The 72,089-nt window shown below is 37.3% G+C and overlaps 1 protein-coding gene, 1 long non-coding RNA gene and 1 other non-coding gene across 3 annotated transcripts; all 3 read right to left on the bottom strand.

Moving 5' to 3' along the window:
• Nucleotides 1–20,523: 20,523 nt before the first annotated feature.
• Nucleotides 20,524–21,093, bottom strand: LOC127805521 (uncharacterized). Its single transcript, XM_052342284.1, has one exon. The coding sequence runs from the start codon at nt 21,091–21,093 to the stop codon at nt 20,524–20,526; it is 570 nt and encodes a 189-aa protein (XP_052198244.1).
• A 12,887-nt stretch (nt 21,094–33,980) lies between these two features.
• LOC127805818 (uncharacterized) lies at nt 33,981–68,413 on the bottom strand. The gene is made up of 2 exons (XR_008024192.1): nt 68,318–68,413; nt 33,981–34,137 (listed from the first exon to the last, which is right to left on the bottom strand). It is a non-coding gene; the product is annotated as an uncharacterized LOC127805818 (long non-coding RNA).
• Nucleotides 43,713–43,819, bottom strand: LOC127807029 (small nucleolar RNA R71). The gene has a single exon (XR_008024566.1). It is a non-coding gene; the product is annotated as a small nucleolar RNA R71 (small nucleolar RNA).
• Nucleotides 68,414–72,089: the final 3,676 nt, after the last annotated feature.

Below are 72,089 nucleotides of genomic sequence, written 5' to 3'. Positions count from 1 at the left end.
CTTGTTAATTACAAGGCACTACAGTGGTAGCACGATGAGAGTACCCAAGCTCTTTGGAAAACGGCTAGCCTCTTACAAAACATTATGTCCCATACCTAAGTGCCACTAACTTTACAAAACTAGGTGACAAAGAGGTAAATTGGACTAACTCTTAGGACTTTTCCAGTCTAAGATAATCTTTCTTGACTGGAAGCCTTCTGGGTAGAAGACACTCAGGAAACCATCCATCGACCATCTCATCCCTGGAAGGTAGATTTTGCCACAAAGAATGATAGGGCTAAAAAAGAAATTGGGTCCCTTTGAAAAATCAACCTAGAAAATTTCCATAGTGGAACTAAAAACTCTCGTGCTTTATTATAGAACTTATCCATATGTTTTCTCAAATCACAACATGTCTCTCGAGAAGAAAAATACTTTCAATTACCTATCAACATATAACTTACCATATCCCTATGTTGATTTTGTCTCTTTCAATCCGTCAACTCATGTTCTCAAGGGTACCTAGGTATACTTACCATTGCTCCAACCCTTTTTATATCACCAAAGGTAAGGTTTGAAACAACTAATTTGGAGCCAATTGTTCATAATTTCTAGGGTGTGTACTAATAAGCACACGAAACTAAAAGTTAAGTCAATAATTAGGGTTAAATTTCTTCCAAATGCTACATCCGGGAAACACCTTTACCTAAGCAAGTTCGTAACACACGCCTATATCAAGGATCGTTCCATTCTTGATTAGAACCTACCTTGGCCTATGTACACAATTACTATTTCACCACAACCCCTAAATTTCTTGAGCGCACTCATCACTTTTTAGCAACCTTAACTTCACGAATTTCTGTTGTGGATGCGATTATCCCAAAAGAATCTTTCACAAATCTCTGTTAACAGCTTGCCAAACATTATTTCATCGCTCAAGATCACATCTCCTTCTTCCAATTCTCTTTTGATTATCGACTATCATAATCCACATAACAATTATCCCGCTTAGGTTATCTTCCAAACCTTCAATCCTTTTTATAGCGGTTAGGGATTCTACCACAATGCTCCGGCCCATAGGAACTTGGACTCTAATCCATACATAACATCCACGTTGCTGCCCAAACATTGGCATCTGAACGTCTCTACAGTTCACTGTGTCGCTCCGACTCATGGGTATCACACCCCAAAACGCGAGCCAACCACCAGTCCTCTGCCTTGGTCCCTAGGCTCAAATACGTTGTTACAAGCCAAGCACTAACGGTGTTATAGCTACGTTAGAACTCCTTACTCCGTCTCCGAGAGCTATAGTGGTTCTTATTAATACTAGTTCAAATCCCTGATCTCTTGGATTCCCTTAATTTTCTTTTTCAGAGTAATACTCAATTGTATCATGCACCCTTATCCTAACCATTCCTAAGACTTCAAATTTCTTTCCCACAATTTAATCTCTTTTACTTTCTAAATTTTTACTTTCCAAATTTATCATGCACGTGACGGAACCTCATGCTCCTATTTCGCGACTGACTTTCAACTTGACACCTCACTTTATGGATTCATCAATCCTATTTCCCTCTTTGAACCAATTAGGATCAACTTCAATGTATTAGGATCTAATCATGTCTCATGACATCTTTACGAGATTAATCAAGCTTTAGCAAACCTATCTCATTGCTTGGTGCCTAAAAACCCAAGTCAGGACTTTTATGATTACGCCTTAGTCCTTGATAATCTTTGTGCTAATTATTTTCTTCTGAGTTTGACTTTCTTAAATCAACTAGGGTCATTTCAAGCTTTAAGATAGCATCGTCTCCATTTTTATTTTTTTTTATCACCAAGTGTATACAGTAGGCGTAAATTTTCTTTAGAAACACCAAATCAAACTCGTAATTCTCTTGTCTTGAAATCTTTCCAACCTCCAAGATTCGTCCTAAATTACCGATCTCTATTTTATCATTGATCCTTATATCGTTTGCAATCCCCATATATTCACGTAAGGTTTTATTCTGCAAATCCCCTACAAGCCAAAGATTCTTTCAACTTCCAAGAGAAAATTCTAAAACCCTAAGTCATCAAGATTTCTCTCAAAAGAAAAATTCCCACTATAACCTAGAGCATTTTATTCAAGCCAATTACCACCGAGAAAAACTTCTAAACACCTCAAACAAGAATTCGATCCTCAATTAGTTCCGATTCGTTTTCCTTGCCTGATCCTAAACTAATATTCTCGATATAGTTCTTTTTTTTTTTTTTTTTCTATCATCTCCCAAAACTTCCATAAAACTTAATATCCCCATCAACAATTTCGGATTCCTAAAATCCTCAAATTCTATTTTCAAAAGCTTTTATCGAATCATCCTGGGTTTCTTATCGGGTCATTCCTAGGATTCTCGATCTATACCAAATCATTCTTTCCCTTGAATCCTTATACCATTCGATCAAAACCTGACTTACAATTAGGTTGTGTCATATCAAACTAATCGTCCACAACTTGTTTCTTCTTAATAACCACCAGTTATCCCAACATTTAGTGAGATTGATTTTAACTAATGATCTCCAATCTACGGTTTCCAAATCTTACGAATCCTCAGTTATGGTTTATCGAACCAACCTTACATTCGACCCATATTGTTGGATGCTAACTCCCAATCCAACGTTCCATCACTTAGATAAATCTAGTATTCTCCAATTAATAATTTCAAAGACTTCAACCGACAAACCTCCAAATCTCCAAGCAGGGATTTTGTCTTTATGACCTATTGGCTCCCTTCCCCTAAGTCTCCGTTCGGGATTTTCACTAGTTAGCCCTAACTGAATCCGTTCTTCTTAAGTCCTCAATTCGGATATTTAACTTAACCTTAAGATCTTCAAGTCGTTTTTCTTTCCCATGCCCTTGACAGGTTCTCCTAATAATCTCCGTCATTTCACTTATCTTTGTCAGGGCATGACATCACCATCATTTAACATGTCCCAATCGGGGGGTACTAAGACGATTTACGAAAATTCTTCCCAAAGAGATTTATACTATACTTTAAGTTGTACCAGAATCACCAAAGTATTTATTCCTCAAAGGTTTTGGATCATATATCTCTTTCATTTCGACGACCCTCATTACTGGCTTCCTAATTTCCAGAAGATGTGAATAGAACTTGTTCATCTCCACTTGACGCTGAAAGTATATTCAAATTGAAAACCTCAAATTTCACCTTTCTAGAGTCTCCATACCATTTTTGACTATGTTCCGAACGTCTCTTAGAATCCATAACCCTGTTCTAAGTTCTCATTCAATAGTTCTAACCATGCTAAGTTCAGCAACCTGGCTTAACCATCCTAGGGTTTTTAACCTAGGGCACCAATACCAATTGTAACACCCCGTCTCGCCAGGCGTGTCACTATAAGCGTATCCTCGGGATTTCTTTCTTTTTTTTTTTTTCAAGCTCAACACGCGCGGTGTGTCAGAACAATCTTTTCATGCAGATACAAACCCCGAGAACCCCAGCCTTACCCGTTTAACTACCAAGATCAATAATCTTAAACTAAACGGGACATAATACGACGCAGCGGATACATTAATATCAAAACACTGTAGTTCTTACATTGCATTTCCTTAGCGAAATACGCCATACAAATCAAATGACAACATTGCTAATATACAACTGTTCATTTACAACCTGAGATACGTATTAAAGCCTCCAAATGTTACAATGACTATCAAACTAAGCACCATTGGCCCTCAACTGGCCACATCCTTGCCCTCGCAGCGGTCCTTGGCTGGAACATTAAACATTCCAGGGGCATAACCCAGGTTAGATGATAAAACATCTAAGTGATGGCATGAAACAATTTATACAATGCATGAAAGACACACGAGTATGGCATACGAAGACAACAATATGCAAGACACGTCTAGCTTGAGAAATCACCCTAGCATACTCAACCTCCCGTGGAAAACACCATTCCACACACCGTTGGGGTTGAGCTTGCCGCGACATACTTAATCCCTTGAATGCCCCACTGTGACATCCGTTCACCTAGTTTAACATTAATCCCTCGAGTGCACCGTCGTGACACCCATCACCTAGTTTAACATTATTCCCTCGAGTGCCCCAGTGTGACACCCGTTCACCTGGATTAACATTGTCCCAATCTCAAGTAGACCCCATCCCGTCCCATACGGACACAACACCAACACGAATATCAATACCCCGATGATATGAAAATCACACGCCATGCACCGACTCTTTTATAAGTAAAAACAGTTGATGCAATATATCACATGTTCAATATGCAAATGATGCCACAAATACATAAGTAAAACGCCTTTGCAGAACAACCCAAGTTCCGGAGATAAAACCGCTCACTAGAACTGGTCCCAATTGCGTGTAACCTAAGTTTGGGAGGGTAACACCGCCCACCTGAACCCACTACACACCTTCCAACATATTTTCAAGATAAGGTAAAGAAAGGATCAGACCACTCACCTTGAACGAAACTCAAATGCCTCAAATCTTGTGCTGAACCTCAACTTTTGTGCAACTCCTCAAGTTTTTTGACCAAACCACCTCCTTACACGCCCTCACGCGCTATCCAAGTGCTCTGCGCATGTGATGCTTCGCATATGCTTAAAAAGCCCTCTATCTACTAAACCCGAAGCTCTCTTATCTGGCACGAACTTCTCACAATTTCAAATGAGAAACCTTTGGTTATGAACCCCTATTTATAGGTTTTGGAAACTTAGCCACCAAGAAACATATATTCTGCAATCATTTCAAATATTTCAAAATCTTTTACAATCATTCCAAATCTTCTAAAGATCTTCTGCAATCATTGTAAATCTTCTAAGATTTTCTATAATCATTTCAAATCTTCTAATATCTTTTGCAATCATTCCAAAATCTTCTAATATCTTTTGCAATCATTGTAAATCTTCAAAGATATTATATAATCATTACCAAATCTTTTAAGATATTCTACAATCATTCCAAATCTTTTAAGATTTTATATAATCATTACCATATCTTCTAAGAGATTCTACAATCATTCTAAATCTTCTAAGATTTTATATAATCATTATTATCCAAATCAAATCTTATTCAAATCATATCCAACAAAATCTTATCCAATTAAATCTTATCCAAATCTTATCTTATCCAATCAAATCTTATTCTTAAAGTCATCATGAGCCTTCATCTTATCTCTAATGTCATCATAAGGCTTCATCTTATCTCTAATATCATCATGAAACTTCATCTTTACCACTAAAGTCATTTATGAGGCTTTTCTTGAATTTTTCAAATGCCCCTAGTAAAAAGGTTTAAATAATTACACTTTGACCTGAATTTTTTGGGTAATTTCACTTTAACCCTTTTCAACATGGTCCCCGGACTAATTTTTAATTGCATTTTAGTCCCTAAAAATGGATTAATTTTGCTAATACCCTTAATTTTTAGGTAAATTACACTTTTACCCCAACCTCAAAAATTATGATTTTGCCCCTGGCTCAAAAACTGAACTTCTCTTTAAAGACCTTTATAACCCTTTGAAATATCCTAAAACATTCTCTTTAAAATTCCGAAAAAATATCGTTTCAATCTCCCTCTATCAATTTCGAAAAACTGCACTTAGGCTCGAATCTTTGTTTTTGGCTACAAACCCTTTTGTTTCTTCCAAAAACTACTGAAGGGTTACTCCATATGCCAAATATGAACTTCCTCGGGGTTCCATTGACTTCTCGGATGCCCCGTACGATAATTCGGTATTTCATCCTAAATCACAATTGCCTTTTTAGCTGTACCGGGAGCCGTTCCCGATCCAACTTCTTTTGATGCCTAAAATCATAACTCGTATTACTTGTCGATACTATACCATTTTTCTTGGCTATTTAGGGTCCAGGGTACTCCCTCTGACTAATTCGATTGTCCAAAGTTGCGTTAGTGTACCCTATAGTTTTATTTTTCCACAAAGTCCATTTATGCCCTTCACTAAATACCGTTTATATCCTCAAATCATTCTTGGGTATTACAGAAAGACTTTAGTGGGACACTCTTTTTCTTCTCGAGGCAGGCCTATTAAGTGAACTTAGTGATGAATGTGTAAGACAATGAGAAACCTATCATTTTCACTACCAAAGACAAAACAGACATCATTATGCCTCGTGATGGACCCCATGGTGATCTTAGCTATGATAGCCAAACACCTTATCTGGAGAATCTTAGTGGCTATCAGTAGCTCAATCAGTCTAATATATTGGAATTGCTTTGAATAGGTGAACATCTCCCACAATAAGTTTAAGAGATCGCAATAGTCAAGCTGTGATCGCATTCACAAGAGATCGCAAGTATCATTCAAAGACCAAACACTTTGATACGAGACATGATTTTGTTAGAGATGTAGTTACACAAAAAGAAGTACACTTATAATATATCTCAATAAACAAGATGATAGCAAATCCGTTCACAAAACTTATTCCAAGGAATTTGTTCCATGGCCATGTTAAATCCCTAGTTATGGTGTTTTGTGAACAATAACATATAAATATTATTTCCTATTTCATGTTTAGGAATGAATTATGTTTCATTATTGATTAACGCCTATTGTGTTTAGTAATCAATTTGTTTAAGCCTACACACACATAATGCTTAATGTATGATACTAAGTGCATAAATGTTGAGTGGAATATATAATACTTTGTGCATAATGCTAAGTGTAAGAATTAAAGATATGGCGGAGAGTTGATTGGTTTTCTCACACAAATAATCACATCTTAAGTGGTGCATGGATGAAATATATGTTGAGTTTTTTGTTATAAATGTTTTGATGATGACTATGTTATGCTAAATTAAGCCGTCATTAATTAAGTCGTCATTAATTTTTCATGACGGCTTTTTTGCGGCGATTTCAGAAACCGTAGCAAAATTCATTAAAAAACTTAATTTTGCTGCGGTTTTCAAAAAATTGCCTCTAAATTCAGAAAATAAATAAATAATTAAAAAATTAAATTAAAATTTACGGTAATTTTAGAAAAACCGCTTCTAAATTAAATAATTAAATTAATATTTGCGATAGTTTTGAAAAACCGCCGCAAAATATAATTTTTTAATCAATTTAACAACGGTTTCTAAAAATTGTCACTAAATTTAAAAAATAATTAAATAATTAAATTAATATTTGCGGCGATTTTGAAAAACCGTAGCTAAATTCATTTTAAATTAAATTAAATAAAAATTAAATTAATTAAATAATATTTTTAAAATTAATTTAAAAATTAATTAAATTAATAATATTATTTTTTAATTAATTTAAATAATTAGTTAACGAAATAATATTAATTAATTTTTTAAATTAATTAAATAATATTTATTTAATTTATTTTAAATTTATATTAAAAAAATATAGAATATAATTCTGAAAAATGAGATTGGTTTAATATATAATTAATATGCGTGAATATATTATAAGGAGGCTTCACATATCAAATGGTTTCACACGCGCACGCGCGTACGAGAGGTTGCGGGTTCGAATCTGAGAAAGGAGAGGAAGCTGGAAAATTAAATTTCAGCATGACCACGTGGCGCGCAAGGCCAAGCGCGGGTGTGTGGGGCTTGCGCCCACGAGCAGCCAGGCGCTCAGCCTGACCGCTTAGTTGTGAACTGGTGCGGCAAATAGCGGTGGTAAATTATTATTTTTTTAATTTAATATTTTGCAGTATTTTTGCCGCAGTTTAGAAACAGCCGCTAAATATTTCAAAAACTGTCGCTAAATCACATAGTTTCCGGCGATTCCTAAACGGCTACAAAAAATATCATTTAGCGGTGGTTACTCCAGTGATTACTGAAAATCGCTGCTAAATGCTTCGCGACGCCTGATATAGCGACGATTTTCAAAATCGCCGCTAAATTACTTAAACCGTCGCAAAATGCAAAAAAAATCGCCGCTAAATTCTGATTTTTTTTATAGTGTTATGTTCTCATATTTCTTGAAGATACAGTTTGTCTTGATAGAATATGTTAAGATTACTTTAAGAATATATAAGTTCAAGGAATCTTGATAAAATTATCTATTAATATGTCTTTTCTATTAATGCTCTCATATGTGCCAATATTATTATAATTCTCTTCAAAGTTCTCAATGGATATTCTACATATCCACATTGCATAAGTATCTTATGGAGCTTATGATAAGCTTAGGATTAAGCTTGATATCCTAAGTGCTTGATATCTTAAGTAATCTATATTTTTGTTGAAATTCAAATAGTGTGTTGTATGCCAAGAACAACATGTCTCTAATGCATTCTCAATGTTTAAGGGACATATATCAAAGTTCTTGTAGTAAATGATCATATACTCATGAGATGTTTTCTTATTTGATATTTAGTATCAAAATCTTAAGGTTCTCAATGTTTTGAAATTTTTAGAACACTCGGAGAATCTAAAAGTTGGATGATCATTGTTTGAAAAGCAAAACATTCAAGTGTTTAGATCTTATTAAAGCAAGCATTATTTGATTTAGTTTCTGAAACTTCAATCGAGTGATCCATTCGAGTAGTAAATGTAACAGCCCGCCTCCCGGAGCCCCTGCCAACGAAAAGGATCCGTGAAAAGGTCATTATATGGATGATACCAAACAATAACACCAGCCAAAACTCACACACAATCCTTATTTTAACCATAACCTTTTTTATCACATGACGCTTAATAATTATCCTTACATAACTGTACACAACGTACGACCATTCGAGATTACATAACATACATCGATTTCTAAAAACGTAACACGATAACCTGACAATCACCATACCAAAACAACACCTAGGACCCTAGTTCCGGGAGAACTCTGCACTTGCTATTATAGCTCGACAATCTGGGCCCAAACCCGCTGGACGTTCCTGCCCACACTGGCCTGTCTTCTACCTGGAATGATGGTCAAGTAAAGGGTGAGTCACAAGACTTAGCAAATGAATACAAGAACAAGGCTGGTATGGCAGAAGATATAACCCCTAAACCACCCGCACACCATGTGAAAAACAAGCATCAACTCACACACCCAGTGCCTAAGACAAACACACGCACATCATAAACCACAAGTAAACCCACATAAATAAACATGCATATAATGGTCATTGGGGCCCACATAAAAGACACTAGCACCCAAGTCCCCAACAAACATGCCGCTGCCATGAACTGGCAAGCATAAAACCACAAGCCAAATATAACCTCAGGTCGGTACTCCTGCTTGAAACGAAACGATCATCTCGTTTGTGGTATTAACGCTAACCTCAGGTCGGTACTCCCACCTGAAACGACATGGTCCTCCCGTTCGTGAAAATAGCCTCAGATCAATGCTCTCGTCTGAAAAAGGTACCTCGAGTAATCAGAATCACCGTGCGCATAGAACCATGCAATGCAACACATAAGAAATGTAATGGCTCATGCAGCATAAACGTGATGGGAAGGCCTCCATAAACCAAGCATTAGGCCATGCTATGCCCACATAGGAATTCACACATGTGAGATGCTCTAAATGCATATGCTTGTTGTTGTACTTTTTGTACATTAGTTTTAATGATGAAAAATATTTATTGATTTAATCCCTAAGTCATGAGTCAAGACTATGGTTTTCAACATACATCAATTTTAATATCATGTATTTCTGTGTGAAAATGAAAACCAAAAGCATTTCAAGTATCAAGATTTCAAAACCCTGTTTTTGACTAAGTCTAGAAGGTTAACACCTTATAAGGAGACATATATGAAAATATTTTTATTTTGGAAAACTATCTCCCGGTATTTTGATACCTAACATTCATAAGTGCTAAAACGATTTTTAATGAATTTTTCATTAAATAGAAAGTATATATTTTGGAGGTGGTAAAATCGCAAAAATCCTAAATTTGTACTAAAATCCAAAATCTACTTTCTTATTGTTTTGGATTTTGATTTTCTAGATATTTTTATTGAATCCAAATAGGGGGTACTTCGTTATTTACATTTATGTATTAAAGTAAATGGAGGTAAAATATAAATAAGCTAAGATGTATACATGCTGTGGATTGTGTTGTAATGCAAATGTTTCTGAATATCTGTCATGTTTCTATGCATGTTTTGAAACCCTTTGAAAAGGTTTTCAATGTTTTCAAGTGCATATGCTATTTCGAAATATCTATGTATTAGCATTTGTTTCAGGTTTTGAATTATGTTTCGAAACCTATATATCATGTTTCGAAACCTCATCTCCAGAGAGGTATGTTTCGAAACCTATAATGTCATGTTTCGAAACCTCTGACATTCTGTCAGCAGATCATTTGAAAATCGAGATGCATTTGTTTTGCAATTTTTTTTTATATCAATCATTTGTTTAATTCATTCTCCATGCTATGAGATTCAAATTCAAATTTGAATGTGAGTGCTTTTAAAATATTCAAAGTGTTTGTCTCCCACTTGTCTGTTGTCTCAAGTGCTTTGTCTAGCTGGAAGCTTGTATGTTTCGAAACCTGTTGTCCATGTTTCGAAACCTTGGTCTATTTATGTGATGTTTCGAAACACACTTTGTATGTTTGGAAACCTACTTTTCTGTCTTATCTCTAACGTCTATAAATGGCTAGATTTCTATCTCTTGGTATAAATTACAGGTATTTGAAGACAAGAAGAGATTGATTGAGAAAGAACAAGATACAACAAGTGAGCACACACTAGAGACACACACACAAACATATGTGATCCATATCCGTTTGACAAGATCTCAAGAAGATCCATTCATACGATCCTAGATATGCATTGTGATGTAAAAAAGGAGAAGCAAATGCAAACAACGAGTCTCATCTCTCCAGCTCTCCTTACCTCAAGTTAAGAGGTTTGTACAACCATTTGGTAAGTCATTCTATTGCTATACATTTGTTGGGCTATAAAGATAAACTTCATTTATCTTGATTGTTGTAAGGTTTGAGTTTAGCCTAAAAACTCATTTGGTGTAAAGGTTTGAGTTGAGCCTAAAACTCATTGTGTTGAAAGTTCGAGTTTAGGCTTAAAACTCACTTGGTGTAATGTTTGAGTTAAGCCTAAAACTCACTTTGTGCTAGGTTTGAGTTGAGCCCGTAAAAACTCACTTTGTAAGGTTTTGGGGTGAACCGTGGTAAAACCTTTGTTGTGGTGATTACTAGTAAAAGTGATTGGGATTGCAAATCCTTTAAGTGGGTAAGCTTGAAGGTAGTGGAGTAGGCGAGTGCCGAACCACTATAAATCTTGTGTGCAAGTGTTCTTTAGCTTTCACATATCATTATTGCCTATTACACATGCTTTCATATGTTTTGTTATCAAAGTCTAAAATAGTTTTCTTGAGCATAAACTTATACATATTCATAGAAAACATATCTTTGATATACACATATCTTTGGTATACTCTTAATTATATAAATCATCTTTTCCAAAGATTGTTATTTTGAAATACAAGGTAAATGATTTCAAATCTTGCAAAATAGTAAAGTATATTTCGAAACATATGTAGTAGGTTTCGAAACCTACTTAACAGAAATGTTTATTTCGAAACATATATTATATATTTCGAAACATAGTGTTTTGCCATCCATCAAAGTTTTAAATTATCGAAAATTTACCTAATCCCAATTCACCCCCATTTTGGGATATATTTACTATCATTAGGAACCAATAATGCTCACCTAGTGTACCCAAATTGGCTCTTAGGCCAATCGGGTCATGCCAATGCTCATACACCCCATCACACACAAAGCATGTCTCCCCAATGAATGCAATCCAACCCCGACACACGCTGTCAACATCAACTGTAATTAAATAAATAACAATCCCACATACAAAGACTCAATATCCACAACCAGAACACACACACCCACACCCACACCCACCTGGAACCTAATCCCATTAGGTGCGGCATCATTCCCAAGGAAATGGGGCGATACAAAGCCCCGGGTTAGTTAGCAAGAAATATTACACCAATCATAAAAATGGTTGTCACGTGCAGTTATACAATTAATACGTGAAACTGAGTAACAACAAGGGAGGGAATGGCAGAGGCTTGTAGAGGAATACAAGCTCATGATGAAAGAGTTGGGAACTTGCCTTTAAACGGCTGATTCTCGACTTTCCCGCACTTCTGCTATGAAGTAAAATGTTTAACAAAAAATAATAAGTTTACGGCCTATATTAATCAAATCTAACCGTATAAAATCCGTAATTTAAACGTATAATACTTTTGATAATTTTACCCACTTACCCAGGTATTTTAAACACCGAATAACCCCAAAATCTCTTAATTTCTCTCTTATTTTCTTCTCTTTTCCCTCTATTCCTTAGCTGCCGTGTGCCTTCTCTTTTTCTCCTTTATTTCTCTCATTTCTTTTCCCTTTTCCTCTCTATTTTCTGCCTTTATTTTGCCCGAATTGGGCTTTTGGAATGGCCAAATTGGCCTTAAAATTGACACAGTAAAGGGAGCTTGGCAGCTAAGGCAAATTGGGTAGCCCTTAGCGTGCCACATGGCGTGGCCAATAGTTGCCGCATAGCCACCCCCTTCCCCCGAAATGACTTTGGGGGTCTTCTGCACTGAAAAATTCTGCAAAATCCCTCAGCGCACGCGAGCCTCGAAACCCCGACCTTAGCCTCCCCACGCGCACCTGCGACTATCCGCGTTGCTGCTTCCTTTAATACATATATGCAGACTATTAAATTTAAAGAGACCCTCGGCCCACTTTCCAAATTCGCACCATAGCTCCCAAACTTCCGAAATTCACACACCCACCCCCGTTTTATAATTACATCAGCACCCAAAAACTTCTGAAAATCCAAACTACACCCCAATTTAATAATTTCATAAATAATCCAAAATAAGATAATTAATTACCTTAATTGCCTATTTCCTCAAAATAATATAAATTAATATTTTTTCTAAATTCTCCAAATATTCAATAATAATCTCAAATGCCAGGATTAATGATTATTATTTATCTCTAAATTTCGGGATGTTACAGTAAAGTTTTTCTAAGTATTACTTGAAATATGCAATATTGGTATGTGTTTATGATGCTTTAGTTCTTATAAGACTAGAATACATATATGCTCTGCTTCAGTCGAATATCAGGTAAGTTATTCGACTTATATGTGTTCTTGATTGGAAAATTATGTTACTCAAATAGTAGCATCTGTTGTATTTTGATATCGAGCTAAATACAATGTTTATCATTTATAGATCTTATACAAATTGAGTGATTGTGGTTGGAAAGTTAATGTTAACAACAGTACATAAAGTATTCAGTTTTGGGCTTAATGCAAAGGTTAGTTGGGGTGTTACACTTAACTACCTTAGTGATTTTCCAAAGGTTTAACAGAGTGCATGATGTTATGCTCGAATAATGTCTTGTCAAGTTCTAATTTGATAATATATATTTGTTGTTATCAAGAAATTCTCTAAGAAATTCTTAGGTCAAGCTTAATTGTATTTTGCTTGCTTAGTTAGCAGTCAAATAAATTTAAGAGATTAACTAATTGAAAAGATATTGAAAGGTTAAATAAAGTTTATGGCTATCTCTATGGAAATCCTCAATCCAATGATTAGCATTGTATTTGAGCTAATTAAGTTAGCAATCAAATGAATTATCTGTTCAAATGAGCGAGTTCATTGAAGCTTCAATATCAAGCCTTTAAGCTTTCATATCCTGTCGAATAGAAGGCTTTAGCAATCGATTGATTAGTATAGTTCTCTCAAGTAATAGTATAATATATCTGACTTGATCTAAGAAAAGACACAAAAGTATTAGTTATCGATGATATATATTTATTTATGTTAGGACATGGCTTGATTCAAGCATTAAATGTGTTTAGATTGAGTGTCTAAACTAAATCTATATTTGATGGAGATAATAGCCATGTATTCAAGAGTCAACTTTCGCTAGTACTCATTTGGCAATTTTTGTAACGATAACAAATATGATCGTTAGGCATCAAGAGTCAACTATTGGAATACCAAGAGTCGACTTTAGATCCAGATTATGAAAAAATATTTTATATAAATTTTTACTTGAAAAATATAATTTTAATGAAACCACATCCGTGTAACCAGCACGTGATGGGTCAGTGATAGGCCCTTATTGGATTGGGTAACCCGATCCTAATCCATCATTGGATTTAACCCAATGGGTCGACCCAACAACTTAATGGGTCACTACAAAAAATTTGGTTTTTAGCGGCGATTTTTTTGGCATTTAGCGGCGGTTTTAAAAACCGCCGATAATACAGCCGTCGTGCGGCATTTAGCGATGGTTTTTAGCAACTGCTGGTATAACCGCTGCTAGGTGATATTTTTAGTGACGGTTTCTAAACCGCCGTAACTAGCAACGATTCTTTTGAAGTTAGCGACGGTTATGAAACCGTCGCTATTGTTAAATGTTTTAGCGACGGTTCTGAAACCGCTGCTAAATTCAAAATTTAGCGGCAGTTTCATAAACCGTAGCTATTGTTTAATTTTTTAGCGGCGGTTTAGAAACCGCCGCCAAATGAATAGTATACAGAAATATAGCGGCAGTTGTGAAAACCACCGCTATATTTTTTCACGCTGTTCATTTGGCACAAACCGCCGCTAAATGAATTCATTAAAAATATAGCGGCGGTTTTAAAACCGCCGCTATATTCAATAATACCTGCTTATTGAAATACCTGTGTACCTAAATGACCCATAAATATCCAAATTCACAAACACAATACACCAAATTCACAAACACAATATCTCCATCTATTTAATCAACAAACTATAAAGATTCCAACTTAAATATCCAAACATGTAACATATCAAAGTCCAATCAAAATAGACTTACATATCAAAATGAAATTTAAAAAGTTTAGAAGTCAAGTTGTTCAAATATTTTAATAGTACATCAATTTTGTTGGTCTGGAGGTTGTGGTGGATGAGGTTGTGGTGGATCATGAACGTTATGACTAGATATCGAAGACCGCCTTCCCGCTAGTGAAGCTTGTCCACTATTCGCATCTGGTACCTGAAATAATTAAAATTGTATTAGATGTATACAAAATATAAAAACATACTCTTAAAAGTATTTGTAGGCATAAACATAAACAATCACTTAAAATGAAAAATGAAAATTAATAATTTTAGAATTAACATACCATTGAATTGAGCATCGCAACAATCTCAGGTGGTATATTCGTCACAATGTTTGTCAAAAGAAAACTCATTACACCTTGAAAATTTTGCAGCTGTGACTCTAAACTTTGAACCTTTTGTTTATTAGTTTGTAATTCTTCTGTCAAAAATTCACTTGTTCTTGATATGATGGACTAGTATTATTGGAAGACGAAGATCTCCCATTCAATTGACTAACGGTCCCAAAAACTTGATTTGGACTCGGACCAAATCCCAAACCTCGAACTCGGCCTAAGTGTTCTTTTCCTAGCACTTGAGCAAGTGAATCGTGTAAGGAGACTGACTGTGGAGATGTGCCTTGACTCTCAATGTCAAAAATTTTATCTTGTATATGTATGGATTAAAAAATAATATCAATATCAATAACAACAAAACACCAGCAAATCAACTCACAAAAAATTTTCTATATAAATATGGATGTTTTTCTACTTAACATAAAATTCCCCTATCAAATTGGAAATCAACTGATGTCATAAATTTTGAACATTACAACAAAGTGAAGTGAAAGAAATGAATTGATAGATAAGATATGGCAATCATCCAGTTGATTACACAACAGTGGCACTCACATTATAAGAGGACGTTTTTTTGGAACAAGAGCTTAGACAACAAATGCATATCTATTACTCGTGTCAAGATGATGCATGTAAGGGAACACCAAAAAAGGAGGCAAAATAGATAACACGATCAATTTAACTAATCATGTTCATCATCAAACACGCATTACTGCCCTTACGCAGTGTAGCAATTGAATATGAACGTTCAACAGACCTCAACAGGACCGTCCTCTACATCTAATGATTCATAACAAATGGAAGTTGATTAATTTTTATTGCTACTCAAATCCAATGAAATAACCAACAATTTAAAAAATTATTAAAAAAGATCGATGTACCGTTTTATTGATATTTTTCAAGTGATCAATAACATTAAAGGTGTGTTTGATAGTATAAAAATTTCATGAAAAATATCACATTCAAAAAGTGAATTCCATTATTGTTATTTGAAACACTGTATTTTTTATAGAATTAAATTTTATAGTGCAATCATTTAAAGTATATTTTAATCTATTTTCTATGAAAAATTGATTCCAAGAGGTGGTAGTTTTTATTTTTCATGTAAACTAAATATAATCAAACACACCTTGAGACTATTATTCTACTACAGATAAATGTTAAGTAAACTAATAAAATGATATACACACGCTTGGCTATGTTCACTTTTTATCTAAACACTATGGTTGACTATTATTATTATCATTAATTAATATTCCTTTTTAAATTAAATTACCTTGATAATGAATAATTAATTTAAATCTTAATTATGGGTCATTACAAATCCTTCCCCCCTTAAAAGAATTTTGTCCCCGAAATTCGTACCTGGCTAGGTAAACAACTGAGGATGAAGTCGCCTCATGTCCTCCTCTAGCTCCCAAGTAGCCTCCTCAGGGGTATGCCACTGCCACTGGACCTTCACATAGGGAATCGTACGGTTGCGGAGCACTTTCTCTTTCCGATCCACAATGCTAGCAGGCAACTCAACGTATGACGTGTCCTCTTGCACCCCGAGCGGATGATAATCAATGACATGCCCGGGATCTGCCACGTACTTGCGGAGCATAGAAACATGAAAGACATCATGTACATGGGTTAACTGAGGGGGTAAAGCTAATCGGTATGCCAACGGTCCAACTCGCTCCAGAATCTCGAATGGTCCCACATAACGAGGACTCAGCTTGCCAGATACCCCAAAACGTCGGACACCCCTCATCGGCATGACACGAAGAAAAACATGTTTGCCCACAGCAAACTCCAAATCCCGACGTCGTCTGTCTGCGTAGCTCTTCTGACGGTCCTGAGCTGCCTTCATCCTAGCCCGGATCAACTGGATCTTTTCTGTCGTCTGCTCCACCAACTCCGGTCCAAGTAGTGCTCGCTCCCCGGTCTCAGTCCAGCATAGGGGTGATCTACACGGCCGCCCATACAACGCCTCAAAAGGTGCCATCCCAATACTGGCCTGGAAGCTGTTATTGTAGGCAAACTCAACTAGCGACAAATGATCATCCCAGCTCCCATGGAAATCCAGTACACAGGCGCGGAGCATATCCTCCAAAGTTCGAATGGTCCGCTCCCACTGCCCGTCAGTCTGAGGATGGAAGGCTGTACTGAAAGTCAGCTAGGTCCCCATAGCACTTTGCAACGCCTCCCAAAAACGTGAGGTAAATCGAGGATCCCTGTCTGACACAATACTGGCTGGGACTCCGTGCAGTCTCACCACCTCATCAATGTATAGCTTGGCCAGTTGATGAATAGGGTAGGTCTTCTTGACAGGTAGGAAGTGCGCTGATTTAGTCAACCGATCGATAATCACTCATATCGAATCATACCCCCAGCTGGATCGTGGCAATCCTGAGACAAAGTCTATAGTTATGCGCTCCCACTTCCACTTCGACATAGATAAAGGTCGTAACAATCCTGCGGGCCTCTGGTGCTCAGCCTTAACCTGCTGGCACACTAAACATCGCGATACAAATTCTGCTACGCTCATCTTCATGCCGCTCCACCAATACTGACGCCGTAAGCCCTGATACATCTTCGTCGCTCTAGAATGGATAGTATAGGGAGAACGATGAGCTTCCTCTAGGATCCTCTGCCTGATATCACCGTCACTTGGCACACAAATCCGTCCACGAAACAATAGCAAACCATCGTCCCTCTGACTGTACCCCAATGACCCAAATCTCTCCATATCAGCCATAATCTCGCCAAGCTCCACATCCTATCGCTGTCGATCGCGAATCTGACCCTCTAGATCTGAATGGATACTCATGGCAGCACAATAGAGTGCAGGATTGTCTGGTGCCACAGAGATAGTAAGATCGCTCATCTGCTCCAGTAAGAACCACTCCTGCACCATCATAGCTGCAACTGATGCTCCACGATGACTCAGTGCATCTGCTACCACATTGGCTTTACCTGGGTGATAGAGGATCTCACAATCATAGTCCTTAAGCAGCTCCAACCAACGTCGTTGTCTCATATTAAGTTCCTTCTGAGAAAATAAATACTTGAGACTCTTGTGATCTGTATATATCTGGACTCTCTCACCATAAAAATAATGCCTCCAAATCTTCAAGGCAAACACGACAGCCGCCAACTCCAGATCATGTGTGGGATAATTCTCTTCGTGCCTCTTCAACTGTCTGGATGCATAAGCATTCACTCGACCGTCCTGCATCAGAACGCACCCTAGTCCTGTATATGAGGCATAACTATAAACAGTAAATAACTCACCACTCCTGGGTATCGTCAATACTGGCGCCGAAGTCAACCGCCGCTTCAACTCCTGGAATGATCTCTCACAAGACTCATCCCAAATAAATATGGCGCCCTTCCTTGTCAACTTTATCAGGGGCGATGCAAGCCGTGCAAAACCTTCTATGAATCGTCGATAGTACCCAGCAAGGCCAAGAAAACTCCGAATCTCTGTCACTGTCATTGGTCTTGGCCAATCCATCACGGCTTTAGTCTTCTCTAGGTCTACTGAGATACCCTCTCCTGAGACCACGTGTCCCAAGAATACAACTCGGGTCTTCCAAAACTCACATTTAGAAAACTTGGCATACAACTGCTCCTCTCTGAGCTTTTGCAGAACCACGCTCAGATGCACCTCGTGTGTCTCAGGGCTCGATGAGTAGACTAGGATGTCGTCAATGAAAATTATGACAAAAGAATCCAAATATTCCTTGAATACCCTATTCATCAGATCCATAAATACTGCAGGTGCATTGGTCAGCCCAAATGGCATGACCACAAATTCATAATGGCCGTAGCGTGTACGAAATGCGGTCTTCGCAATATCCTCATCTCTGACCCGCACCTGATGATAACCTGACCGCAAGTCTATCTTGGAAAACATCGATGCACCACGCAACTGATCCAGTAAATCATCCACACGGGGTAGGGGGTACTTATTCTTGATTGTTACCTGATTAAGCTGTCGGTAATCTATACAAAGTCGCATAGACCCATCTTTCTTACGCACAAATAATACTGGGGCCCCCCATGGCGATGTGCTAGGCCGAATAAAACCTTTCTCCAAAAGATCTTGCAATTGCACCTTAAGTTCCTTCAGTTTATTGGCAGCCATACGGTAAGGAGTCTTGGAAATAGGCCGCGTACCTGGCATCAGATCGACCGCAAAATCAATCTCTTGGTGCGGTGGTAGTCCCGACAACTCATCTGGGAACACATTTGGAAAGTCTCGCACCACAGGATAGGCAGCCAACTCCTTTTCCTCCCCCGCTATCACGGTCACGAACGCAAAGTAGGCTTCACACCCACGTCGAATAAGTCTCTCAGCGTGCATAACCGATATCATCGGCGTAGTCACCACTGGCTTCACACCCCGGTATGTAACAACTGGTCTCCCCAGATGCTCAAATGAAATCACCTTCCGACGACAATCAACCCGAGCATAGTGCCGTGAGAGCCAATCCATACCCAACAATAAGTCAAAATCCTGGATCGCCAAAACAATAAGATCCCCCACAAATACCTGGTCGTAAATCCCTATCTCGCAATCCCTGACCATCTCACTCCCCAACAACACCGTCCCTCCCGGTGTCAAAATAGATAAATCATATGGTAAGGGGTTACATGGGATTGGGATCTTATGCAACAAATGGGGTGCTATGAAAGAGTGGGTGGAACCTGTATCAAATAGGGCACGTACGTCATGGCCATAGAGAGAAAGTATACCTTGCACTATATCACTGCTCTCAGCCGCCTCGGCCGCTGACACTGCAAATGCCTGTCCCTGCATCTGAACTCTCTCTGTAGGCCCTGGGCGCTGTGCTGCTGGAAGAGGTAATGGTGCTCCTGAACCCTGCGCCCTAGGTGCAGACTGTCTCTGAGCTGGTCTGGGCCCCACACCTCCAGTCCGTGGCCCTCCACTCTGTGCTGGCTGGGTGCACCTGTTCGCTCGGTGGCCTCTCTGTCCACAGCGAAAACAAATAATCTCCTGCCCAGTTGCCGGTGTAGCTGGTGGGGCGGGTGTAGTCGGTCTAAGCACCTGTGGACAATCTCTCCTCAAATGCCCCGGCTGACCACAGCGATAACATACGTCCCGACGTACAACCCAGCACTGCCCCTGGTGTCTCAGCCCGTACTGTCGGCACTGTGAAAGCCCTGAACTCTGGTTGCCTGCATCCCACTTCCTCTTCTTACTGCTGCTCCCTACACCCTTCAAGACTAACTGATCTGCTCGGGCCTCCAATCGATCCCTCTCCACTGCGTGGGCCCGCTGAACAGCTATAGGGAAGTCGGGTGCCTCAATGCCAGCCATGGCATGACAAATCTCTGGTCATAACCCCCTCTGAAACTTGCTAACTCGGCGCGACTCAGGGGTTACTAACTCAGGAGCATAACGAGATAATGCCACGAACTCAGTCTCATACTGTGTAACTGTCTTACTGCCCAGCTGTAACTCGATAAACTCAAACACTTTCTGCTCCCTGATCCAACCCGGTACATAGGTCTCATTGAACGCCTCGACGAACTGTGCCCAGGTCGGGCCCTCATCACCATATCGCTGTCTGGTGGTCTCCCACCACCGCTCGGCGTCACCTCGTAACAAGAAAGTCCCTAGTCGAACTCTGTGGGCCTCTGCACAGTCTATGGATCTCAAATGCTTCTCCACCGCTAGTAACCAATCCTCGGCCACCGTCGCATCAGCGCCTCCGCTAAACTCTGGTGGACGTAAGGCCATAAAATCTCTAAGCACTGTAGCACCTGAACCGTCCCCTACTCCCGACGTACCTGAATGCGACGCCTGGGCCGTAGCGGTCCTATCATCATGTCTGCGCTCCTGTCGCAACTGAGATGCTGCCAGTACATCTACAGCTCGTAAAATACCCGCTAATGTCTCCTGCATATCTGGTGGCCCTGGCTGTCTCTGCTCTCCCGCACCTGTGGCCTAAACCTCTGGAGTAGGGACAAGGTGTCCTCTACCTCATGCTGGCGGTCTACCACGACCTCGCCCACGTCGTGCGTCCATGATACCTATACAACCAAAATTAATTAGATCGTATTTCGAAATTAAGGACATGACCTAACGCTCTAACTCTATCTAGCAGCCTTGGTGTACAGTTACTTGTCCCCTAAATTGACTCAATGACGCTCTGATACCAACATTGTAAGCACCCCCGCTCGGATATCCCAATTATTTGCCAAAATTAATAAAATTGGACTTAAAACGAAATTCTGACCGTACAGAATGTTAATTACTAGCTAGGCTACATACCTAGCTAATTAAATCGCTGATTAAACCTGATTTAATCTTGATTGGAAGCCCAAATTTCTCAAATTCACGATCGTGAGCTCGCTGGATTTTCTATAAATCGTTCACTGTTCGCTGCATTAAAAATGCCCGATTTGGGCTTTAAATTTGTGCAAAAATGAGTGGAGGGGAGGGAGTCACGTGGCAGCCATTGGAGCAGCTGCTGGGAGGCCACCGCCTCAAGAAAAACGACACCGTTTCATCATTAATTGGCTGAAAATAATTTCCAACGAAGTCAGCAGCAGTCAGCCCTTCTTCATATGCTCGGTCCTGCATCCAAATCCCAACCCCAATGCGCATGCGCCACTTGATCTACTAAGCACCTAGATAATAGTATACCCATTCACTTATTTTAATTGTTAACTTGAGTTTCCTTCATTAAGTTACAGCACTTCACGCACTACTACCCTCCAACTCCTTAATCTCATAATACATTCTCATTATGCTGCTTGATTATAACTTATTCTTACACTTAATATTATAATTGTTAATGATTTATTCTTAACATATTATTACTCCTCACAACCTATATTTATATTGCATACACAGAATCCCCACAGCAACTATGGTTGACTATTATTATTATCATTAATTAATATTCCTTTTTAAATTAAATTACCTTGATAATGAATAATTAATTTAAATCTTAATTATGGGTCATTACGTAGCGAAAGATGACCCGTCACGACCACAAACGACATCGGTCAAGGCCGGCGATGACGAGGCCCAAGGTCGATAGTTTGGCACGACTAGTTGTTCCGTCCCATCAGCCACCAGTAATGTGTTTTCGACCTCTATTGGCCACTGTTATAGTCGACCCAGAAGAGAAGCTTTGATCATGCAATGGAGAAGACCCATAACCAAGATGCCCATCGACCAATTTTCATGCCTGTGGCAGCGCAACGAAGACAAAGGCAATAGAGGCTAACAGCCACAACCACAAAGCCTTCGCTGTCGATGACGGGTCATCAGCCAGACGAACTAGGCTGCACGTAAATGGATACGAAACGAAAATGGAGAAATGACATTTAAAAAAAAAAGTAGGAAATGAAAATGTGGGGTAAAATGTAAATCAAAAAATATATGAGGGTTTCTTGTAAATATAATTTTTAATATAAAAAATAATTCAAACATAATACAAATAAACATAAACAATAGACATAAGTTTCATAATAATTAATAGTTAATATCTTTTTCTATAGAAAATGGAAAACACCCGTTAATGATATTATTGCTATAACTAATTTGAAAGTAAACCAAGAACGAACACATGCTGGTGTTAGTGTTATGACAGTAAGTAAGCTAAATTTAATAATTAAAATATGTAAAAGATATTATTTAACATATATACATACATATCATCATATTTCTTTCTCTTTCTCTAAGAAATCCTCTTTCTCCCATTCCCTTGGGCCTTGGCTGCTTGTTTCTCTTTTTCTCTAGCAACCGTCTCTCGCCACCTCACCTCTTGTCGCCAACAACCACTGCATCCTCCCTCTCCACCGCCTTTTACCACCACCGCACACTACCATACCCTTTCCTCTATTGTCGTCAATCCTCTTGTTGCCTCCTATCTCGTCGTTGCCCCAATTCTCGTAGCTGACCATTGTTGCATCTTGCCTCTCCACTGCCTCTACACACCTATCCCTTTGTTGCTGTAGCTTGTATCCTTCCTCTTTGTTGCCTCTCGTCAGCAAAAAAATGTTTTCGGCCATTTTATGTAATTTGCGAAACGATCCCAGAATGTTTCACAAATTATAGAAACAACCCGAAAAATATTTCAAGTTGTTTTTTCTATTTCTAAAATGGAAAACAGTTCAAAAATACCAAAACGACGTCTCCAATCCATTTCCATGCTTTAGAGATGGCGAACATAAGATCATGGTTGAAAAAAACAATAATGCACGCAATAAAGACTTCAAGCTATGATCAACCCACATGATACAGTTGGAAAAGATGAAGAGACATGGTTGGAACCACCATTAATCCATCAACCACTACAGGTAATTTCCACTGTTCAAGTTTTTCCTTTATTTTTATGTATAAGTTGGGTTTATGCAGATATAGAAATTAAACAAATTTATACAAAAAAATACACGAGTTTCAAAATGTTGGCTCTGATACCACATGTAAGCTATAATATTATATGTACAATTAATCACACAATTAAACATTATGCTCATAAAATTGTAAAACTCATGTAATTCAATAATTAAATGCGTACCTGGATGCATCAGAATTAAGCTATAAAAAGAATGGCCCGTTGATGACGAAAACACCAGAATCTGATTTCTCCCTCTTCACCTCAACCTTAATGATGAATATAAAATATAACTGTAATTAATTTGATGCTTTCGGTAGGGAGATGACCAACCCCTTATTTAAAATAGTAAAACTAGTCTCCCATCAAAACTCTTTAGGAGTTATCATTCACATGTTCTAAATCAAATAAAATTATAAGTCATTAATTATCTTATTAAATCCTTTGATTATCGCATTAGATTAACACAATTATATCTAATATTGGATTTGATTATTTCATTAGATAAACACCATAATATTTGATAAAATATTTATATTAATTATATAGTAATATACCAGATAATTGTTACTGATTTATCTGATAAGATATTTTCCTTAATTATTATGTGAGCCACAAGATAATTCTTACAATTGAAAATTTTAAATTTTTATTAGGCATAATTATTTGGTATGATATGTTGTTTTCTATTAATATGGTTAGTAAATATTTACAATGTAAAGATATAGACATTGCTGTTGAAATAGATCGCTTGAAATGTCTTATTTAGTTTTTTAAAAACTATAAAGAAAATGGGTTTAAATCTTCTATGATTTATGCTAAAAAGATTGCAAACAAATAAATATAGAACCAAAGTTTTGTGAAAAACAAACAATAAGGAGAAAAAAACAATTTAATGAGAATGAAAATGAGGAGATAAAATTATCTATTGAATAATATTTTATAATTAATTATTTTACATATTTAGTGGATTATGCTATTTCCTCTCTTCAAAATAGATTTGAACAATTTGAAATATATGAAGATAATTTTGGTTTCCTTTATAATGTAAAAAAATTAAAATTGCTTGATGTTTATGATTTGAAAAAAAATTGTTTAAATCTTGAAAATTTTCTAAAACATAGCATGCCCTCTAATATTGATGGTTTAGATTTTATTTTCAGAATTAAAAGTTTTAAAAGAAATATACGAAGATAATTTTGGTTTCCTTTATAATGTAAAAAAAATTAAAATTGCTTGATGTTGATGATTTGAAGAAAAATTGTTTAAATCTTGAAAATTTTCTAAAACATAGCATGCCCTCTAATATTGATGGTTTAGATTTTATTTTCAGAATTAAAAGTTTTAAAAGAAATATACGAAGATAATTTTGGTTTCCTTTATAATGTAAAAAAAATTAAAATTGCTTGATGTTGATGATTTGAAGAAAAATTGTTTAAATCTTGAAAATTTTCTAAAACATAGCATGCCCTCTAATATTGATGGTTTAGATTTTATTTTCAGAATTAAAAGTTTTAAAAGAAATTACAATTATGAAAATAAAAACACCATTTGCGATACTAAATTTTATAAAAAAAAAGGTAATTTATGTTTCAAATACATGGATAGATTATAGAATACTATTAACCATTTATGTTACTATAGTTTTAGTTGAAAGAAGTTTTTCAAAATTAAAATTAATAAGATTTTATTTACGTTCAACTATGTCATAAGAAATGTAGCGGCCGACTCCTGAATTATCCTGGTAGCACAGGAAAATTCGAAAAGATGTAGTCACAAAAATGATATAGAACAACACTTAAATAAAACACTCAACATTTTCTTTTTCCTTCTTACTAAATAACAGGAGTAAAAAATAATACATTTCATTCATATCTTGACATACAAAATCCCTTGGGCTAAATGGCCATACCATCCAAAATAAAAGGGCAATATTGCAAATTGCACAATAAATTTTTCACTCTACAAGCCCTTAAACAAAATACACCATGGACCTTTTAGTTGGAAACATCTCTGTACACCTCTATACCTGGGCTCTAGCCCCATTAGACTCATCCTTTACAATTTTCTTTTCCTTATCTAGAATGACAAGAGTAAGCAAGGTGAGCCACGAGGGTCAGCAAGTATATATAATCAACAAGTGAGATCGTAGAATCAAGGCATGGATAAACCAAATGGAGTATATGATGTGGGAATTTATTCACACATTTATTAGTCATAATTGAGCAGTGTTTTTAGTATTTTATATGTGTTTTACTTAGAATTGTCTAGTGTTTTGAGTTTCTTTTATAGATATTTAATTGCTAGTATCTCTTGTTATTTTGCAAGAATACTACGTGGTGTTTATATTATATATATATATGTAATTAATATTAAATAAATTAAGTGGCGTGGAGTTGTTAGAGATGGGCGCATAAAGTTTAAATATATTATAAGTGAATTGTAGGTAATCATGGGACGTGCATATATATTATATAATAAGAGATTAAATTGAAGTTGAGATGGGTTAGGGCATGTGCGTTGCAATGCATAGATATATATTATATAAATATGAGAGAGATGAAAAGAAAGGGGAACGACGGAACTTACGGGAAATAAAAGGAAGTAGGTGTGTAGATCATGTGGCTTATCAAAGTTGTCAAGAAATAAAATAAAAAATAAAAAGAGGCTAAGTGGATAGCATGGCGTGATGACCGTCTGAATTAAAGAAGAGTAGAGTATGGGAATTATTATTTTATGCCCAATAGTTTCCAATAAATATGGGAGAAGCAGAAGATGGGGGGAGGGGGGAGACTTTGGGGCCTGGAGAGCAAAAATTTGAGGAGTAGCGTACTCAAGAGAAAGAGAAAAATTGGAGCCTTTTAGAGGATTGGTGACAACATCTTTGTGAAGGAAATCTATACATAAAGAGTTTTATCTTCTTCTCTCATTTCTTTTAAAGTCTATATTTATGTTCATTTATTATGTTAAGGATTTTATCATTTATAAAATGAACTAAATTCTGTAATTAGGGTATTTTGATGTAATCTGAATATGACAATTTAATTTTTATGGAATGATTTTCTTTATTCATGCAAGTGTTTATTATTGTGCTTAATGCTATCAAATACTTGGACAATATTTGATTGATTGTTGATACAGATTTAGACCGAAAGGAAAAATCTATAACTCGATCTAGATAATAAACACCACAAGAATATAATTGGAATGAAAGTAAAGATTTGACTTGTGTGATTAATTATTTTTGCATGAATAATTAAATCTGGATTATCAACTATTTAAATTAAATTGGATTATTTAGGTGAAACCAAGATACCCTAGTACTCTCAAAAACTTAAAACTCTTCATATTTATTTTCTACATTATTATTTTTGTAAGCACCCCCGCCCAGATATCCCCAACCATCCAGACTACCCGAACGGGAGCGCCTACGGGAGGAGAAAGGAGATAAACACAAGACAAAGACCACCCCGGCATGCATACACAAAAATGAGAACAGCGGAAGCAAAGCTCAAGACATGCATGCATTATGGGTACCCCGCTAATACAACGGTCACAAGATAAATAAATAAACACAAACTCCTGTGCCGACATACACAAAACTCGAGAAAAGACCTGGCACAGTACGAAATAATAGAGTAAATTCTACCTAGACATCAGAGTGGATAGGGATTGACGAGACTACCTGTACACCGTATCGACTCTGCCGTTAAAGCTGACTCCCTTGCCATGGCCCACGCCGCCACTACCTGGAATGATGGAAAGTAAGGTGAGTCGAGAGACTCAGCAAGCATAAGGAAGAAAAGGCTGAAGGCTACACAAAACCAGAAATCTCACCCCAAAATAAACCGCCAGGTACACACAAGCCATGAGACGCTACAACACAACAGCTCAATAGCATAACAAAATAAAAGCACATACCGGTCCTTGGGGCCCACATAAGACACTTGGCACCCAAGTCCCATACCAACCTGCCACTGCCCTGAAAGGCAGCAAATGTCTTCACAAACCTGCGCGCGCTGTCCCAGGCCGGTACTCCCCTCACCTGTATCCGTCGGTACTCCCGACAACCGAGCCATAGGCTCCCTTGGAACGGTACTCCCATCCGAGAACTAAATACTACCAGTATTCATGCAATGCACATAGAAATGCAATGGCGTAGTGAGCATCAACGTGATACAAGGCGCCCATACATCCAGGCATCAGGCCATGCTCCGCCCACATAGTAAACCACACGCCATGCATATGCTCGCGCTGGATGCAACCTAACCAAACTAGAATGTCCGTGTCCAAGCATACTCAATAATTGAATATCCCAACATGCATCCCGTACCCATGTGCATATCAAATCATGAACAGTAATGCAATGTATCTAATCATGCAGTAAATCACATACCGGCAGAGCTAGTCAGCAGTGCCCGGCACCGGTCAATGGCCAGTGACTAGGGGTGTCCACCCGACGGTCCACATCAGGGTCGTATCATAGTCTACCCCAACGTCACCAACAACCGACCCCTGCCCCACTGCTCGATAGCTCTAACCGAACCATAAATAAATATGAGAAAAACTGTAAGAAAACCCAATAAAATCGTAAATAAACCCTTACGTCTAGGAACCTAGTCCCCAAACTGGTTCAGCATCATTCCCGAAAGGAGTGGGGGCGGTACAAACCCCCGTAGGCTCACAACGAATAAAATTATAGAAGCCTCAGATTTAATTTAAATTAAAACAGATGAATAATAGTTCAACCAATAAGGCAAGGTGCCGAATTAAAGTAAAGGAGGTGATAAAATACAAGAAATCACGAGGTCTTTCACGGGAATTAAAGAACACGAGGAAAGGGATTGGAACTTGCCTGAAACTAGCTGATTCCGACCTCTCTTAAGCTCCCGAGGCAAATTAAATCATTTCCTAGCAAATAACACAACCGGTTCTCAAATTAATTAATTTTAATCGCAAAAAAAATTATAATTTAAACATGACATGCTTCGACTAATTTTTACCCACGTACCTGATCACTTTTCATGCCGACAAAATCCTAAAATCGCCCCATTTTCTATTTTTTTCCTTTCCTTTCTTTTTCTTTCTTTTTTCTTTTCTTTTCTCTTCTCCTCCTCCTCCTCCTCTTCTTCTTCTTCTTCATCTTCTTCTTCTCCGTGCTCCTGCTCCTGCGCACCATTCTTCTCCTTCTTCTTCTCTTCTTATTTCCTTCTTCTTCTCCCTTCCTTCTTCTTTTCTTCTTCTTCTTCCTCTTCTTCTTCTTCTTCTTCTTCTTCCTCTTCCCTTCTTCTTCTTTTTCCGCGCGGCCGCGGCTTCCTTCTTCTTCCTGCAACAGCGCACCAGCGGCCGCCTGTCGCGGCCGAGCTCCACCAATCGTCGCCTCGACCAGCGCTACCCTCGCCCGCCCCTAGCCGGCCTCCGCGTGCCACCGCGCTTGCTGCCACTGCCACTGCCGCTGCTCGCGTCGCTCCCTCTCGGCTGCTGTCGCTTCGCTGGGCGACCATGGCCGAGCTTCACTCGAAGCTTCCATGGCTGCCACCACCCTCTCTCCCTCATTCCATCTCTCTTTCTCACTCTCTCGGTCTCGATCTCGATCTCTCCCTCTGGGCCGAGCTCTCTCACTCTCTGTTCTTCTTTGAAAAACATGGCCACTGGCCATTCCACAGCTTCCACGCACACGAGCACAGCGCACACAATTGATTTAAGTTCATTTTTTTCATTTATTATTATTATGGTTATATTATTATTATTCCTATTATTTTGTTTTTTTTTTGGGATATTACAATTCTCCCCTCCTTAATAGAATTTCGTCCTCGAAATTCGTGTCTAGTCCATGACCTCAAGATATGCTCGCAACTCTCATGATATTACTCAACATCACCTCTGGAACATTCCATATCATCATTTTCCAGTTCCCACGAGCCCAAGTCTACTACGTATCCTACAGGACTTAATACCTAGCACATTTTCCCCAATCCATCACCTCGCTTGAACCACGTTATGACACTTGATACCCTAACTAGCTGGAGGAACGTCACCAATTATATCACATACAAATAACAAGATTCGCCTATTACAATATCATAATCCAACTGTTCCTCAAAGCTATCTCGACCACGTATCAACCTAAAGGCAAGCTTAAAGTTCAGCGATATTCAATCCTAATGATAAACTGACTCGCACCACTAGGCTCAATGCGAATGCAGCTAATTCCGAATACAACCGGTAGTGACAGGAGTAGAGCTACCTCCTTGCATGTCGAGAAGCTAATACTCGATAACGTGACCTAAACCTGCCACGTACTTACGACGCACTGGAACACGGAAACGATACGACATCCTCAATCAAGAATTCAACAACAATATCCTTTAGTCTGACTTTTGCCAACTGATTCTTAACCAGATACATAGCATTTTCTCGGCAGTACTTTCTCCCATAATTTACCGTGAATGCTCGGGGTCTCGTCAATAAATACGGGTATCCATTTATTTAAGACAATCAAGGGATATACAATCTCCACTCAATATATCTCGAGATCCAAATGTCACCAGATCTCCCCTCCTTAAAGGAATTAACACACCCAATTTTGACTTATTCGGTGACCACCAACCCTCAATCTTGTCCTCACTACTGATCTTAACTCCCGATAGCTAATTGGGCCGTACCTCATCTTGATCATTAATTATTAACCTTGACCTCTTCAAAGACTCAATAGGCTAGCTAGAACATGAGCTCTAAAACTGGCGTTATCAACTCCGTAGCCTACTCGACTGATAGCACCTCACCGTATCAACAACTGTTCTAATTCCTAAGGCATCTCATAAGTCGCCTCAAAAATGAAAAACAACTTAAAGATGTGGGTTAAGCATTCTTTTGGCTAGCATAACAAGCCATCTCATGTTTCTGCCGATGTACCACTTGACTAGCACCCAAAGGAGTCTCATCTCCTCATTCAGTCAATAACCGACCCTAGGGCATGTGGTCCGTGATTAGCACCGCGCATACTCATAGCAACTACTATCCTTACAACAAAACTCAACAGTGACTTAGACATTCAACTAACTTTGATCTTGGCCATACACCTGGGTATCTCCTACCACATCAAAGCTTAGAGGGGTTTTTTTTTTTTTTTTTTATTTCTAATTCACTTTATCACAGATGCTCCACAGCGATCCAAAATGTCTACTATCACCTTTGCTTTACCCTATTTATTATAGAATCTCACAGCCTTAGTCTTTCAACACGCCAATCGCGGCGTCACCTGAACTCCACTTCACCTGTGAGAACTAAAGACCTATACCCTATCTAGGTAATAATGCCAAATCTCCAAATAACATAATCGCTATAAGTTTCAAGTCCACAAGTCCGTAATAGTCTTTTAGTCAATTCTCATCACAGATCTCTCTTGGGACGTCGTATTGGTGTTCCGATTTATCCATCCAGATTTGATTAAAACTTAGGGTTGCTGCCCTAAACCTCCAAGGAAATGCAAACCTCTCAGAACCTCAATTTACCTTCACACCTCCTTACGTTACATATCTCCAGTCTGAATATGTACAGACAGTTTAAACCATCAACTACCACAAGCTACCACGTTAACCAATAGACAATGATTAGGGACCTAACAAGTCCACCACAAAACAAGTGTCAGATCCACTCGGCCTTAGCCGACACAGTCCACAACCAAATGTCTATCGTAGATTTGATCGGTGACTTCCTAGGTGCATACTATTCATCATATCAGATCCCTAGAACACTATTTGCTAATAGCAATGACTACTTGATTCCTAAGGATCCCAAGGCTCACAAGTTTACCTAATACATCTCATTACATAATACCCTCAAACATTGTACCTGGTGCTTCCCACACCATTCTCATCCTTACAAAACTTGTAATTTACAACCACACATTTGCATTATGGCTCCCCCCTAATAATCTCACTAACTAGAACTCTCCTCATCACTCCTGACAACCGAGGTAGCTTCCTCTGCCAGGTACGCTAAGTCCTCATTGCTAGCTACGCTGGGGCTGGGTCCAATATGTCCCTCTGGTGGCTATGACAATACCCTCACAGTGGCTTTGACTGACTGAGTGCCAGGTTGTGCTCCACTCTTGGGCACGTCCTGTACCGGTCCCTAGGAAGACTCCCAAATGACAACTTGTTACCCCACCGCTTCGGCAAAAATATCATAATGGGAACAAAGTCTCACATCATTCATAATTACAACAGTCAGCCACCTCCATATGTCCTTCATGTGCTCACGGGCAAACAGGACTTGTCTCTCCGACAATCCCCAAAAATCTCGTGAATTGTCTCTTGAAACAACTCATCAAGACGATATATATGACTCACATCGTATTCCACTTCGTCTTGCCCGCCTCCCTACCCAGAAGCAAACTCCTGTTACCACTGACACCATTAACAATCCAATGCTGGGAAGGCATCCGAATTGGGTAGGGGTACACTGGGAATCTAGGTCTTCTGGTTCCATTGGGAATACTCAAAATCTGTAAAAACCACCAAATATCAAGCAAATATATTCCAACCTCTTACCCAAACACTTAGGGCAGGCACAAGTCCTAAATAAATCTCATTTATACCACCTCATGGTCCCGTCCTAACGTGCACTTGTCACCCATGCACGGACATAAATTGGGACACAGACTCTCACACGAATCAACAACTCAACGCAGCCTAACCTATTCGATTCGTCTAGACCTCCCTAACTCTACCCGAAAACCTTGGTGTATAGGAACTCGTCCCCGAAAACTAATTCAAACTACGCTTTGATACCAATATTGTAAGCACCCCCGCCCGGATATCCCCAACCATCCGGACTACCCGAACAGGAGCGCCTACGGGAGGAGAAAGGAGATAAACACAAGACAAAGACCACCCCGGCTGAAGGATCATCCCGAGGAAACATAGTGTGCAACGGAAGCGATTTTTTTTAAAAAAAAAAAACCTTTCCTCGTATTTATTAGAATCTATGAGACTTACTTTTTTGGCGAATTACCGGACGGAATGGAGCGATGGGAGCCGGATGCGCGGGAGCTTCTTCGCGTGGTGGAGACGACAGATGTCCTGCAATCCTTCGGCTCCTTCGCATCAGAACTTGAAGGCTCTCTTTCGATCTTCCGAAGTATGACTCGAACTCGTGGCCTCTCTTTCGGTGAAGAAGAGTAAAAACGACCTTGGATGAAAAACAACTAAATGAGAGAATATATATAGGGAAAACCCTAGGGTTAAAACCCTAGTGGGCCAAACCCTAATGGGCCAAGTCCATTTAATTAATTTTCTAATTGGGTTAGCCCAATTAATTAATTAAAAGCTAATGAACTATTATTTTATTCTAGCCCAATTAATTATGGACCATTCTGAATAAAATAATTCTCTCTTAATATAATTCATCCAACAAGCTAAATGTATTAAATAATACATGAGTTATATCGAGCTACCCCGGGGACCAAAAGACAAATTATTCACGGCTACTAAAATGACCAAAATATCCCTGCTACCTAGTAGCTATATTTTGTCATTCTAAGTGTTCCAACTATCACCATATGGTAACACTAACCCCACGAATAATTTTGCATATGCCATGTCTTTGACCTACTAGTGTAATAATGAAAATACCCCTCTATGTAACACCCATCATTTAGAAAGAAATAATGTACTAACACCTCTCTAAATGATTTCTACCATCCTTAGATCACTAGTCCAATAATCCGTGACTACTCGAATGTACTTGCTTATCACTGGGAGCTACCCAGAAGCACACACTCTTAAGTCACGTTCCCAGGGCCCTGGATTATTTGATTATTCTTGGACAATCACAAGGGGTGAATCACAGAAACTATCTTGTATTAGTCTGTCTTAGCTAATTAGAAACCATACTCCCAACTCAAAAAGATATTGATCTTTAATAGACCTCACCTACAGTGAATCTAAGAATATAGATCTAGGTTCACTAGACCACCAACTAATACTCAAGTATTAGAGTACTCGTCCACGTAGTAACAGTGATAGACTAGCTCCATGATAATTAGTACTTTGTCATTAGCTTCTATCACAGGTCCACTCTACGCATTCCGAATGGGCTTGTACAATTAGAGTAAACGGACTGTTTACTGGCTAAGGCAAGCCATCCTCCATTAGGATCTATTGCACAATGATCTTATCATGATAGAATGCCCAGTTCTATCAAAAGATCAAGAGTAATATTTTCTTGCTTATTAAGTACCTATGATTCATGCCTAACTGTGAAGAACGACCCATCACATGAATCACTTACTTAATAGCGTGGACACTTTTCCAACAATTAAATGCAAATAATATATGTGCCATAAACTGAATAAAAGAAACATCATTACCATAAATTAAACAAAATGTGTCTTTAGGGCATACATTTCCAACACCGGCATGCATACACAAAAATGAGAACAGCGGAAGCAAAGCTCAAGACATGCATGCACTATGGGTACCCCGCTAATACAGCGGTCACAAGATAAATAAATAAACACAAACTCCTGTGCCGACATACACAAGACTCGAGAAAAGACCTGGCACAGTACGAAATAATAGAGTAAATTCTACCTAGACATCAGAGTGGATAGGGATTGACGAGACTGCCTGTACACCGTACCGACTCTACCGTTAAAGCTGACTCCCTTGCCATGGCCCACGCCGCCACTACCTGGAATGATGAAAAGCAAGATGAGTCGAGAGACTCAGCAAGCATAAGGAAGAAAAGGCTGAAGGCTACACAAAACCAGAAATCTCACCCCAGAATAAACCCCCAGGTACACACAAGCCATGAGACGCTACAACACAACAGCTCAATAGCATAACAAAATAAAAGCACATACCGGTCCTTGGGGCCCACATAAGACACTTGGCACCCAAGTCCCATACCAACCTGCCGCTGCCCTGAAAGGCAACAAATGTCTCCACAAACCTGCGCGCGCTGTCCCAGGCCAGTACTCCCATCACCTGTATCGCTCGGTACTCCCGACAACCGAGCCATAGGCTCCCTTGGAACGGTACTCCCGTCCGAGAACTAAATACTACCAGTATCCATGCAATGCACATAGAAATGCAATGGCGTAGTGAGCATCAACGTGATACAAGGCGCCCATACATCCAGGCATCAGGCCATGCTCCGCCCACATAGTAAACCACACGCCATGCATATGCTCGCACTGGATGCAACCTAACCAAACTAGAATGTCCGTGTCCAAGCATACTCAATAATTGAATATCCCAACATGCATCTTGTACCCATGTGCATATCAAATCATGAACAGTAATACAATGTATCTAATCATGCAGTAAATCACATACCGGTAGAGCTAGTCAGCAGTGCCCGGCACCGGTCAATGGCCAGTGACTAGGGGTGTCCACCCGACGGTCCACATCAGGGTCGTATCATAGTCAACCCCAACGTCACCAACAACCGACCCCTGCCCCACTGCTCGATAGCTCTAACCGAACCATAAATAAATATGAGAAAAACTGTAAGAAAACCCAATAAAATCGTAAATAAACCCTTACGTCTAGGAACCTAGTCCCCAAACTGGTTCAGCATCATTCCCGAAAGGAGTGGGGGCGGTACAAACCCCCGTAGGCTCACAACGAATAAAATTATAGAAGCCTCAGATTTAATTTAAATTAAAACAGATGAATAATAGTTCAACCAATAAGGCAAGGTGCCGAATTAAAGTAAGGGAGGTGATAAAATATAGGAAATCACGAGGTCTTTCACGGGAATTAAAGAACACGAGGAAAGGGATTGGAAATTGCCTGAAACTAGCTGATTCCGACCTCTCTTAAGCTCCCGAGGCAAATTAAATCATTTCCTAGCAAATAACACAACCGGGTCTCAAATTAATTAATTTTAATCGCAAAAAAATTTATAATTTAAACATGACATGCTTCGACTAATTTTTACCCACGTACCTGATCACTTTTCATGCCGACAAAATCCTAAAATCGCCCCATTTTCTATTTTTTTCCTTTCCTTTCTTTTTCTTTCTTTTTTCTTTTCTTTTCTCTTCTCCTCCTCCTCCTCCTCCTCCTCTTCTTCTTCTTCTTCTTCTTCTTCTTCTTCTTCTTCTTCTTCTTCTCCGCGTCCCTGCTCCTGCGCACCATTCTTCTCCTTCTTCTTCTCTTCTTATTTCCTTCTTCTTCTCCCTTCCTTCTTCCTTTCTTCTTCTTCTTCTTCTTCTTCCTCTTCCCTTCTTCTTCTTTTTCCGCGCGGCCGCGGCTTCCTTCTTCTTCCTGCAACAGCGCACCAGCGGCCGCCTGTCGCGGCCGAGCTCCACCAGTCGTCGCCTCGACCAGCGCTACCCTCGCCCGCCCCTAGCCGGCCTCCGCGTGCCACCGCGCTTGCTGCCACTGCCACTGCCGCTGCTCGCGTCGCTCCCTCTCGGCTGCTGTCGCTTCGCTGGGCGGCCATGGCCGAGCTTCACTCGAAGCTTCCATGGCTGCCACCACCCTCTCTCCCTCATTCCATCTCTCTTTCTCACTCTCTCGGTCTCGATCTCGATCTCTCCCTCTGGGCTGAGCTCTCTCTCTCTCTCTCGCATCAGCTCTCTTTCTTTTTCCCAATCTCAATCTCTCACTCTCTGTTCTTCTTTGAAAAACATGGCCACTAGCCATTCCACAGCTTCCACGCACACGAGCACAGTGCACACAATTGATTTAAGTTCATTTTTTTCATTTATTATTATTATGGTTATATTATTATTATTCCTATTATTTTGTTTTTTTTTTTGGGATATTACAATTTTATTTTGCTAATTAATCCCCATTAATCAATTGTTTAAATAACATTTGAGTTAATATAATTTTTGTAATTATCACCCAATACTCGTGGAAACGATATCCTACTCACTACTCTATTACTTGTGCAATCCGTACACTTGCGAAAAATTCTCATCAAGTTTTTGGCGCACCCCAAACTTGAATTATTGCTTGTGCTCAAGCAAATAAAAGAAATTCTATACTCAAAGCACAAAACATATATTTGGAATCATTCATCACATTCTAATCCTTTATTATGCCCACATCTAAATCTTCAATCCAAAATGCAACAATAGCAAATAAAGAAAACTAAGCATACTTACATTCCCAAGTTCAAGAATCCATACAAAACTCTAAACTCAATCATGCCTTGTCATGTATCCCACACGATCAAATATTGCAACAACCATCCTTGCAACCATTCATTCTCACTACTACAAACAAAGGTAGCAAAGTAGGATTTTCTTTTTCTATCTTTTTTTTTTTTGAATGAGTGCATTTTATGCTTCATCTCATTTTTATTTATTTTTATTATTTATTATTTATTTTTTTGTTGACTGAACGAGTGCATTTTATGCTCCATCTCGCTCAACATTTTTCACCCCATTTACTTAAACCCTATTTAGGCCTAGCTCAGAAGGAATAATTACAAGAAAAACATTAGATTTATCTTTCATGCATAGTCACACAACTCACAGAATTTCGCAAAGAACATGTACTTCAACGATCTTGAAACCCAAGTATGCTTAATCTTTCTTTATAAGATATTGTCCATTCCAAATCAAAGACTCAACGTCAAACACAATAAAGAACCCAAGTGCAAGTCATGATTCCAAATAACAGGTTCTATTTATTTTATCTTTCACAAATTTTCTAGTCTAGGGGAGTTGGACAAATATGCACTTGATATAAGTTTTGCAAAAAAAGAAACCTTTTCACATCAAAACACCCAAGCAAAACAAATAACATATATCAACAATTAATAAATCCACCCCCCAAACTTATTTAACATATTGTCCTCAAATGTGAAAGAGTGAAAAATGAATACTCCTCTAGCCACATAATTGAACACTACGAATATCTATGCTAGTTCAAACTGAATCGTCTTTATTTTCCTTTCTTCTAAACCTGCACAACATCACAAGAATAGGTTATTCGCCATATCTATTCAACAAAACTAAAAAGAAATAATAAAAACAAAAAGGGAAAAGAGCTTGTGTTGCCTCCCAAGAAGCGCTTGTTGGGGTCTTTCAAGGAGTAAGTGACTCCTTTGGGTACCACATCGCCCACAAAATACAGCTTCAATCGCTGCCCATTTACTTTAAATGCACCAGTGGCTTCGCTATGAACCTCAACTACTCCACAAGGATACACCTTTGTCACCATGAATGGCTCAGACCACCTAGACCGAAGCTTGCCCGGGAATAATTTCAATCGTGAGTTAAAAAGTACTTGTTGCCCAATCTCGAAATTTCTCTTCAAGATATACTTGTCATGCAAATACTTGGTCATTTCTTTGTAGAGCTTGGCATTCTCATAAGCATTCAACCTAAACTCTTCCAACTCACTCAATTATAATAATCTCTTCCCTCCTACAGCCTTCAAATCCATGTTTAGCTTTTGAATAACCTAGTATGCTTTGTGCTCCAACTCAATTGGTAGGTGGCAAGACTTCCCAAAGACCAGTCTATATGGTGACATGCCTACAGGTGTCTTGAAAGCTGTCCGGTACGCCCAAAGTGCACCATCCAATTTGGTAGCCCAATTATTCCTTGAACGATTCATAGTCTTCTCCAGAATATGCTTTAGCTCCCGGTTGGCTAGTTTTACTTACCCATTCACTTACAGATGATAAACAAGTGCAACCTTCTGTGTTACTCTATACTTGCTTAACAATGTGTCAAAGGACCGGTTGTAAAAGTGAGAACCTTCATCATTAACAATAGCTCTAGGAACTCCAAATCTGGAAAAGATGTTATTCTTCATGAATTTCATCACCACCCGAGAGTCATTTGTTTGGGTCGGAATAGCTTCAACCCATTTGGAGACACAGTCCACAGCGACTAGAATGTACTGATTATTGAAGGATAACGGAAATAGGCCCATGAAGTTTATTCCCCACACATCAAATAGTCCCACGTCCATCATACTAGTCAAAGGCATCTCATTCCTTTTTGTGATGTTACCCATTCGTTGACATCTGTCACAATTGACCACATACTGCCACTACAAAAAAATGGGTTTTTTGCGTCGATTTCCAAAAATCATCGCAAAATTAATTAATTAAAATTATAAAATTAAATTTAGCGATGATTTTGTCGAAATCGCCACAAAATTCAATAATAAAAAAATTAAAAATTAAATTTAGCGACGGCTTTGTTGAAATCGCTACAAAATTCAATAATAAAAAAATCAAAAATTAAATTTAGCGGCAGTTTTGTCAAAATCGCCGCAAAATTCAATAATATAAAAAATTAAAAAAAAATTAGCGGTGGCAAAATTCAATAATAAAAAATAAAAAATTAAATTTCAAAAAAAAATAATTTAAAAATAAAATAAAATTTTACAAAATAATCTAAATTTTTTTATGTTTTAATCAATTAATTTATTTAATTTCATTCAATTAAATTAAATAATTTATTTATTTTAAATCTATCAGTTAATTAATTAATTTTAAATTAATTAATCAATTAATTTATTTAATTTAATTAATTGGTTTAAAACATTTTATGTTCAATTAATTAAGTTAATATATTAACTCTTTTTTAGGTGTTTTGAGAGTTCAATTAATTTAATTTAATTTAATTCAATTCAATTCAATAAAAAATAAAATTATTTCTTTATTTTATTTAATTTGGGGCTAAGTGTAATTTAAAAAAACTTGAGTTTGTGGATGCAAAGTGAATTCTGAAAAATAGTGATTCGATTACTTTATAATTAATATACGCGAGTATATTACAAGGTGACTTTGCAGATCAGCTAACTTCGCGCGTGTACGCGTGTATGAAACTTGGAGAGGATTACATTTGTTGGAATTTATTCTAGTAGGCACAGTGGGTGAGCGGGTGGGTGGGTGGGTGGGTGGGCGGGCGGGCGGGCGCGTGCAGGGACAGGGCCTGGTGCGCCCTTGCTTTTGGCTTACATGCGGTAAATTGTGGCGGTTTCAAAATCGTCGCAAAAAATTTAAAAAGAAATCGCCGCTAAATTATTTTTGATAATTAAATTAAATAATTTAATATTAAATTCAATTAAATTGCTAAATTTAAAAAACCGCCGCTAATTGCGACGGTTTTCAAACCGCTACTAAAAATATCACTTAGCGGCAGTTATACTAGCGGTTGATAAAAAATGCTGCGGACGACTGTATCAGTGGCGGTTTTGAAAACCGCCGCTAAATGCCAAAAAAATCGCGACTAAAAATTATTTTTTTTGTAGTGTGCCTAGCATCTTGGTACATGGTTGGCCAATAGAACCCGGACTGCCATATCTTTGCCACCATCTTAGGGGTACTAAAATGTCCACCGCACTCTAGGGAATGGCAATGATCAAGGATATCTCAAATCTCCTCTTCTGGCACACATATTCTAATCATGCCATTAGCATAATACTTGTATAACAGTGGCTTTTCCCAGAAATACTGCTTCACATCCCACAAGAACTTTTTCTTTTTGATGGTAACTCATGCAAAGAGAAATAACGCCACTCACCAGGTAATTTACTAAATCAGCATACCAAGAAACCATCAATAGTGCTAGTAACTGTTCATCGGGGAAGTAATCATTAATTGGCACCTCATAGGCTTGGGATTGCACCTCCAATCTAGACAAGTGATCTGCCACCATAATTTTCATGCCTTTCTTGTCCCGGATGTCAATGTCAAATTCTTGCAACAACAAAACCCACCGAATCAGACGTGGTTTGGCATCTTTCTTGGTCAATAGGTACCTGATTGCTGAATGGTCTGTATACACGATCACCTTGGAACTTATAAGATAAGATTGAAATTTATCAAAAGTAAACACAACAACAAGTAATTCTTTTTCAGTAGTTGCATAATTCAATTGAGCATCATTTAAAACTCTACTAGTATAATAAATAACATGCAACTTCCTGTTTCTTCATTGACCAAGAACAACTCCCAAAGCAAAATCGCTTGCATCACACATTAATTTGAATGGCAAGCTCTAATCCGGAGGTGCCATGATAGGTGCCGACACTAACTCATTTTTCAACTTGTTGAAAGCATTTAAACAATCAGTATCAAAATCAAAGACAACGTCCTTATTCAACAGGTTACACAAAGGTTTAGTAATTTTAGAAAAATCTTTGATAAAATGTCGATAAAATCCTATATGCTCAAGGAAACTCCTAACTCCCTTCATATTAGTAGGTGGTGGTAGTTTTTCAATAATATCAATCTTTGCCCTATCCACCTCAATTCCCCTTGCGAAAATTTTATGACCTAAAATCTTCCTGCACCATGAAATGACACTTTTCCTAGTTCAAAATCAAATTTGATTCTTCACAACGCTGCAAAACTTGAGACAAATTAGCTAAACAACCATCAAAAGAAGAGCCAAAAACAAAAATCATCCATGATTAGAAAAAATCACCATCAAATTTTTGACACCGTTACCGGAGACTCGACAATTGATAATATCAATATCAAATAACTTGTTTGTTAATTTAAACTTGTTTTATTTTGTATTAATTTTTTTCTTTTAATTTTACATATTTTATCTTTTGTGTACATGTTAGTATATAAGTTGTATTTTTAATATTTCTTATTAATTTTCTATTCTACGTTTGTGTGTTCACTCTCCATTTTATTTCATTGTTATATATTTGAATAAAAAAATATATAAAAAAAATAATGGGTCGGCCATCGAGTGATTGAGAAGAGTAGCCTTCTATAACCTACTCATTCAATTGTTGCTGCCTCAATCCTCGTGCAAGAACTCCCAATTTCCACTCGCTTTCTGTCGCCCACTTTCTGTTAAATAATAATAATCTGTTAAATAATAATAACTTACTTTCTGTTAAAGTTTTTGATGTTATTTATATTTTTATTTGTTTTATTTTAGTTTTGTAATTTCTGCATTCGTGTATTTTATCTTCTATTTTAATTGTTATATATTTGATTAAAAGAATATATATATATAAATTAAAAAATAAAAAAAATAATAACGTCAACTGGGTTGCTGGCAACCCACTATTCTCAACTTTATTTATATATATTTGATTGTAAACTATATATATATATATATAATAAAATAAAAAAATAATAATAAACAATAAAAAAAATCTCTTAAAAACCTTCCACACTTCACGTGCCAACATTCCTCCACCTCCATCTCCGATTTCCTCGATTTGCGTGCAATATTCTCGAAAAGCGTGCCTGAGTCGTTTTTCTCACCAAAATCTCCGGGATATCACCAAAACATAATTTCCTATTTTTCAGGATTTTTCTAGAATTTTTCCCATCATTTTTCCTATTTTCTTTTCTTTTCTTTCTTTTCTTTTTCTTTTTCTTTTCTTCTTTCTCCCTCTCTTCTTCTTCCTCCTCCTCTCCCCTGCTTCCCGCGCGAACCCTGAAACTTCTTCTTCTTCTTCCTTCTTTTCCTTCTTTCTTCTTCTTCTTCTTCCTTCTCTTTTTCTTCTTCTTCTTCTTTCTTCTCTCTGCACCGCGCCTCTGTTCCTTCTTCCCTACGTGACCCATGAACCAGCTTCATGCGCGCACAGCTCCGCCTGCCGCCAGCCGCCATTGCGGCTTCCTCCAGCCTCGTCGGCTGCTGCCCACACCCCCGCCGACCTCCGATGCAGCTGCTGCTACCGAACACTGCCGTCGCCGCGAGCTGCCATCGCGGTGGCTTGCTGGAGCTCGCGTCCAGCTTGCGGCCATGGCCGCCTGCAACTTTCCTCGAGCGGTCGCCCCTTGCCTCGGCTTCCATCGAGCCTACCGTCCATCGTCGCACACCCCTAGCGTCACCGCGGCTGCTCCTACTCGCTAGCTTGCCCTCCATTGGCCGACCCATAGCTTGAGAGCTTCGAGCTCGAGCTGCCATGGCCGCGGCTTGCGGCCATGGTTGCTATCCACCTCTTGCGGCTAACTTTGGCCACTTCCGCTGCTTCCTTGCGCCTCCCTGAACCCTCTTCCATCTCTCTCATCTCTCTCGAGCTCAAGCTCGAGCTTCCTCTGCCTTTCTCTCGGCCGAAAGCACCCTATTTATACACGTCCCTGCCTTGGTCGCTACTCCACATTAATTGCTCTAGATCTTCATACGCTACCTATTCACATTTTCCTTAAATCCCGCTGCCACAATCTCCTAATTTTCAGCCAGAAATCTCGGCCATTAAAGCTTCACAGAAGCTGGCCATAGCCACTCTCGCGCTATGTTCTGTGTATAGATATATATATATATATATAAATTTATATATTACATTATAAAAATTACATATTAAACCTCTATTTTACCCTAATATCACTTGGGCAACTCCATAATTTCAATTATTCCCTCAAACACTGGATTAAATTTCATTTTAATACTGAAAACACAAAATTAATAATTTCGAAACTTAGTTAAAAAGACGATTTCGCCCCGGTGTCTTCACCGGCTGTTGTTTCATCCTGAAACCACTGAAGGGTTGCTCGTTACGTAAAACCGGAGCCCCCTTAGGGTTCCATTAATTTTTCGGGAACCTCCTACAACGATTCGGTTTTATAGCCTAAATGATAGCTATATTTTAGCTATACCGAAAACTGTTCCGAATTCGATTTCTTTCGATGCCATAAATCCTATCTCGATACGCTCGTCGAGACCATATAATTTTCTTTAGATAATTTCACTCCAAGGCATTCCCTACAGTCGATTCGGTACTTGAAATTGCTATAAAACCAACTTTTCGGTGTTCTAAACTCATTGAAATTACGTGTCAACCTTCTCTACACATGGGTTATTACAGTCATGGCAGAAAATCACAACCAGAACCAAGAGCAAAATCAGAGATTGCTACGTAATTATGCCATGCCAGACCCAATTAGAGCTCAAGCCAGCATACTGAGACCAGCAGTCAATGCCAATAAATTTGAAATCAAACCAGGACTAATTCAAATGGTTCAGCAGGGGCAGTTTGGTGGAAATCCAATTGAAAATCTTAATGCACACTTAGCAAACTTTTTAGAGATATGCGACACCATCAAAATGAACGACGTTGGTGAGGATGCAATCAGACTGAGACTGTTTCCTTTTTCATTGAGAGATAAGGCCAAGGTGTGGTTGAATTCAAAAGCTCCAAATTCATTTACCACATGGGCAGCCGTATCACAAGCATTCTTGAGTAAGTATTTTCTACTAGGTAAGACTGTTAAACTTAGAAATGATATTACTAGTTTTGTTCAATTTGATGGTGAATCTTTGTATGAGGCATGGAAAAGGTTTAAGGAATTGCAAAGACGGTGTCCACACCATGGTCTTCCTGATTGGTTGATTGTGCAGACATTCTATAATGGTCTATCTCATTCAATTAGAATCACTATAGAAACTGCTGCAGGGAGTGCACTAATGGGTAAGTCTATAGAAGATGCTTATGAGCTGCTTGAAGAAATGACTTGCAACAATTATTAATGGTCTACTGAGAGAGGTATGCCTAAGAAAGCCTCAAGTATGTATGAAGTTGATGGCATTAATATGTTAAACGCCAAGGTAGACAATCTTGTAAAAATGTTTGATAAGTTGGGGAATGTCAATATTGTTTATTCTAATTTCAATTTTGCCAGTAATTGTGATTGGTATGAGAATGCTCACTTGAATTCTGATTGTATGCAGGTTGAGCAAGCTCAGTATATTTCAAATTCTAATAGGTAGAACCAGCAAAATAACCCATTTTCTAACAACTACAATATAGGTTAGAGAAATCACCCCAATTTTTCCTAAAGGGATCAGGGTGGCAGTAGTAATTTTAGGCCTAACAATTCTCCTGGTTTTCAACTGAGACCTCAAGAAGTGATGCAATAGCAATCAGGAAGCAAGTCGTCTTGGGAGTTGGCAATTGAAAAGTTAGCTGATAAATTCATAATTTTATAATTTTATTCTCCTAACATTTAGTTTATTTAACATCTTTTAGGTCTTATAGTGCTTGTTTATAATAATATTTTATATATAAGACATTAATGGAAAAATTTAATAAATTATGTTTAAAAATAAAAAAATAAATTTCATTCTTGTTATTATATATATTTTATTTAATTTTTCTTTTGTTATTTTTCTTATTTGAATTTTTTATATATTCTTTTTGTAGGAATGCAATCAATGAAGCCGTGAAGTCCAGCTTTGAAGGTGGAATTAAAGAAAATTGGAGGGTGGCATGTGCATGCATTTATATATTATTATATAGAAGGCCATGCCATATAACATTAAATAATAAAGGCTAATTGGAGATTGAAGCGGCGTTTGAAGGCCCAAGAAGGGCCAAATTGCATAACCAATTGAAGTGGGGCCCATGTTCAATTTGGAGAAGGCTAGGGCACTGTGAATATATATTAATAATATATTATGGGCAAGGAGAAAAGAACATAGAGGCGGCGAAATTAAGAGGAACACACGGGAGCGCCAAATTGGGGAATTGGAAAAGAGTCCTCGCACGCAGGGAAGAACGGACGACACAGGGCGCTTGTTCTCTTCTCCCTCAAATGGCTCTTTTTCTCTCTTTCTTAGGTGTTTTCTTTTACTTTTAATGGATTGCTAAACTCTTATTCCAGTACAAGAATAATCGAAGTTTTGATTCTGCAAAAATTATGAGATCGAATTGATTTTTATTATTCTCTTATTCTTTCTCTATTTATATATCTTTTATGTTTGTTGAAATTATTGTTTCAATTAATTAATATAAAGGACCCGTTGTATAATTGTCAGAACAATATATCACCAATTAGAAATTTGAATCCGTAATTGTTTAGATGCTCTAATATTGGTGGCAATTAACATAATTGATTACGGATAAATCTTCAATTTATGTTAAGGAGATATATAATCTAGCTTAAATGAATCGAGTTTGTGTATTCATTGATTAGAATTGGTTGTCTTTCTAGTAATTAAAGTTGTTGATAAATTAAACCTTAAGACCTTGTTTAGGGTTGTTTATTAACAAGAAAAATAATCAATGAGCTTGTCTTGATTATCATCAAAGTAAGGAGGGATAGGTTATTAGAGCTTGTTAATAACCATAACCAATTTAATGAAAGAATAGAGGATTTTATTTTTGCATCAATGATCAATTTCTCAAATCAACTCTAAGATTATACCTTGGACTGGATGCTTGCTTAAACTGATTTTCTGTTAATTGATATCCTTGCATTTGTTTTATTTTAAATTGTTCAAATTCCAAATTTCAAAACCCCCAATCATTTTTTTCTATTTATTTTAATTTTTCAAAGGAATAAATCTAACCAATCCTTGTGGATACGACCTTGCTCATCACTATCACAATTTACATTTTTAAAAGCAAGAATTTATTATTTGTTGGATTCGACACCCACCATTAGCGAATGCCACTGTGGAGATGTTTGAAAAGCTGAAGGCAAAAGTAGACCAGATGGCCAGTTTCAACAGAAATCTAGAGGTTCAATTGGGGTAGATATCAAATGCCATAAATCCGAGAGATCAAGGTAAATTGCCTAGCAAAACTGAGGTGAATCCAAGAGATGAAGTCATGGCAGTGACATTGAGAAGTGGTATGCAACTTGGTGAGGTAAGTAGCAAACATGTTACATGAAATGTTGATAAAAAGAATAATGTTGAGATTAGTGATAAGAATGAGCAGAACGAGACACCATCCCTAATACCACATGTTAAACCTTATGTTCCTCCTATCTTTTTTCTCAAAGGCTTAAAACAGAATAAGGTTGACAAACAATTTGAAAAATTTCTTGAAGTTTTTAAGCAGTTGCGCGTTAACATTCCATTTGCAGATGCTTTAGCACAGATTCCCGCTTATGCAAAATTTTTGAAAGAAATTATGTCAAACACAAGGAAGCTGGAGGATTACAAGACCATTGCCTTGACTGAAGAATGTAGTGCTGTGATTCAGAAGAAACTACCACCAAAGCTGAGAGATCCAAAGAGTTTTTCTATCCCTTGTACTATTGGTGATATTGATTTTTCTAAAGCTTTGTGTGATTTAGGTGCGAGTGTTTCATTGATGCCTTTATCTGTGTGCATGAAATTTGGACTTAAGCAGATCCAACCAACTACCATTTCCTTATAGTTATCTGATCAATCGGTGAAGTACCCATCGGGAATTCTAGAAAATGTGCTTGTGAAGGTAACAAAATTCATAATTCTAATTGAATTCATTGTTTTGGATATGGATGAAGACATGGAAGTTCCTATCATTCTTGGACATCTTTTCTTAGCCACAGTAGGAGCTGTTATTGATGTGAAAAATGGTAGGTTAACATTGAAAATAGGTGAAGAAGAGGTAGAGTTTGATCTATTTAAAGCAAATAAATATCCTTCTTTCATTGATCATGTGTTAAGAATAGATTATGTTGACGAGTTAACTATAGAGGTTTTTAAGACATAAATGCCTAAGAAACCTCTTGAGAATTGTTTAGTGTGTGCAGGAACAATGAGAGATGACAATGTAGAGATTGCACAAGTAGAGATTGCTTTGGAGAGTCCATGTGTTAAGTTTAAGCACAAAGGTAGGTATTTAGAAGAGTTAGGAAAATGTAAGCCACTCACTCCCCCTTCTAATGTACAGGCATTAGTTCTTGAGTTGAAACCATTACCACTGCATCTTAGGTATGTGTTTTTAGGAGAAAATAATACTTTACCTATGATTGTAAATGCTACTTTATCTGATAGTTAATTTGAAAAACTGTTGTGTGTCTTGAGATTGAGAAAGAATGCCATGGGATGGACAATTGTTGACCTTAGGGGGATTAGCCCTTCAGTGTGTGTGCATAAAATATTAATGGAGGATAACCATAAACCTGCCATTGAAAATCAGAGACGATTAAATCCTAATATAAAAGAAGTACTAAGGGCTGAAATTCTAAAATGGTTAGATGCAAGAATTGTTTATCATATCTCTAATAGTGCACGGGTTAGTTTAGTGCATGTGGTACCTAAAAAGGGTGGGATGACTGTTGTGCAAAATGAGAATAATGAATTAATTCCCATGAGGACAGTAACTGGTTGGAGAGTTTGCATAGATTATAGAAAACTGAATAGGGCAACCTGTAAAGATCATTTCTCTGTACCTTTTCTTGATCAAATGCTTGAGAGACTTGTTGGGTATGACTATTACTGTTTTCTTGATGGTTATTCAGGGTATAACCAGATTCCAGTAGATCGCATAAGTAATAGAGTAGTGAGTAGGATATCGTTCCCACGAGGATTGGGTGATAATTACCAAAATTATATTAACCCAAATGTTATTTAAACAATTGATTAATGGGGATTAATTAATAAAATAAAATAATAACGCAGAAAATAAATATGAAGAGTTTTAAGTTTTTGAGAGCACCAGGGGATCTTGGTTTCACCTAAATAATCCAATTTAATTTAAATAGTTGATAATCCAGATTTAATTATTCATGCAAAAGTAATTAACCACACAAGTCAAATCTTTACTTCCGTTCCAATTATATTCTTGTGGTGTTTATTATCTAGATCGAGTTATAGATTTTTTCTTTCAGTCTAAATTTATATCAACAAATCAATCAAATATTGGCCAAGTATTTGATAGCATTAAGCACAATAATAAACACTTGTATGAATAAAGAAAATCACTCCATAAACATCAAATTGTCATATTTAGATTACATCAAAATACCCTAGTTACAGAATTTAGTTCATTTTACAAACGATAAAATTCATAACATAATAAATAAACATAAATATAGACTTTAAAAGAAATGAGAGAAAAAGATAAAACTCTTTATGCGTAGATTTCCTTCACAAGGATGCTGTCACCAATCCTCTAGAAGGCTCCAATTTTTCTCCTTCTCTCGCGTATGTTTCTCCTCAAATTTCCTCTCTCTAAGCTCCAGAGTCTCTCCTCCTCTTCTGCTTCTCCCATATTTATTGGAAACTATTGGGCATAAAATAATAATTCCCACGCTCTGCTCTTCTTTAATTTAGACAATCATCACGCCATGCTATCTACTTAGCCTCTTTTTATTTTTTATTTTATTTCCTGACAACTTTTGTAAACACCCCCGCTCGGATATCCCCAACCACCCAGACTACCCAAATGGGAGCTCCTACGGGAGGAGAAAAATAATGAAACACGAGACAAAGACCACCCCGGCATGCATATGCCAAAATAAGAACAGCGGAAGCAAAGCTCAAGACATGCATGCACTATGAGTACCCCGCTAACACAGCGGTCACAAGATAAATAAACAAACACAAACTCCTGTGCCGACATACACAAGACTCGAGAAAACACCTGGCACAGTACAAAATAATAGAGTAAATTCTACTTAGACATCAAAGTGGATAGGGATTGACGAGACTGCCTGTACACCACACCGACTCTGCCGTTAAAGCTGACTCCCTTGCTATGGTCAACGCTGTCGCTACCTAGAATGATGGAAAGCAAGGTGAGTCGAAAGACTCAGCAAGCATAAGAAAGAAAAGGCTGAAGGCTACACAAAACCCGAAATCTCACCCCAGAATAAACCCCCAGGTACACACAAGCCATGAGACGCTACAACACAACAGCTCAATAACATAACAAAATAAAAGCACATACCGGTCCTTGGGGCCCACATAAGACACTTGGCACCCAAGTCCCATACCAACTTGCCGCTGCCCTGAAAGGCAACAAATGTCTCCACAAACCTGCGCGCGCTGTCCCAGGCTGGTACTCCCGTCACCTGTATCCGTCGGTACTCCCGACAACCGAGCCATAGGCTCCATCGGAACGGTACTCCCGTCCGAGAACTAAATACTACCAGTATCCATGCAATGCACATAGAAATGCAATGGCGTAGTGAGCATCAATGTGATACAAGGCGCCCATACATCCAGGCATCAGGCCATGCTCCGCCCACATAGTAAACCACACGCCATGCATATGCTCGCGCTAGATGCAACCTAACCAAACTAGAATGTCCGTGTCCAAGCATATTCAATAAATGAATATCCCAACATGCATCCCATACCCATGTGCATACCAAGTCATGAACAGCAATATAATAAATCTAAACGTGCAGTAAATCACATACCGGTAGAGCTAGTCAGCAGTGCCCGACACCGGTCAACGGTCAGTGACAAGGAGTGTCCACCCGACGGTCCACATCAGGGCCGTACAATAGTCTACCCCAACGTCACCAACAACCGACCCCTACCCTACTGCTCGATAGCTCTAACCGAACCATAAATAAATCTGAGAAAAACTGTAAATAAACTCAATAAAATCGTAAATTAACCCTCACGTCTAAGAACCTAGTCCCCAAACCGGTTCAGCATCATTCCCGAAAGGAGTGGGGGCAGTACAAACCCCCATAGGCTCACAACAAATAAAATGCTAGAAGTCTCGGATTTAATTTAATTAAAACAAATGAATAATAATTCAACAGATAAGGCTAAGTGCCAAAACAAAGTAAGGGAGAAGACTAAATACAAGAAATCACGGGGTCTTTCACGGGAATTGAAAAGCACGAGGAGAGGGTTAGGAGCTTGCCTTTACACGGCCGTTTCTTCTCTTCCTTGCACTCCCGCTGCGAAGTAAAACGTTTAAGAGCGATTAATAAAACCTGTAGCTCGCATTAATTAAATCTAACCGTCTAAAATCCCACGTAGGCACACCGTAAATAAAATCCCAATAAATCTCATATTTATTTTAAATTAAATCATTCCTATTACTATTATTACTTATTTAGATAACTCAAATTATATTTATAATCTTTAAGCAACATTTACATAAATATATACATATATATATAAATATATTTAAGCACTTCCAAGAGCACATGGACGTGCTGCTGCCTCCAATTTCATCTTTCAACATTATATATACATATATATAAATATATCACTTCAATTTCTCCCCTCATGAACACACCTAATGAACACACCCATTAATTATCTTAAGCTTCCCCAGTGAACATACACACGCACACCCTCCCTGCTCACTGCACACACCTGCCCTTGCATGTGTATCAATATATATTTATATATAGGCATCCTCGAACACATATATAAACCCCCACAACAAGCTCCCCTGCCATGGCGGCCATTCGTGCAATAACAGAGCCAACAGGAACCATATATGTATATCTATATAATCAGCCAAGACCACTGCTGCTTACATCGTTATTTACAAATATATATATAAATTAGCTCTCGGCACACTCACTGCAACACAACCCTCACAATCAAAATATTATACACACAGAAAGCTCACCCTTGCACACAGTGCACTCGTGTAACACACCCAACACAGCATAATCACCCAAATTAACAAAATCACATTTATAATTAAAATCGAACCGTACGAAATTATTAATACATAATAACTTACTTACCCAGCTTATTAAACCACAAAATTTTCTCCTAATTTCCAGCCCCAAAGCGTCTTCTTCTTCTTCTTCTTCTTCCGAGCTCTCTGCTTCGCTCACTGTTTTAACCCCATTTTAGTTTCAATTAGAAGCATTTATAGTAGCAAAATTACCGGCTAATACCCAAGAAAAATCAGCCAAATACTTGGCCAAATTGGCCTTAAATTGCGTGCAAGGAAGAGGCATGGAAGAGGCAGCCGCTGGGCGCGCCAGCGTGCGCCACTTGGCTGCGCAGTGGGCTGGCACTAGCGCCCCAAAACGGCGCCGTTTTGGGCTGCCTCTGCTGCCCAAAAATTAATTTTTCTTCCCAGCGTGCGCGTCACTCCTTGGCTCGATCCCGCGCCTCACCTGCCTCCCTTTCGCCCGCGTGCCACTCGGCCAGCTGCTCCCTTCAGCATATAAACACACCAAACTAAATTTAAAGGAACCCTCGGCCACCTTCTAAAAATGGCATTCCAACGCCCAGAACTTCCATTAATAATTATTTTTTTCAAATAAATTAATATTTTCTTTTAACCCACAAATATTCAATAATCACCATAAATAAAAATTAAATCAATATTTCTCTTAAACCCAAAAATATTTAACAATTATTAATTATTCCCGACCAAATTAATAATCATTTATTTATTTTTTTTCAATTTTCGGGATATTACAACTTTGATAAGCCACATGGTCTACACACTTGCTTCCTTTTATTCCTTATAAGTTTCGCCGTTCCCCTTTCTTTTTATCCCTCTCATATTTATATAATATATACATGTATGCACTGCAACGCACATGCCCTAGCCCATCTCAACTTCAATTTAATCTCTTATTATATAATATATATGCACGGCACATGATTACCTCTAATTCACTTATAATATATTTAAACTTCATGCGCCCATCTCCAACAACTCCACGCCACTTAATTTATTTAATATTAATTACATATATATATAATATAAACACCAAGTAGTATTCCTACAAAATAACAAGACATACTAGCAATTAAATATCTATAAAAAAAACTCAAAACACTGGACAATTCTAAGTAAAACACATATAAAATACTAAAAACACTACTCAATTATGACCAATAAATATGAATAAATTCCCACATCAGTATACTCGACTCCCCAAAATATAATAAAATTTTCATTATTAATTTCCCATCATTAATACCATCCCATGGCATCATCCTTTATGCATTTTATGCAACATTCCATTTCCCATAAACATATAGATTTCCATGCATCACATCGACTCACACGACCCTCTATTTATATGGATCACATCGGCTCTCAAAGCCTCCATTCACATGAATCATATCAGCTCACATACCCTTCCATTCACATGCATGTATATATGTATACACACACACACATATATATATATATATAAACATCAATCAGCCATTCACTTAGCTTGAGCATTGCCTATCGGGCTATATGGCCACCTCACTCACGTCAGAAGGTCCATAGGATATATATCTTTTTCTTTCTCATCCTACGAAACATAGCTGCCGCGCCAAAATAATAATAGGGGCACAAAAATAATGTCATGCAATTCTCATGAGGCTTCACATAAATATAACATGCATGCCTCATTATAGAAATGTTCACATCACGATCATCAAGCACATTTAAACATTTCAATATCATTTTCATTCATGAGCCCATGGCATTTTCATCCACAAGATTTAACATCCTTCATTGAGTTTCATTTCCATACCATTTCTCAATATCAAACAAATTGATTACATATATTCATTATAAAAGTCTCATGGCTTTCATTTCTTATTACACATGATAAATTTCTTCCCCTTAAGATGCCCACATATCATCAAGAAGAATTTTAAGACTCATTTGAACACTACAAGATGTTTGGGGAAGAGATTACAAGCATTTAAGAAGTTGAAAATTTTTAGATTTTTGGCCCGAATTAAAAAAGGCACTACAAGCTCTATTTAAATCAAAATGATTCATATCTTATCTCAAAACGAATCTTATTGAGTTAGGTTTACAACATAAAAAACAAATCTTAATTCTGATATCATGACAAAAAGTTATGATCGAAAGAACACAAGGTGCGCAGTCTAAAAGAAATGGCTTAGTCAACTAAGCAGATTGCTGAGTCGACTAGGATGAGGACTGGCACAAAAATTTGAGAAAACTGGCCTCTGTTGAGTCGACTAAACTCAAAGATTAGTCGACTCGACGCACACAGAAAGCACGAAATGAACCTGAAACACCCCAAAATGACCACCACTAGCTTCCTAGCCCACAAATGTCATTTCTTGAACACAAAATGAGGTGAACAAACCCCAACGAGACCAACAACATGACCCAATAAAAGATTTAGACAAGCCACAAGATTTAAGGAAAAAATGAAGATAATCACATAACTAATACAAAAATAATTTTAACAACAATGAAATGAAGAACAAAGACATATTTTGGCATTCTAACCAAAAGAAGGGGAAAACTTGCATAATATAACCAAAAAAAACAAATGCAAGAGAAACTTGCCTTGCTGATAAAAATCGAAGAAGAAGAGAAGCCTTCAATTGAAGCTGAAATCCTCACTCCTTGAAGCTCCAAGCAAGTAGAAAAATGAAAGAAGAAGAAGATATAAATGAAGAAGAAACAAAGAAGAAGAAGAAGCAATGAGAGATTGGAAATGAAATAATGAAAAAGAAAACAAGAAAGCATGGACAGGTGAAAGGGAGGGAGTGGGATGCGAACCACCCCTTTGCTTTTACCATTTTGCCCCTACTTTATGCACACATACACATAATATTTCATGCTAATTTTGGTCATTTTGCATCATTTGTTTTTTCTTTCATCTTTTTTTTATTCTCTCCAATTATGAAATTCCTCATTTGCCCTCATCCTTTTCAAACACAACATATGCATTAAACCCTTATTAGTCATTTGCTTCATTTTTCATTACTTTATTAACATATTTTCCAATATATATATATATTATAACCCATTTAAACAAAACCCACATTTATATGCATGGCCCTAGCCCATATCAAAGCCCAATTAAATAAAATGGACTTCCATCTTAGGCCCCAAATAAAATAACACAAACACATATTTAATTCATTTTAAATCCAATGGCCTCAACCCAATTTATAAAATGAATTTCAACTCTTCAATTCTATTAGGCCTTTTAACCTTTGGCCCAAACACATCATCCACACAATTATTTTTTTAACTATTCACCATACATTGATTCCAAAAATAATATTTTCGCTAATGTAACTTTTTCGCTAATGACCTCTTAATCCCAATAGTTCAAATATTAAATTTGACAATTAATATTCTCATATAAAAATAATCAATTCCAATAATGCCCCCAAAATATGGCATACGAAATAAATTTTTAATAAATACTCTAGACCCACTAACGAGTCATTACAAATAAGACTAAGTAATTTGGTTATATTGTTACTTAAAAAATATTTACTTTATAAATTTAAATACAAAAATTTAATTAGTAATTTTACATCTTAAAAAACAAGAAAAATAAATTTTTATTATTTATTTATATTATTAAAAGGCCACTAAAATAATTTTTGCCTAAGGCCACACCCACTCTTTAATTGGTCCTAGGCATAGGATAGAAGAACCCAATTTCTATACATGTAATACAAACCATTCTTTTAAAAATAATTATTAAGTATAATAAATAAACGTTATTCTTTGATAAAATATATTTATTGTATCTTATTTTTAATATTTAAATATTCTTATTAGTTGATAATATATACACTTTGTTTTTTTAAGCACATCACCAACCAATAAAAGAGTTTAAAATTAAACATAATATATAATATATGCATCTTATAAAAATATATTTATTATAATTTAACTATTTCTCTAAAAATGATTATTAATATTATTGTTTATATATATATATATAGCTAGTTTGTAATACAACAAGAAAAAAAAATAAGAAAAGCAAAAGTCTATGTTAGCTAAGAGTAAAGGTACCTTAAACAATTTAAAGAGTGTTTTGTAAAATGTAAAACTTGTAATATATAAAGACTTATAGTGTTGTATGAGACACCTTTCACCATTCGTATTATGCAATACATTTTTATATTATACAAAAAGTAATACTAACAATTGCCTTAAAGCATAGTAAATACACTTTACTTTCAAACAAAATGTATGACACGGCCATAGATACAAATTTTTAGGCTTAGTTAGACGTAATTTAAGTTATTATTATGATTTAGTTGATTTTCAATAAAATTATAGAAGTTTGGTTGCTAGAATCTTCTACCAATTCTTATTCTTTGTTTTCAGCTATAACATTGTAACATTGAGTTCTTCTACAGAGACATGTAGGTTGACATACATGTTTATAGAATGGAAACTAAAAGACTAACATACTTTCACCCACATTACATTAAAAAAAGTACATTACAATATGAGGAGAGCATTTTAGTCATTTAGTCTCCATTCAATAAGATTGCCTATCAATATGTCTGACTCTAAAGAATTTTTCGGCTTATAAAACCCTCCAATACTTGTCTTTTTCAACTTCTTCTTCTTATTTTCCTTTTTCTTCACAAACAAATTCTTATTAGTGTAGTTTTTATATCTTGTTTTCAGTTACAAAACACTCTTATTTGTTAATAAAATATTACAAATTATAATATATTTATCTTCGACCAATAAAAAAGTTTTTAACTAAAAATAATACACAAATAAGATGCTTATCGAAAATGCTATTTTGACACTCTCTTGTGACACTTTTAATGACACCCATGTATTAATATGATACAAAATATAATATATCAGTACATGAATATTATAGAAATATCATAAATGAGTGTCTAAATAATTTATTTTATAAAAAATATTATACTCATAAATAAATTTGACAAATAATATTCATAAATGGATGCATTACATATAAATTTATAATAATTGATAGTAATAATTAAGTAGATATATTATTAATTTTAAATAAAACTATTATAAATAAATATATATATATTATATCAATTTATAAATATTATTTATCAAACTTATGAGTGGGAATAGCATTTTCGCTATTTTATTTGAGTACCATATTTTGAGTGTGCTCGCGTCGTATGGCCGGTGGTTGTGCGGCAAAGCAATCAATCGGCGCTGAAAACCATCGCTCAACCACTCCCTTGCCGTCCCAATCATAGACACATTTAAAATTCCGTCCATTGAGCTTTTTTTTTTTTTTTAAACATTGATAAATAATTTTAACAAATTAAGATGAATACATATAAATTTACAATAGTTTTATTTAAATTTATAATAATTTTATTTAAAATTAATAATAAATTGATAAAAATAAAAATGAATGTATGAATATTATATTAATTTTAAATAAAAATATTTATATTATATTTATTATGAATTTATGTGTGTTATGTTAATTAATAAAAATTATTTATTAAACTCATTTATAAATATAATATAAATATTTTGTCTTTCCTAATATTAGGGATTATGCCGTCTTTGATCTTTATTTATTCAGATTATGTCCCTTGCAACTTTATCATTAATTTTATTTATTTCATTGAATTTTTTTATTTTATTTAATTGATTGGATTTGTCTAGGAGGTGGATTTGGTGGAGGAGCACCACCACCTAATCACCCAATAATTTAACCATTAAAATATTTTATCTTGGTACCCAAAGATTATTTTTTTTATTCATTGAAATGCAATTTTGTCCTCAGACTTTTCTAGATGCCACTCTATCATCAAGAGGCCTTTCCAAGTACCCCAGGAGCTTTTTTTTTTTTCAGTTTAAAAATATGTCAACTTATCTTCAATATTTTTATTTAAAAATTTAGAGTAAATGATCTCAAAAGATATCAATATTCTTTCATTTATCAATTTTAATTTTTATAAATAAAATAGTAAATCTCCGATTGAGGTAAAATGAGAATTCTATTTAAATTATACTTCTCTTACTCTTATATATTCTTCTATGGAGACTAATTTAAACATCATAGACCCTACGCAGGTGACACCCTAGCTCTTCTCTGTTTTTTCTTTTGCAGATTTTTCGAAAACTAGAGATTCAAGACATATTCTCATACAATTACAAATTTATTATTGTATCTCAAAAGGAAGAATTATTGTCACGATAATCTCATGTAATTACTAATGAATTTTATTATTGGCAAGAGTTTCTGTCATCCAGGTCAAGTCATCATACTGTGGGCTTCAGCAATAAGAATCATATCAAACATATTTTTATATAATATTTTTATACAAATGTCACTATAGAAGCCAATTATTGAATAGTTTTCAAAAATACGTACCAATGCATCTAAATAATATACAATAATTATGATTGAATATTTTCTCAGTCACGGTAAAGGGTATCAATTAATTCTAACGAATGATACGTCTGCATCACATAATTTATTAATACGAACGACTTTAGTGAATGTAAATGTCACACATTTATTAACATTGAAACCCCCCCGCCTAACATGGAGCGAACCTTGTTGACATTTAAAAACATTCCATTCATATTTTAAAATGTTGGCTTAGTGAAGATTAGATAGTGACATTGAACACCTAACGCCGATTATGTTGTTGGTTACATAAAACACTATTTTTATAGGCCTAAGCTATATGTTTGGACAAGGGGAGGGGACAAGGAAAAGAAAGATTTTTTTTTTTTAATTGGGTAGAAGTTTTATAGTGAAATAAGATAGTGTTTATTAAAATGAGTAAGATAAGATTGTATCAAAATAAGATTGAAATGTTTTTCGGACCAATATATGAAATGATTAAGATAAAACTGAAAAGTATTTTAAGATTTTATCAAATTGTTTGTTAAATTTTTTAGAATACATTGAATGATATATGCGTTAATTTTTTTTTATTTGTAAAGTTTAAGATAAATTTATCTGAAAAGTTTAAGATAAGAAGTCACGTGACTTATTTTTTAAAGGTCGTCAGATATATTTAATAAATACAATAGAAAACACTTTTGTCTAAAATGCTTTTCATATCCCACTTTTTCGATTTATGTCTTAGTTAACAAATGCTAACTCTTTTCGTATCTCTATTTATCAATTCTTTTAGCAGAAAGAAGAAAATACATTTATAAATATAATTATTAATTTTACTATCTTACTTCTATTATTTTATATTTTATATTTTTTTTAAAAGTAAAAAGGCATGATTATAAATTTATTGTCTTTTTTAACTATTTCATTCATTTTCATTCTCTACCTAAGTAAAGTAAAGGCATATTACATTCATTCATATTTCATTCTTCTCCAACAATGGAAGAGTAAACTTTTCTTTACTTCATTAACTCTTATGTTCCATTCTATTACATATCATTTCGTTCTCTATCCCACCTCTCCCAAATAGAATGTAAAAGTTAACTAATTTAGTAAAAAAAAAGAGTTGGCTAGTTGTAAGAAATTATGATGATATCTTTCCTAGGACAAGTTTGTGCACAAATTTCTCATGTTTTTACTTAATATATATATATATATATATAGAAATGTTTGGTTTGAGTTTATTTATTAGGCACCAAAAGGATAGTGATGATAAATATTCACACCCTTAATTGGGGACCATTAGAGAGCATTGTGGGTATTGAGTTAGATTGGGAGCTAGATGGACCCTTCCCCTTACCCACAAGACAAATAAAGGTCTACCTGGGAGTTAGAATCATTCAATGTTGATGTCAGAAAGTAGATGAGGGGGTGAAAGTGCATTCAATGGGAAGAGAGAAGAAAAAGTCATAAAAAGTATAAGAGAGACATTGGTTGATGATGCCAACATGCTTGGAGGGGCCCGTTGTTCACAGACCTTGGAACACTTGCTATATTATTTGCATCTATGGCCTGGTGTGCATCAGGAGTGGATTCAGAAATTTAGAACGCAGGGACTGGATCAGTTTATTCAAATTACAATATATGTACACTGTGTGTGTATATGCACGAGGATTACAATTTATGTAGAATGAGGATTACAAATTATAGTTCTACATATATGCACAAGGATTACAATATATGTAGAACGCAGGGGTTGAATTACAGTTTTGCACACACAATTCTATATATATGCATGAGGATCACAGTATATGTTCACTATGTGTGTATACACATAGTTTACATTTTGCAAACTTCAATCCAGTTTCGCAACTGTGTGTGTATCAGTCTTCACAAGGATCTGGACTAAGGCTAGCACAGATTGAAGTCCAGTTCAACTCTCCCCCAGATCCGTTATGCATGGTTGTTTCATTTCAATTTTTCTCTCCCCTCAATTGGTTCCATTTGCCCATTTTGAAAAACTGAATGCTTGGGTTTGGTTCAATTTGATCTTTGATTTTTTTTATTTTGATCTTTTCAAGAAACAAACTATACTCATCAAGTATGACTAGAACAATGAGCCTTGCCCCATGTCAAATAGAGTTATGCTAATTGTATAGAAAAACTTTTATAGATTGGTTTACAAAGGCAATTAAATGACTAAATTGCCCCCATGATAAATGACCCAGAACCATCTTTCTCTTTCTCTCTTCCTTTCGTAGACACCATCGCCCCCACCCACCACCTTTTTTCATGACACCGTCAGCCCCATCTGCCTTTCCTTCTCTGAACACCCTCGCCCTAGCCGCCAGACACCGTTAGCCCTAGCGACATACACTGTCGGCCCTAATTGACGAATGACTTTGCTTGACATAAACCAGTAGAATATCTTTGACATGAAAAGAATTCTGGCAAAGTTTGGCAAAGTCACTTCAATAGGGTGATTTTCCTTTATCAAGCAACCAATAGATGATTCATATAAAGTAAAAATTGTAAGCCTTAGGGTGAGAAATATATATCTTTACAAGATGAGTAAATTAAAAAGACCCATAACATATTTTGCAATCACAATGGTTGTTACATAAACTGTGACATTAGATACAAATGCCCACGCACCCTCTTATGGAGGAGGGGGATGGCTATGGTCAAATTGATAAATGGAGATGAGTGATTTGGGTTTAGCATTTTAACAAAGTTCTAATACTGTGAACTTTGTTTGATGCCTAATAATTAGACCCTTTTGGTTTTCAGCTAGTTGAGTCCATGTAGTCCGTTTGCTTGAAATCTTACTATAATACCCCAAGAGCCCAAGGTCAGGTCTAAGAAGGGATTTTAGAGAAATTAGTATATATATCGATAATAGTAAAGAAAGAAACAACACTAGTTGAATACCTTTTAGGTTGAATGTGGATAAAGAACTCTCGGATTAAGCGTGCTTGAGTTAGGGTAGTTCAAGGATGGGTGACCCTTGGGAAGTTCACATAGGCTTATCAAGGTAAGTTGATTCGGTCTTTTCTATCGCTCGATGCAAGATGTTACAAGTGGTATCAGAGCTGACTCTTGAAGAAGGCAATCTGATTAGGGCGGGGAGTGGTGCCGAGGTACGAGAGCATAAACAAGGAGCGACTCCTAACAGACTTCTAGGATGGCAGCGCCCAAAGGGGAGAAGATCTGGGACCAGTTTTAGGGTTACATGAAGAGGACGTTATGCATGTATTCAAGGGGAAGAGGAGGTAATACCTCAAGAGCCTAAGGTTAAGTCTAAGAAGAGACTCTAGAGAAGTTAGTATATATATCGAGGATAATAAGGAAGGAAACAACACTAACTGGATACCTTTTGGGCTAAATATGGATAAAGAACTCCCGAATTATGCGTGCTTGAGCTAGGGTAGCTCAAGAATGGGTGACCCCTGGGAAGTTCGCGTAGACCCATCATGGTAAGTTGATCTGGTCTTTCCTATTACTCGATGAGGGATGTTACACTTATAAACCTCAAATTCTCCATTGATCTTTCATGCCCCGGTGGTCAGTTGGTTTGGGTGGTTGTCGGTGGAGAATGATGTCTTTACTGGCTGAGAAAGAGGGGTTTGGCCGATGAGTTTTGTCCTGTCTCTCTGTCTCTGTAACATCCCATTCGAACGATAGGAAGAACCGGAACAACTTACCCTAATGGGCCTACGCGAACTTCCCAGGAGGGTCACCCATCCTTGGATTACCCCAGGTTAAGCACGCTTAACTTGAGAGTTTTTTGCCAACATTCAGCCCAAAAGGTATCCAACTGGTGTTGTTTCTTTTCTTACACTATCCTCGATATATACTAACTTCTCTGGACTCTCGGGGTATTACATTCTCCCCCCCTTAAGCACATGACGTCCTCGTCATGCGACCTTACAACCGGTCCCAGATCTCCCCCCTTGCATGGCCGATGTGGGATTCACCTAAGGTGCCTACACGCACCCCCCATAGGGGCCTACACACACCCCCCTCGGAACTCAGCCTCCTCGCTGAGGTTTGCCCCACCACCGCGCTCAGAGGCTCAGGGGTTGACTCTGATACCACCTGTAACATCCCATTCGAGCGATAGGAAGGACCGGAACAACTTACCCTGATGGGTACCCCCCTGGGAAGTTCGCGTAGGCTCATCAGGGTAAGTTGTTCCAGTCCTTCCTATCGCTCGAATGGGATGTTACAGTCTCCCTCATTTCATTTAGATCCAATATATCGACAATTTATCACAATAAATTGCGCCAATTTATATCTCAAATATTGCTAATTTTTCACCATATATCACACCTATAAATCAATCTACAAAAGTCCTTTTGTATAAATAACATAACTCTGTCTAATAATATAGTGAGGTGGGTATTTGCCACGTCAAGTAGTAATTACGATCTTTTATTAAAAAAATGTACCATCGTCTCTCTTTTAACTTTTGCTTTGGATTTTCTCAACTCATTTATATATCAACTTCAAAATATCAAGAGTTTATTTTGTGGTAGCATTAGCAATTTCGTCAAAGATCCAATCATCAATTTTCAGATGAATTTGTGGTGATGTGAATTGATCTTTGCGTTTATTACTATTTTTATCATTAAATTTTAGAATTTTACATTAACTACACTCTAGAGATTAGGAACAATATATGTCAATAATTATAATCAATCTTGTCGTTCATCTTTAAATCTCGAGAAACAATATTATACTTAGCGACAAAATAAATGATAGAATATAATTAAGAAAAGACAAAATAAGAATTTACAATATGTTAGGCAAGTTGTTTCCAGGAAACTATCTTTAGGATAGTAATTTCCTCACTAGGTGAAAATGGTTTATAGAAATTCTAACCCCAAGATACAATACCTAATTTTAAAAAATCAAAATTGCATTTTTTAATTTCTTCTCACTACAATAAAAATGATTTGTTGAGGCATCTTTTTTAGGGCATTTTTTAGAAAGTGTCCTCTAAAATACCATTTTAAGGCACAATCTAAAAAAGTGCCCCAATACAATAACTTTAATGAGGCACAACAATTAAGTGCCTTATAAAATATCATTTTAAGGCACAATTTAATAAAGTGCCTCAATATAACAATTCTAATGAGGCACAACAATGAAATGCCCTAATAGACAAATATAAGTGTCTTAACAGATAAATCTAATAGGGCATAATTTTTGAAATGCCCCATTAAAATAATTCTAACAAGACACTCTGATGAAGTGCCCTAATAGACAAATCTTAAGTGCCCCAATAGAATAATTCTAATGAAACTTAGATATACTATAAAATAAACATAGACACATATATTAATAAGATGATGTGCAGATTAGGTGGTCACGCATGTGCAAGAAGAAGGAAAGGTTTAGGGTTCGAGTTGAGGGAGAAGTAAGTTAGAATTAAGAGAAGGCCTTGTGGGGGATATGAAAAATAAATTTACAGTAATTTTTGAGGCATTTTTAAGTATCGCAACAAACTTAAATTTATAATTATTTTTAAGGCATTTGTAAGTGCCTCAATACGTTTTTGGGGCACAGTTACATGGGGCATTATTATTAATGCCCTAATAGTTAAAATGCCTCAAGAAACTATCTATTGAGGCATTTTTAAATGACTCATAATCCAAAATTTGTTGTAGTGTCTACTACAAGAATTCAACCCAACAATGATAGAAAATAGAGAAATAAATAATAGTAATTGAATGAAGAAGTATAGATGGTTTGTTGTATCTCTATGCACCCCAAATGTCCACACACTATTTATAGACATTGAATGGATGCTACCAATAGATATCAAAATATTAAAAATCACAACTTATTTGAAAGATCATGTCTATTAGAAATAGACTTATCCATTAGAGAAATCATAACCCTCTAATTTAAAGACACACCCCTTAAATTAAAAATCATATTAGTTCAGTATTTTGTCGTTGGTTTTCCAACGTTTGGACTAGAAGTCGACTTTCTAGAAACATAAGTAGACTTATGGGGAGTAGAAAGTCAGCTTCCAAGAGCAGAAGTCAACTTTCAGTGTTAGAAGTCGACTTTTGCAAGCCTTTAACTGAGCTAGTCGAGAACCATTTTTTTTTGTAGAATTTACAACAATTAACTCCCACTTTCTGAAAGTCGACTTTTACTATAAACACTTAAAAAAAAAACCATAAAACGAACAAAAATATTATTATTAAATAATACTTATATATAACACTTTCTTCCATATGAAAACTTGAAAAGGGTTGGAGAAGAAAAAAAAAAAAAGGAATTTTCCAACAAGAGTGAAATTGTAACGACCCATTAATGGGTCTAGAGCTTTTCTTGAATTATGATTTATTATGTGTAATAAATTAGCCTCAAGAATTAGGTGCCTAATTTAAAGGATAGGACTTTCAAAGAAGATTTGGGTTGAAACCATTTGTTTTGGGTTGTGTTTTATTTAAGAATGAGGTTGTGAAGCCCTTGGGCCTAAGAATATATATTGGGGCCATTGTGTTGGGCTAATGAAATGGGCATTGGGCCCATAAGCATAAAGATTTGTATATTTTAATTAATCAAAATGAATGAATTATGAAAAGTCTAATGAGGGCTTGATGTGGTTCATTGTGTGTGTGAAAAGAAAAGGTGAAATGGGAATTCCATAAATGGATATTATTATAAATGAAATTATGAGTGATATTGGAAAAAAAAATAAAAAAGAAAAGAAAAAGAGGTAAAAGACCAAAATGGGTCTAATGAGTTGTGGTGTGTGTGTAAAGGAGAGGAGCAAAGAAGTAATTTGGCCAAGGGGGTGGTTGGAAAGCTGATTGGCAGCCATCCCTCCCACATGCTTCTTTCTTTTCCTTGTCTCCTTTTCTCTTTCCTTCCTTCCTCTCCCGATCAGTCTTCTTCTTCTTCTTCTTCTTCTTCTTCTTCTTCTTCTTCTTCCATTGTCAATCTCCATTGAAGCTTCAAATGTGGAAGTTGCAGTTGGTTGTTCTTTTCTTTGGACCGAGCGTCATTAATGCAAGTTCTTCTTGCATTTCTTTTTGGTTATGCAAGTTTCTTCTCTATTTCTTTTACATGGCAAGTTCCCTTACCTCCTTGTTTCTTTTTGGAAGCAAGTTCTCGTTCTAAATGCAAGGTTTTGTTCCTTCTATGTTGTTTCAATGCAAGTCCGTGTTGACTTTCCTTGTTAATGTAAGTTTTGGTTCTTTTTCTCTTGGGTCAAGTTGGTTTCCTTCTTGGTTCCTTGGTCTTCGAATCTTTTATTTTCTTAGAAGATCTAATCGCGAGCCTATGTTGATTGGTGGATTACTTTCTCATTTCTTTAAACCTTGTGTTTTATCCTCGATGGGTCTTGTCGAGAGTTTTCGTTAGGGTCTAGTTCACCCTAAATTCTCAAAGGAATGACACTTGATTGATTAGGAATGTTAGAGAAGCAAGGTTTGGTGTATCTTGCTTGGGATGTTGAGTTTTGTGGGTTATCGTTGTTATTTTTAAGTTGTAGACCTCTATTAGTCGACCAAGTGTTTCAATTGGTCGACCAAATATGTGTTTTGCTTTTTGTTAGTCGACCAAGTATTTATGTCAGTCGACCAAGTATGTGTTTTGCTTTTTGTTAGTCGACCAAGTGTTTCAATCGGTCGACCAAGTGGGTAATTTGGCTTCTGTTAGTCGACTAAGTGTTTTTACTCGGTTGACCAAGTCCCTATTTAGTCAACTAAGTCTTCTTCATCGGTTGACTAAGTCCCTAGTCGGTTGACTAACTCTTTCATTCAGTCAACCAATAGAATGCATTAATTCTCTCTTTTTGTTCCGATTCTTTTCTAATGCTTGCAATTCTTCCCCAAAGCTCTTGTGATGTTTTAGATGGCTTCAAAATCATCTCGTGGATATGTAGGTGTTCCAAAAATGAGGAAGTAAATTAATGGTGAGAATTAAAAATGAAAATCATGAGTTTTAATGGTGAATTCATGTAATCAACTTGTTTGACCTTGAGAAATGGTATGGAAGTGAATTCCAATGAATGATGCTAAATCATGTGATGAAAATACCATTAGTTCATGTGAGGATATAATCTTGAAATGTTTAAGTGCGCATGATGATCATGATGAGAACATTTCTAATAATGAAGCATGTCGATATGTTTACTTGAAAACCTCATGAGCATTGCATGATATTATTATTTATGGTATGGAAATGAATCTCAATGAATGATGCTAAATCATGTGATGAAAATATCATTGGCTCATGTGAGAATATAATCTTGAAATGTTTAAGTGCGCATGATAATTATGAGGAGAACATTACTAATAATGAAGCATGTTTGATATGTTTACTTGAAACCTACATGAGCATTGCATGGGATTATTATTTGCGCACTTATTATTTTGCGTGGTGACTATATACTGCGGAGTGAGAAAAGGATATCCTAAAAAGCGCCTGACACGGGTAAGGTGGCTATAAACCCGATAGGCGATGCTCAAGCCAAATGAATGGTTAAATGATTTTTCTATGTATATGTATGCATGCATGTGAATGAAAGGCCTTGAGGGCCAATGTGCTGCATGAAAATTATGTATGCATGAGAAATGAAATGATGCATAAAATGCATGATGACAACGGCATGTGAATGATAATAATGATTGAGAAATGAAATGATGTATGAAATGCATAATGATAATGGCATGGGAATGATAATAATGATGGGTTCTAATTGGAAATGCTATTCGTACTTGGGAAGTCGGGTCTATTCCACTTTGATTTATCAATGCCTTAACTCCATTGTTTTATTTGTTGCAATATATACTTGCTGAACCTTGTGGCTCACCTTGTTTATTCTTGTCATTCCAAGTAAAGAAAAATCAATTGCTAAGGGTGAGTCCAATAAGGTTAGAGCCTGGATTTAGATGTGTACAGGGATGTCCCAGCCTCAAGATCCATGGGTGTAATGTTGAGGGCAGGAGATAGAGGGTTTGATTTGTTGTTAGAACCTTAGTGCCATTTTATTTGAAAAATGTATGGGCGGTAAGCCTAGGATGATAAAGTAAATGATGTGTAATATTTATTTTAAGCTCCTATTGATAGTGAGTAAATGTGGAGATGTTTTATTTTGGGTCTTGATGATCAGTGAACAAGTAAAAAAAAAAAAAAAAAATTGGTGATAAATCTGAGTTATTATTTCAGTATCCATTGTGTGACGACCTTTTTTCAAATTTCCTATGCTAGCGAGATTATCCGGGAGAGGGCCGCTATAGAAACTGAGAATGGCCTTCAAACTGATTATTGTCACTATTTATGGGTCTCTCAATCTTCAATTGGCTGAACAATGGAGGCTTCACCACATGTTACCAAAATTGAAGGAATTTCAAGAAAGAAAATAATAGCAAGTGAGAAAATAGAGTTTCATGGGCACAGGACTGGCTCAAGGGCTTAGGGGGCCTGAGCCATCAATAATTTAGGGTTCCAACTCTTAATGAAAAATTAAAAGTTTATTAATTTTATTTTAATAATAAAATTAAAATAATTATTTATTAAGTTGAAAGGGTTAAGCCCTAGGCAATTGCCTCACCAACTTACCCCTTTAGCCAGCCTTGCATGGGCAAAGAAACATTGCAAGAAATCAGGGCATTCTCGACAATTTTTGAAAAACCTCTTTAAATTTACAATGACTATGTACACACAAGGCCGGACCTTCCATTAGGCCCATGAGGAAGCTGCCTCAGGGCCCATGGAAATTCAACAATTTAGGGGATCATAAATTGAAAATGGCCCATGTAAATTTCACAACTAGGGGCCCATGGAAATTTCACAACTCAGGCCCCGTGCTTTTTTCGCCCGCCCACCCCCTTCTCGCGACCCTTCTCTCTCTCTCTCTTTCGCTCGCTGCCCTAACCCTTTCTCTTTGGCTCTGTCGTGCCTCGCCCTCGCCTCCCTTCTCCCTCTCTCTCTTTCACTCACTACCTTAACCCTACTTCTTTGGCTCTGTCACGCCTCGCATTCGCCCTCGTTCTCACTTCTTGCTACTGCTTCGTCGTCGGTAGCTTGTTGCCTCTCTCTCTTCTTGTTGCTCCTCGCCCTTCGCCCTCGCCCTCGCTTTCTCGCCTCTCCCTATTCGATCGGCAATGGCTCGTCCTCAGCGACTTGCCTCACCCTCGTGGCCGGTGGCTCACTGCTCGGGCGCTCGCCCAGCAAGCATCGCCTTTTGCTGCTCTGCTCGGTTGTTGGCTCGCCATCGCCCTCCGTCGCTCGCCCTTGTGGGTTGTGGCCGGTGGCTCGCTACCTCTTGATTGCCGATTGGGTCATCAAATTAGATCTGCTTCTCAGATGCTCTAACTCTAGATCTGCTTCAACTTTCAGCGGTTAGTTGCTTCTTCATTTCGTTTCATTTATGGTAGTATCATTTGTCTCATTTCGTTTATGGTAATTTTTAATTGGTAATTTTAAAAAATTAATTTTATTCTTATGGTATAAATATTTATTTATTTTTTATATTTTATTATACAATTCGGGGCCCATTTTCACGTCTCGCCTCAGGGCCCCAAAAACTCAGGTCCGACACTGCGTATACACAAAACCCCAGGGATTTAGATGGCCTATATTGCAGTCATTAATTAGTGGCGTTATATAATGCCAGGAACTGAAAAAATAAAATATAAAAAATTACGGCGTTTATAAACATTGAAAAAAGCTCCAAAAATACTAGAAATTAGCATGAACAAAACGACGCCATCGATTAAAATCCAAGCAACTAAGAAAATAAAATGTCACGAACTTAGAGGGCCTGTTTGATAATACATATTTTTTATAAAAAATATCTAATAATGTAAGTACCCCCGCCCGGATATCCCAGCCACCCGGACTACCCGAACGGGAGCGCCTACGGGAGGAGAAAAGAATGAGACACCAGACAAAGACCACCCCGGCATGCATACACAAAAATGAGAACAGCGGAAGCAAAGCTCAAGACATGCATGCACTATGGGTACCCCGCTAATACAGCGGTCACAAGATAAATAAATAAACACAAACTCCTGTGCCGACATACACAAGACTCGAGAAAACACCTGGCACAGTACAAAATAATAGAGCAAATTCTACTTAGACATCAGAGTGGATAGGGATTGACGAGACTGCCTGTACACCACACCGACTCTGCCGTTAAAGCTGACTCCCTTGCTATGGCCCACGCCGCCACTACCTGGAATGATGGAAAGCAAGGTGAGTCGAGAGACTCAGCAAGCATAAGGAAGAAAAGGCTGAAGGCTATACAAAACCAGAAATCTCACCCCAGAATAAACCCCCAGGCACACACAAGCCATGAGACGCTACAACACAACAGCTCAATAGCATCATAAAATAAAAGCACATATCGGTCCTTGGGGCCCACATAAGACACTTGGCACCCAAGTCCCATACCAACCTGCCGCTGCCCTGAAAGGCAACAAATGTCTCCACAAACCTGCGCGCGCTGTCCCAGGCCGGTACTCCCGTCACCTGTATCCGTCGGTACTCCCGACAACCGAGCCATAGGCTCCCTCGGAACGGTACTCCCGTCCGAGAACTAAATACTACCAGTATCCATGCAATGCACATAAAAATGCAATGGCGTAGTGAGCATCAACGTGATACAAGGCGCCCATACATCCAGGCATCAGGCCATGCTCCGCCCACATAGTAAACCACACGCCATGCATATGCCGCGCTGGATGCAACCTAACCAAGCTAGAATGTTCGTGTCCAAGCATACTCAATAAATGAATATCCCAACATGCATCCCATACCCATGTGCATATCAAATCATGAATAGTAATACAAGGTATCTAATCATGCAGTAAATCACATACCGGCAGAGCTACTCAGTAGTGCCCGACACCGGCCAACAATTAGTGACTAGGAGTGTCCGCCCGACGGTCCACTTTAGGGCCGTACCGTAGTCTACCCCAACGTCACCAAACGGTTGACCCCTGCCCCACTGCTCAATAGCTCTAACCAAATCATACGTAAATCCGAGAAAAACCGTAAATAAAACCCGCATGACTAGGAACCTAGTTCTCCAACTGGGTTCAACATCATTCCGAAAGGAATGGGGGTGGCACAAACCCCCGTAGGCTCACAACAAATAAAATTATAAAAGTCTCAGATTTAATTTAAATTAAAACAAATGAATAATAGTTCAACCAATAAGACAAGGTACCGAATTAAAGTAAGGGAGGTGATAAAATACAGGAAATCACGGAGTCTTTCACGGGAATTAAAGAACACGAGAAGAGGGTTAGGAGCTTGCCTTTACACGACCGTTTCCTCAATTTCTTGCATTCCCGCTGCGAAGTAAAATGTTTAAAAACGTTTGATAACAATTAATAAAACCCGAGACTCACATTAATTAAATCTAATCGTATAATATAATTAATTTAGCCATCTAAATCCCACATAGGCACCTCGTAAATAAAATCCCAATAAATCTCATATTTCTTTTAAATTAAATCATGCCCAAAACATTCCTAATTCGTATAATTAATACGCAAAATCAAACCGAATTAAGGGAAGACAAGGGATTCACCAAATGGAAATAGATCGCAAGGGTAGAGGAGAACTTGCCTCGCTTAAGCTGATTACAGCGTTTTCATGCTTAAACATCACCAAATTAATACACGCTGTAAATTAGATTAAACTCCCAAAATTAATAAAATTGAGCCCAAAATTAAATTTCAACCGTAGAGAATGTATAACACATAATTATTTACTTACCTGATTAATTAAATCACGATTAAACGTAATTTAATCTTCAATTTTTCTCTAAAAAAATGACCCTCGCGCGCGCTGCTTCTTCTTCATTTTTCTTCCTCTGGTTCTGTCTCAAATTTGGCCGAAATCGGCCTTAAAATCGCAGCAAAAATGCTGCTTTAACGCGAGGCAAATGGGCGGCCCACAGCGCGCCACGTGGCGCGCCCAGCAGCTGCACATGGCTGCCACCGCCTTGCCCAAAACGACGCCGTTTTGGGCAAGGATTTTGGCTGAAAAATCAGCCAAAATTCTCCAGCGCGCGCGCACACCCGAGGGGGCTCGAACCCGCGACCTCACCCAGCACGCGAGCACTCGCGACCGCCCGCGCTAGCCGACTCCTTTAACCATATAATGCCTTCACTTATATTTAAGGTGATTTGCGGCCACTTCGACAAATCACATTTCAGCCCCCAGAACTTTCATTATTGGCACACACACCCCAGACTCCAATTTCCTTTATTGCACTTACACCCGAAAACTTTCAAAAATCCATTAAATTAATTTATTTTTTCTTATATCTCCAAATTCCCAAATAAATTAATAATTTCCATAAATGCAAGAATTAATAATTATCTTATTTACTTATTTTCTCAAAATAACATAAGTAAATATTTTCTCTTAATTTCTCTAATACTCCAAAATGACATCAAATGCCAAAATTATTAATCATTATTTATTTCTCAAATTTTCGGGATATTACAATTCTCCCCTCCTTAATAGAATTTCGTCCTCGAAATTCGCGCTCAGTCCATGTCCTCAAGATACGCTCACGATTCTCATGATATTACCTAACACATCTTCCGAGACCTTCCATATCATCATTTTCCAATTCTCACAAGTCCAAGTCCACGACATATCCTACTTGACTTAATACACTAGCACATCTCCCTAATCCATCACCGCAAGTGAACCACGATATGACCACTAATACCTTAACCAGCCTAAGAGACGTCATCAAGGTTCTTCTATTACTATCTCATAACTCAACTGATAACGATAGGAGTGGGGCCATCCTCTTACATGGCGAGAAGCTAATATTCGATAACACGACCTAAACCTGCCACGTACTTACGACGCACTGGAACACGGAAACGATACGACATCCTCAATCAAGGATTCAGCAGCAATATCCTTTAGTCTGACTTTTGCCAACTGATTCTTAACCAGATACACATCATTTTCTCGGCAGTACTTTCTCCCACAATTTGCCGCGTACGTTCGGGGTCCTGTTAATAAACATGAGTAGCCATTTAATCAGAACTATCAAGGGATATACAGTCTCCACTCATTACATCTTGAGATCTAAATGTCACCAGATCTCCCCTCCTTAAAGGAATTGGCACTCCTCAAAGACTCAATAGGCTAGCTAGAACATAAGCTTTAAAACCAACGTTATCCGCTCTGTAGCCTACTAGGCTGAAAGCACCTCACCGTGTCAGTAACTATCTAATCTCCAAGGCATCTTATAAGTCTCATCAACCACGAAAAGTAACTGAAGTGGGTTAAGCATTCTTTTGGCTGGCATAATAGACCATCTCATGTTTTTGCCGATGTACCACTTGACCAGCACCCAAAGGAGTCTCATCTCCTCATTCGGTCAATAACCGACCCTAGGGCATGTGGCCCGTGATTAGCACCGCGCGTACTCATAGCAACTACTATCCTTGCAGCAGAACCCAACAGTTACTTAACCCTATAACTAACTTCGGTCCTAGCCATACACCTTGGTATCTCTCACCACATCAAAGCTTAGAGGGTTTTTTTTTTTTTTTTTTTATTTCTAATTCACTTTATCACAGACGCTCCACAGTAATCCAAAATGTCTACTATCACCTTTGCTTTACCCTATTTATTACAAAATCTCACAACCTTAGCTCTTCGTCACGCCAACCGCGACGTCACCTGTACTCCGCTCCACTTGTGAAAACTAAACACCTACACACCATAGCCAGGTCGTGATGCTAAATCTCCAAACAGCATAACCACTGTAAACTCCAAGTTCATAAGTCCATAATAATCTCTCTTGGGACTTTGTATTAGTGTTCCGAGTTATCCATCCAGATTCGATTAAAACTTAGGGTTGCTG

The sequence above is a fragment of the Diospyros lotus genome, chromosome 7 (assembly GCF_014633365.1).
Source record: "Diospyros lotus cultivar Yz01 chromosome 7, ASM1463336v1, whole genome shotgun sequence".
NCBI lineage: Eukaryota > Viridiplantae > Streptophyta > Magnoliopsida > Ericales > Ebenaceae > Diospyros > Diospyros lotus.
This window is presented reverse-complemented; position numbering and strand designations above follow the sequence as displayed.

Bases quoted from the DNA above. Each gene is read 5' to 3' on its own strand.
- LOC127805521 (XM_052342284.1), bottom strand. From the start codon at position 21,093: ATGCAGGAGACATTAGCGGGTATTTTACGAGCTGTAGATGTACTGGCA.